Genomic DNA, 72,089 nt, shown 5'->3' with positions numbered 1-72,089 from the left:
AGTATTCTCACTTAATTAAAATTCTAGAGAAAAATCAATGAAACAAACAAATATGTTGAATTTTGTTTGTGTCTACAGCAATGTGTATTTTAAATTTGGTATCTAAGGTCATAGAGGTGGGCACATGTGCATTTTTTTACGTTTTCTGTTTTATTTTGCTCTTAAATTTTTATCAGTATGAGTAAAAGTTGAATTTTGAAATAAATTCTCCATAAGCCACACTAAATCGAGTGAAAATGTTCAGGCACTCCTGCAGCCACTTGTAGTTCAATTTTATATCAAAGGAGGTATTTGCTCGCTGGAATGTGCAAAGTTCTGGAGTTATACCTTGTCATTGTTGAAGATTGGTGAGTAGAAACCTGAAAAGCCATAGGATGGTGCAAAAAAGGAGTGGCAAATGCTGGCAGTCTGATTGGTTTAGACAAAAAAAGAGATTTTTAGTCTGATTGAAAAGAGAATGTTATACACACTGGCCATGTGATAAAGAGTTTCCTGCAGAGGCGGTTCAGAGAGATCTTCCCGATAAGAAGCAGTTCTGGAATTTTTATTAGTGTGACAAATCTGAATCAATGCAGCTGCAGGAATCAACACAGCTACTGTTGGGTGCAGGTGGGGTACACGCTGCACTGTTTCTGCTTTCAGTTCTGATAATCTCATAGAAAGAGTTTGCATTTCAAGTGCCCATTGCTCACACTACTTTAAAAAAAGAGTTTTTCTTTTATCGTTGTTAAACTTTGGAACTCACAATATAATTATTTAAAACACTGCAGGCCTACACTTGTTCTTTAGTTTAAAAAATGTAGACAGATCAATAACGGAGTTATGATAAGGGTTATAGGTGCATGATACTTCATCTTTCTTCTACTTCAGTCTATTTTTCGTCAGATATACACATATATACATAAACACAGTATATATAAAATAAATCAATAAATGCCCCTCTGACCCTCCGAGAGTGGTTTCTACCCAGTATCTTAGCTGTTCCTAACACTGCACTTTTCTGGACTGAGATGTCTGAGTTTCTTTCCAGGTATCTGTTGTAGCCACTCATCCAGCTTGGGGGTTACTGCCCTGAGTGCTCCACGGTCACCTACACTTTCCAGGCTTTCTCCATTTCTTCTCTGAGTCCCTAGTAGTTCTCCAGTTTCTCATGTTCCTTTTTCTTGATGTTGCCATTTCTTTGTAATGCCACAGCCACCACAAAGTCTTTTCCTCTTTTCTTTATCTACCACTACAATGTCTGGTTGGTTTGCCATCGCCATCCTGTCAGTCTGGATCTGGGAGTCCCACAGGATCTCAGCTCTGTCATTCCATATCCTGCACACAAGGTCCTGTGTATTATTCCAGCCACATGGTTGTGGAACTTCATGTGTTTTTTCCCTGCCAGTTATTTGCTGGATTGCACAGCCTACACCTTGGGTCTTGTCTGGTGTGGTAGATCTGAGCCTCTATCGCTCTGGTGCTAAGGGCTTGTTCCTGAGCTGCCAGGTTTAGTGCTTCAGTGCTGTCCTGCAGGCCAGCCCTTTCTAGCCATTGGTAGGACTTCTTGATATCAGCCACTTCAGTTATGGTCCGGTGGTTTTGAATCATCTATTCACTCCACAATGTCTGCATGTAACCTCTCTGAGTGGGATTACTTGAGTAGTAGCATTCCGACAGAACCTTGTTCTCACATTTAGTTCATTTCCGTCTTGTTCTAGTAGTCCACTTTCCATCAGGGTACTCTGGTCCCCCAGCACCTGACGTAGACCTTGTTTGACCGGGCCACGTCTTAGCCGGCATGACATGTGATTCATTGTCTCCCATGGGTCATGAGGTAGGCAGTAGAGTTAAGGGTCTTGCTCAAGGACCCTCACTGGAAAATGTTAATACCTCACCATTGCTATGTCAGTTGCTCAATTAATTGCTTATTGCACCCTCTGGGAAACAATTGGAAAGTTAACCCTGGTTTCCTGCGACCCAGTCCGGACTGGGGACCGACACAGGGAGACCCAGACTTGGACCCCTTTTTGGCTACATAGTTAGGCAGTGGAGCAAAGGGTCTTACCAAAGGACCCACACTGGACGAAGCTCTACAGAAAAAGAACTTTATTCTTAGAACTGTTCGCTTCCATTCATGGAGTTGTAAATCTGTAAAATTTATGCTGTTTTCAGTAGATGTCTTTGTGTTTTTTGATGCTTAACTAAAGGGAAAAAAATCAAGAAAGACAGAAAGAAACAACATTAAAATTCTTCTGTTTCATGAAGCTTTTAAATCTTTTAAATATTAGTATTGTACCTATTTTACAGGTTTGTTTCATATCGTCTCTGGACCAGCGTCCACCCTGACCCAATTGCCTGAATAGACAGAAGCAGAGGCCCACTGACAAGATACCAGCGTCTCATTGTGACATCCTGAAGACTTGATATCCAGATAATGTGAGGAGGAATTTGATGTGGGTATGAATATGTTATCTATTTATTTACCGGTATTTATTACTAAAAAGCCCTGTCTACAGTTGTTGGACTTCACTACTGTCCTCCCTGTCTGCATTGTATTTCAATCCACTTACTCATCATTAGGGCGGGCTTTAGAAAATGTACCAATTGAATCTCTCTTCACTTAGAAATAGGTGATATCATTTGATCAAATGCATTTCAATCAACGCACGCACAAACGTTTTTATGAACTGTCCTTACACCTACAGGAATGAAAGTCAAAGCTAAAAAGAAAAAAAATGAATTAAGAAAAGGTCAATGCTGACCTCTAGTGGAATTTAGTTGAAATACATCCCAGCCTCTTCTACAGTGAAGCATCTTCAATCCAATTTAGTGTTTTGCGTTGGATATCAACCTATTATGTTCTTTTGGGTTTGTCTTTCTGTTAAAGTCCTCATATTAATGTATTTTTTATTGGTAAAACACACAATAACATAAAAACTTCACTGCATTTCATCCTGGTTTGCGTTTCTTAGAACAGGCCTAAATCGTTCAACGGAAGCATCAGTACATGCTGTCTTTGTGCACATAAGGAACTAGCAGCATATTGTGCTTTTACATGTGTGTATGCATGCACGTGCGTGGTATGTAGTGGTGAGGGGCTTCAGCCTCTGCCACAGTCTATGGAACCTGATACTTGGTGACTCCCCATCACAAGAATGTGAGTTTCCTTCTCTTAGACCATCTGGCCTGAAGCCCAGCCACATCTCCATCTGCGTGTGTGTTTTGTGTGCGTTTGAAAGTCTTACTTGCTACAATTTCCCCCTTTTTCACCAGTGGCCTCTCTCAGCACAGCAAGACATTCTTTGTGCGATGTTGTCCAGTCTATTGCTCAGGCAATGTCACTTCATTGGGAAAAAGAAGCATTTCCTAGATTTTGGGTACAAGGATCTTGCCTCTGGATTAACGTTTTAAGAACATTTTTAAATGATTATTCCCAAAACACAGGTTGCCACTTTTTACATTTCTGCATTAAACACAGCTGCTAAAGTGGAAAAAAATAGATCCTGTACTGATCTGCCGACAAGGCAGAAAGAAAGAGACTCCTACACAAAAATGAGTGGTGTATTTTTTAGAATTATTGTTCTTAGCGACCATTATTTTCATTGGTAATGAATAATTTACCAAGTGTTAATAATCCCCAAATTGGGCTGTAACAATCTTACTCCACCTGCATCTCACATTCCCCTCAGAGTTCCTCCTCCAGCAGAAAAAGTTAAATTTTGCCAAAACACAGAATCATCTTCTTCTGTCTTTCGGCTTCTCCCATCAGGGGTCCCCACAGCGAACGAGTCGCATGGTAAACTTGGCAATGTTTTACGCCGGATGCCCTTCCTGACGCAACCCTCTCATAGAGAAGGGAAAAACACAGAATCATCTAATACTGGAAAATTTTTCTTAACTCCAACAAGAACAATAAAACTATATAAATCAATGCTCTAAACCAAAGTGGTATAAAACAATTACTAAACTTTGAAGGGCCAATAGTAGTGCCAAATAACCCCAGTTTAACAGCTCTGGCTGTGTTATTATGTGGAATTATAAAGATTAACGGCTTTAGGAGGACACTATGCTCTGAAAGCAAGTGCTATGTTAAAGCTTTAGATACTAATAAGTATACAAATTTTCGTAAAGTGCCAGGTATTGAGTTGGAGTCTGTGTTAGATATTAACTCTGAGAGGATCGAGGTAAGTCAGGTTTTCGGTCTTTAAGTTGTAATGAATGTTAATGCTCTTGTAAAGAGCCATGGTGCACTGTAACAACTAACTAACTGGAAGCTGAATTGCCACGATTTACCACAGGAAGCGTAAAATAGAAAAATGACATAATTAGATTGAAAAATAATATAACTGAAGTTAGAGTTAAGTAAAACCAATGAATTTGGTTTAGAAATTCCCAAATGCTTTGGTTTGGATTTAGCTCTTTCTCACCAAAACACATTTTACCACATCTGAGGACTTCTCAGTTTTCATTCAGGTGATTCTGATCATTTTTAGTTCTCTTGGAAAAAGAAAAAAAAAGAAGACGCCTGGCTTTATAGAACATTACACTGATCATTTTTTAAAGTAAACATTTGAAACTCCTCACAGAATCCTGTGTGCATGTGTGCATACATGCACGTCAGGCAGCATGAGAGGTGGGTAGAGCTGCAGGTATGCAGGAAAACAAAGACTCACTTATGTGCTGCAGCACTTCATCCTCATTAAGTTCGTCATTTGTTTACATTGTTAACCCTCTGACTTCCTCCATCCCTCACTGTGGTGACACAGTCATTTACTACACAATCTGTAGTCAGCATTTACAGTCCTTCAGCTCTTTTGTCATGTCTGCAATTCATTCATTCATCATGTAATTGTAAACAAGTGTTACATCAGGAACACATCTGGATCTAAAGACATGTGGTAGTGATAAATTTAGAGGGGGAATAATATAGAATGTTAATAGATCTGCAAGGAAAAATAAACCTGAAAAACAGAAGGATAAGTCACAAGAGTAAAAGTTGGAGAGTAATCTGAGAAAATGAGATAGATGATGGTGGTGAGCAGTTACAGTGAACTATTGGTTCCCAAAGGTGTAGACAAGAAATAAAAAATATAAAACCTAAAAAGAGGGAAGATTAAGTCAACAAAGAGAGAGAGACAGTGGGTAGAAGCAATGAGAAACAAAGACAAAAAGTAATTGGTTCAATGATGGCTTCCAGCTGCATGGCACATGGCCACACCATGTTTTGTGTGCTTCACGCACACATGCTGGAACACAGAAACACACACTGCGTCAGTGTAATTTCATTAAGCAAGATCAGTTGTGATTCCAATCAAAAGCGCATGGGCTGCTATTACTGTAGTTTCCAAACTGGAAAAATGTGAATGATTTTACTAAATGTAACATGTTTATTTTGAAGGTGTAACACTGAAACTTTCGATCACTACTGATAGTGTTCCTGTCAAATTCAAACTAGATGCCGGCAACCTCCGCTGCTAAGTGAAGCTAATTTATTTAAATGATTCCCTCAAACAAACTCAAAACATGCCCTGTGTAAGATTATCCCTGTTTTTGTCAAAGTGTTCAGTGCAAAACTATGGGTAAAAGGCAGGGAGCGGACTTTTTAAAATGTAAATTTACCAGGTTTATAGCATTTTAGTCCAACTCCAATCATCTTCTGATCTTTTTTCAAAGTGTTCTCAGTGGTCTTTTAAATATGACCATGCAGCGTTTAGGCAAAATCAATAAACGTGTTATTTTCTAGCACATAGTTTTTGCAGGAGTTCATTAGAAATTCACCTCTGAGTTGTGGGTTGGACTGTTGGTGTGGAGTAAGCCTGCCCAAATTTCCCATCATCCCTATGTTTACGCTATCCAGCCTTATAGTTTTAAGCTAGATGCCAGCTCAGACGAGGAAAACGAAGACATACATGGATCTATATGTGGAGCAAGCAGCTTGTTGCCCGCCGACTGTGGCTGCGTCACTGCTAAAGGTTTTTTTCCAACATACTTTATTCATCTGCTCTGAATGAAAATATACTCAGAAGCGCAGTTTTCATCTTAAATATAAATAAATAAATAAACATCATCAGGAGAAAGTTTCTACAAGAACATGTTAAAAACACCAAAAACACAGTTTTCATTGGAGTGGGTCTTTAAATTTAATGGTCATCTGTGCTTGAACTTCCTTAAATGTTGCATGTCTCAGTCTTTTCCAGTCCTGGAATATCCGGTTACTGGTAAGAAACCCTGCAATATACATTTTTTGTGAGAATTGTTTCAATAAACAAAAGCACCTTCAAAAACAAAAAAATGCAATAGTAATTTCACAAATCAAACTACATCTGCAACTATCTATGAAGAATTCTCCACCATTACTCCATCTTCAAGTTCAAGTAACTGCAAAATATTAATAAAAATAATAAATAATATTAAAATATGATCAAATTTGTTGTTGATATTCCTTGACCTGACATACAGCTCATGTACAGCTTAGAAACAAAAGGGATAACTCCACATGTGAAGCTTTTAAAGGTTGCAGTTAAATATTTCTGGCTGCAGTGAAAAGAAGGATGATGTTTCACAACAAAATTGCTCGAAGTAAACCAATTAATCAATTATTAAGTCAATGCACTCTATTCTTACTCTAATAATAGAGTGATAGCTGGAAACTAAGAACTTAGTACAGGTTAAGGTTGTCTTAATATCATCAGACACAATGACCGTAAATATAGATGAAAATGTTTTCTTTTCGAGTCCAGCTAACCTAACAAAGACGTAAAAGAAGTTCATCAGTGCATGCCAGGTTGCTCTGCGCGTTTGGTGTTTGATGTGTGGTCTGGACCAGCACTCGAGCCCCCCAGCAGAACAATTAACTGACTACCAAAACAAAGGACAAATCTCTTTTGAGGGAAAAATCGTGTCATAACAGCAGAACCACATCTCAGATGCAGAACTTGTAAGCTATTCAGTGTCAGCTGATGGATTTCCATCTGCAAGGAAAACCCTTGCAGCTCCACCTCCCTAATATTCTAAGCAAGGTATGTCCAAAGTCCGGCCCATGAGCCAAACCCAACCTACCTTCTAATTTCTCTTGGCCCCATTGGTTCCTGTCAGAAAATCAACAATATGCTGCCCCTAGCACTGTGTGTACGATTTCTTTATTGTGATTGGCTAAATTACGTTATAAGCGATTATAAATCTGTGGCTACTTGACCTTTAGAGGCTTAAAGCCAAATGAGAGAACCCGATTTATTTGTTACTGTGAAGAAATGAAAAGTATCCTAGTAAAAATAATTTCTTCATTAAAGTTGATTTGCACTTACCCTCTACGTAATGTTTTTTATCAGTTGGCCTTCACACATTTTCACCTCACCAAATCTGTCCCTCTTTGCAAAACATTTGGATACCCCGATTTTAAACAGTTGAGCTTTCTTGTCCTTATTACCATTTCCACAATGCTAACAAATCTATTATGTTTACTTTTTTAAACGTTTCCCAAAAAATGAAAAAAATTCTTCTGATGATTTTATCAGGTGATGGATGGCAGGTCTAGTCATGTGATGTTTTTTTTTTTAGCCCGGCGAAGCATTCGTTTAATGCTCCTATATAGCTGCATTTAAGCGGATGTGAGCAGGTTTGGATATGACATAAGGTATGTGTGACAGACTGAAACAAAGCGTGACATCTGTTTAAGAGACAGTAAATTAGTGAGTCTGCCTGTAAGTGTGGTCTGTCACTCAAACAAGTGCCCAGCTATAACACTCAGAACATAACCACATCTAATTAAACCAGTTTTTAAAAATGTTAAAAGGAATGTAACACCAGACAATAATGTAACACAACTGGGTTAACCCAATTATAAACTATAAACACTGTTGAAAAGTGTTTTGCTGAACAAAAATGTGAATCAAAAAGGTGTGGTAACATCTGTCAAAGTGATATACCGTTTCTCACAAAACACATATTTTAGTTTAATCTTTTACTTTCAGCAAAACATTATTTTATAGATGTTCCATAACATTGACTGACACCGTCTCATATGGCCACACTTTTCTCCAAAGCAAAATGTCAGCAGAGTGTGAGTGTGGCATTGAAGAAGGTTGTAAGATTTAGTGTCATGGATGTGGTGTGAGCCCAATGAAGATGACAGAAGGAGGCAGGCAGCCATAACATAGCAGCGGAAGTATTAAATAAACTGAAACCTGATTTATTAAAAAAAATCATCAATTTGAATGGATTAAATAAAAATGTGTCAAAGGCGATTGGACAATAAAGCAATACACGTTTTGACATTACAGGAGCCATTACTTAAACAGATAGAGCTGCAACAATGATGAACTTTAACCTGGTGTGATTCTGACAAGACATGAACAAACATAAAATAAAGAAATTTAAATTAGAAACTGACACACAAAAGCCCGGCTACAATAAAACAAACAAACAACCAAACAAAAAAAACATCTACAAGCACAGATCCTGAGGTTCTGGGCCACGTAAAGCCTGAGGTAAGCAAAAACGTCAGCTGTCCTAAAATAGAGGACTTTACAGAGGTTCTGCCACAAACACAACAGTGTTTTTGTGTCTCACTTTGTAGAGGATGCTTATTCGCTGCACACAAAGATCGCACTAGAGGCCTGGATTGGATTAAATTGGCTGCAGAAAGGCAATCAGTGAGTGACAGGCTATTGTGCTGTTATGTTTATTACATAAACAGCTATTCGAGATGATGACCTTCACCACACACAAAATGACCTACTCAGATTGGAGCATTAAATTCAGAAACCAGAAATTCATCCATTGTTTTATGTTCTTAATAAAGTGGGAGGGGCCAGAACTGTCATGAGACTACAGGCCTTTACACCTAAGAAATGTCATTTTTCATTACAGGAAACCCTTATGTTCTCTGTTTTTTTTCATTTTTCCAGTTTTGGGATCCATCTCTGCTTTGAACTCTGACCTCTATGACCTTTGCTGACACTGCAACATCCTCTTTCATGTCCCGCAGCAGACTTATATCCAAAGGAAGCTTTTGAATTACTATGGGATGGCTTAAACCCATGGTTTGGTGGCCATTTTGTGACCAAGTGTGAAATTTGGCACATTTTCCTACTATATGGGAAAGAATGTGGGGGAAAAAAGTGATCTTCCCCAAATTTTACTCACACACCGCCAACTTATGTCTACCATAACCACAACCAAAATATGGTTTAGGTTTGTCAGGGTCAGGCAGGCAGGGATCGATACCAGGCAATAAGTTCATCAGAGAAGAGACAGGATTTTCAATATCCAGTCAAGGGTCAGGGCAGGCGGCAGACAGAAGACAGCAGACAAAAGACGGCAGACAGAAGACAAGGTCCAGCTATAACGCTCTGTAAGGAAGGCAGACTGGCACAAACAATACTTGCTATGGAGATAAAACCAATGGAAAAGCTGCCATTTTGAAGAAAAAAAAAGTATTTTTTAAAATAGATTTGTCCCATGCCACTCTGACCAGGGCGGCAGAGACAGAACATTTAGGGTGGGTTAAAATGGGGCGGGTAGCACCTGCGGGCATACAACAGTAAATTTACTCACAGCTTAAATTCAGCTTTCATTTAGTTTTGTTGCATTTCAGAGAGGCTTGTGAATGTCTTCTGCTTCATGCTCAGTCTCTCCCTATAACTGCCACTGAGTCAAAAGCTTGGCACGCTCTGATAACATAATCTTCTCTTAAAAATTGTGTTTGCCCTTTAGGACTCACGCGTATTTTCCGTTTCAATGTTGTGATCCAGCATAATGTCATTGGGAACCAAATTAAGCAGAAAATATTTAATTATATCTCTAAAAGGTTTACTTTTCACCTCTTTTGCTGTGATGGATGATGACTAGTCCACATTCAAAAGTTCATAGATGAGGAACTTTTCAAGTATGAGAAGTTTAATTAATTTCGTTGACATTTGAATGCAGTTTTTACCAAAAGTCCACTTCTCTTGAAGCTAATCTGTACTTCTTTTATTGCTCATCATCCTCTTCCTCTTTAAGCTTCTTGTCAAATTAATTTTAAGCCACTTCCACCGTGTTCGGTGCACCCATAGTGTAAAACACCATCATGTAATGACATTTAGTCTGACTAAATGTGACTGCATCCATTTCTCATGGCGTTTATGCTCCCAGCAGGAGACGGGCTGTAACAGCGTAAATTAACATTGCATGAGTTGACTCTTTACTTTCACAGGCATATGAGCAGTTATCAGAATCACACAAGAGAGTCTTATTATGCATGGTAGTAAATGACTAATCTTTAATGAGACCCACATTTAACCTTCTAATGGCTTTTTATTAGACTAACGAGCTATGCCCCTGTATGCTGTGCATGTGTGGAGGAGAGGGATCCAATGTGTACGAACGTGGTGTGTGAGTGCAGCAGCGAAACACTAATTAAGCTGTCGGATGGTGCAGCAGATCAGGCAAACCCCCTGCCGAGTGTTCGGCCCCTGCAGACAAGCTGGCTTCATCTCTCAGCCAGCCAACCCAAACACAGCGAGGCCTAACTTCAACCAGATCTCTACAAAAAAAAAAATGCTGCACCCAAATGTTTGCTCCCACATGCGAGCGGATCAAGTGGTGCATCAGAGCCAGCAGACAAGTCTGGTGGGTGGTTAGGATGGAGGCTGGAAAGAGTTTTTAACCTCAATTGAAGTGAAGCCTGTCAGACAGATCTGCATTCACACATTTACTGTGATTCACTGCGCCTTTAAACACACACTGATGAACAAATGCTCGAATCAAACCTCAACAGGAGAATCTGAAAACTCGCTGACCAAGCAGAAGAGAGAGAGGGCATGTGATTGTTGGTTTGAAAAAAACCACAAGGTTTTCAACATTTTTACTGATGTGTTCATGCTCACTTTAGATTTTGTTTCTCTGCCACAAGAGGAAGGAAATTAAGCTTTTACCTCAGTATTCCTGTAAAAAAAAGAGACAGACAGATTGTGTGAATTGAATGGAATTCCCTCACTCTGTCTGTAATAAAGTTTTTCTACCTCTTTTCCACTTTTAACATTGTTTTTACAGCGTTGGCATGAATTATCGAAAAATTAGTAATTCAAAACTTGTAACTGCAATAATGCCAACTTTCATATTTTTGCCTTTTATTCTTTTGTTCTACTAAACTCGAAAATCCATCGTGTTTCTAAAGGTTCTGAATCTGTGGAGCTGAAAGAACATCTACGTCAATCAATCAAACAATTCCAAACACTCTTACACCTGCTGTCAAAAAGTAAAAGTCTTTACACTTGAGAGCTAAAATAGCAAAATCAGTGAAAGTGATGACAAAAAGTAGTTGAATCTGATTTAAAATCAGCAAAATAAGAAGTTCCATAGAAATAAAAAGCAAGATTTATCAAAAATAGATCTGAAAATAGGATAAAATGTGTTTTACAGATAAGTCTTCAAAAAAATGAGCTGCTTTGACAAATGCTTAAACTTAAAAATAAATTATGACGTCAGAACAATAACTAAACTGCTGCACGATGGTGCAGTGTTTAGCTCTCTCACTTTGCAGCAAGAAGGATCATTTGTGCATGCCTGGATTTTCCTCAGGCACTCTGGCTTTCTACCACACTCCACAAACATGCTTCATAGGTTAATTGGTATCTCTAAATTCCCCCATGGTGTGAGTGTGTGGCCCTGTAACATACTGGCGACCCTTTGGGGGGTGCCCCACCTTTGACCCCGACAGGGACATAGCGGGTTCTGAGGATGGATGGACAGTTAAAAAAAAAAGGCTAATAATAACGCAACAGAGCGAATAACTTCTTTTCTACTACCCTCTTAAAAAATTGTTGTAAATAAAAAGCCTTTCACCCATTAAAATGCTAACAATATTATGACGTATTTTAAGGAAGTAAGTTTTCAGGATGCATGGAGACAATAAAGGAGGGTAAAATTCAGCTGATGTGAGGATCATGTCAGAAATGTGAGAGCAGTAATGGCAGCCTAAAAATCTTGCAAATTATGTCAAAGTAGTTTTTAGGTTTTGAGGACATGCAAAATCAATTTCCCCCCAAAAATTGGGTAGCGTTAAAATTCTCTTTTTTTGCCCCTTAAGCTGTGATAAGACATGGAAATGTCTTCTTCACTTACTTAGTATTTACACTTCAGTTTTATATTGAAAGTAATACTAAATAAATCACAACTTCAAGATTAATGCATGTTTTCAAATGTGTTGATATAATACAATAATTTACATTTGCTGTAATTCTTTCATAATAACAAAATGTTTTTTTTTCCTTTTTTTTATTTGGGAATATTTTTTTAGTGTTGCAGCTCATCATAGCCTGCATGCCTTCCTGTGTGACAGCATATGGCCTGCATTCATCCTGCAAAGCTGCTCTCCCAGGCTCTTAAACCGCTGCTTGAAGGCACAGGGCGCCTTTTATTAATGCTACCCCTTTGATTAATCTTGGCAAATCTGTTCCCCATCCAATGGTTGACAGCTCCGGAGCTGAGGCAGGGACACAAACACACATAGACATAAACACACATACACACACACAGCAATTCATACACATAATCCCGTCAGTGAGTTTGACACAGTCCAGATGTTGGCAGCTCAGTTCCAAATGAAAACGGGGCAGACGGCCAACAACCTGAACCACTCGCCCCATCAAATGGTATGTTTACAATAATACTGTTCTGACACTCAGGAGACACATGTGCGCTAGAATGCACGTACATCCATGCAGAAAGGAAGCACATTCTAGAGGAAAATGAACTAATGGAAAGTCAGGAGAACGACCAGCCATACTTTTTTTCTGCTGCTGGAGGAGTGTTGAGAGGAGAAATACAAAGGGAAAAGGGTAATAATTGGCTGAAATAGTAGGACAAGTAACCCAAAGAGAAGAACAAGTCATTGTTGCTTCTTCTGATATGGTGGTCACAAATAGAATGAAGGTTTGAGAACATAATAGAAAATTTTGTAATGGGTTTCTGCACTTCTGATTTATTAGATAAAAAACAGCAGAAGTCCCTCTACCAACAATTTTCAGGAAAAATGCACTTTTAACCCAAACAATACCTCTAGCTTCTAAAGAACTTATTCCCTACAAAAATTGGAAACCCATTTCTAGACGTTTAAAAATGAAAAAACTATCTTCATCTTGCTATAAGCCTTAAAGTCCCACTCGGATCATCTTTTGATCCATTTTCAAAGTGTTCCCAGTGGTAATTTAATTATAATGATGCTTTTTTTTTAGGCAAAATAAAAAAAATTTGTGTCTTAGGACATAGTTTCTGCAGAGCTGCAGTAGTTCAGTAGAAATTCCTCTCAGAATTGTGTGCGGGATCGTTGGTGTGGAGTAAGCCTGCCCCCATTTCCCAACATTCCTTTGTTTACACCCTCTGCTAGTTTAGAGCCCTTTACACCCCCAACATATAATTAGCGGTGCAACAAAAATGACGAGCAATATTGGAGCTGTTATGAACCAGATGCTCAAAACTGTGTGGCTGAATGTAGTGGAGGAGGGAGCTTGGATCTTGCCATTATAGGTCCTACGTTACACCTACAAGCTTTTTTAAACAGCATTGTCTGCTCTTGATTCACCACGGTTTGAATAAAGAAATACTCAGAAATGCAATTTTAAGCTTTATTTTATTTATATATGTCCTCAACCATGAGAAAAATGCCACAAGAACATGTAAAACTCACCAAAAACACAATTTTTCTCAGAGTGGGCCTTTCAAGCTACCCTTTTATCTGTCACACACACCCTTTTCTCATCTCGAATGGTCTTCACAGGTGTTTCATGTTTAATGAATGACAAAACAATGTTTCTGTACGTTGGTACAACCAAACATGTCGCATGATGCCTCTAATGAGCAGCTTCTCAGTTCCAGTCCAGCGGCTTTAATGATATGTTTCTTCTCAGCATGCAAGTCCTGACTGTCACGCAACTTCACACACGACACCTCAAAGCTTTACTCTTCAGCGCTGCGCACCCGTGTGTCAGATGGATGGAGGCAAACGAATGCACGAGGCACAGAAACATTTGATGGATTTGAAAAACAACGTTGATGCTGTGAAAAACTATTGGTCTGGACGTTTAGCTCATGTTTTGACCTGTTTGAGGTCATTCAGTAGTTTCAAAATAGAGATCATCTTGGTGTTTTTACCTTTACACTTTAAATCATCTGTTTATTCATATTAAGTATTAGAAAAAATGTACAGTATCAAAAAGGTTGATTTATATATATTTTTGTAGCTTTTGGAAAATTGTTTTCTACTATCAGGCTCCCCTCAGCTACTCAGTGTGTCTCTGTGATCAAAAAATAAAGAACAGCTAACATTCAGACAAATGTATCAGTGACAGACAGACATAAAAATCCTGCTTAGCCCAAAACCTTCTTCCACATTCTTTTTATGAACTGCCACAGAGCCTAGTGATGCCTTTATTTGTCATTTTGCTCTGTAATTTTAGGATCCTCAAAGGAAAATTTCTAAGTAGTCTGAACATCCTGAGGTTTCTCCACTCATGGTTTCATGATGCTTCCATTTGCAGTCTGGATGAGTTGAGTTTAACCCTTGTGCTATCCTAGGCACTTTAACATCGGGAGTTGGGTCATCTAGACCCACTAGACAGTGTGTGGAACCTTTTTTCTTCAATGATTTGTGAACCTCACTGGTGAGGACAGTTTTTCACATAGGACGCCCTTCCTGACACAACCATGTACAGTGGTATGAGAAAGTTTGGGCACCCCTGGTAATTTTCACGATTTTTCTTCATAAATCATTGGTTGTTCAGATCATCAATTTCAGTTAAATATATCAAATGGCAGATGAACACATTGATATTTGAAAAGTGAAATGAAGTTTATTGGATTTAAAGAAACTGTGCAATAATTACTTAAACAAAAATAGGCAGGTGCGCAAATGTGGGCAGCCCAACAGAAATATGCCATCAATGTTTAGTTGATCCTCCTTTTGCAGACATGACAGCCTCCAATCGCTTCCTATAGCTTCCAATAAGGGCCTGGATTCTGGTTGAAGGTATTTTGGACCATTCCCCTTTGCAAAACATCTTCAGTTCAGTCAGATTTGATGGCTTCAGAGCATGGACAGTCCGCTTTAAATCACACCACAGATTTTCAATGATATTCAGGTCTGGGGACTGAGATGGCCATTCCAGAACATTGTATTTGTTCCTCTGCATGAATGCCTTTGTATAATTAGAGCAGTGTTTAGGGCCATTGTCTTGTTGAAGTATCCAGCCCCGGCGCAACTTCAACTTTGTCACTGATTCTTGAACATTGTTTGTAAGAATCTGCTGATCCTGTCTGGAATCCATGGGACCTTCAACTTTGACAAGATTTCCAGTACCTGCACTGGCAACACAGCCCCAAAGCATGATGGAACCACCACCAAATTTTACTGTGGGTAGTAGTAAGTGTTTGTCTTGGAATGCTGTGTTCTTTGTTCGCCAAGCATACCGCCCCTTGTTATGTCCAAATAACTCCATTTTAGTTTCATTAGTCCACAGCACCTTATTCCAAAATCAAGCTGGCTCATCCAAATGTGCTTTAGCATACCTCTGTTTGTGGCATGTGCGCAGAAATTACTCTTCCATATAGCTTCTCCTTGTGCAAAGTGCGCTGAATGGTTGAACGATGCACAGTGACACCATCTGCAGCCAGATCCCATTGTAGGTCTTTGGAGCTGGTCTGTGGGTTGAGTTTGATTGTTCTCACCATCCTTCGCCTCTGCCTATCTGAGATTTTTGTGGGCCGGCCACTTGCTTTGCTTGAACTGTGCCTGTGGTCTTCCATTTTCTCACTATATTCCTCACAGTGGAAATTGACAGCTGAAATCTCTAAGCAAACTTTTTGTGTCCTTCACCTAAACTATGATGTTGAACAATCTTTGTTTTCAGGTCATCTGACAGCTGTTTTGAGGTTCCCATGTTAACATTCTTCACAGAAGATGCAAAGAGGAGAAAAACTTGCTCTTGCCCACCTTAAATACGTCTTCTCGTGATTGGCTTCACATGTGTATGTAGGTCAAGGGTCAATGAGCTTATAATACAAATTTTGTGTTCCAATAATTATTGCTAAAGGTAGTCAAATCAATACAACAACAGGGGTGCCCAAATTCACGCACCTGCCCATTTTTGTTAAAGTAATTATTGCACAGTTTCTTTAAATCCAATAAACTTCATTTCACTTTTCAAATATCAATGTGTTCATCTGCCATATGATATATTTAACTGAAATTGATGATCCGAACAACCAATGATTTATGAAGAAAAATCTTGAAAATTATCAGGGGTGCCCAAATATTCTCATACCACTGTATTTTATTCGGGCTGGGGACTGGCACAGGGACACCCAGACTCTGGTCCCCTGTGGCTACATACTTAGGCAGTATATTGTAAAGGGTCTTACCTAAGCACCCACTGTGAATTAAGCTCATTGCATTGCCCTTGTTTCCCCTGCGTCAGTGTGCATGCAGCCAATTGAGCCAACCAGACGCTTTCCTAGAAAGTTTCTTGTGCGCATGAGAAAACCAGTTCAAATTTTTATCATGCGTATGAGAAACCAGAAATATATATTATTTTACTTTGATGTCCCTTCAGGGGCTGTGTAGGCAACCCCAGGAAAAACGTGGTAAGAAGAAGTCAACTTTGATGACTAGCGTTTTATCTGGTCAGAAATTCTAAAATGGAAACCCTCCATTCTGTGTTAATGCTTCATTTTCAGTGTTTTTGAACTAACTTTGTCCAAACTGTGTGCTAGGTTTTCTTTGTTATCTATAAGATTTACAACAAAAATAAAAACGTGGAGTTAGAAAACAAATATCTTATTACATTTACTGTTTATCCAGTAAGAGAGCAGTATTGCATTAGGGAACATTACTTTTGCGGGGGCATGCATGAAGTGCATGGCATTGCTGAAACATGTGGCATGAATTAAGTTCACAAGTTCTGTCTCGGCGAGAGACTCAGAAAAGAATTGAGACATGAAGAACATTTCCACCAAACCTCTGAAGTTAAACCTGCTTTTCATTCAACCCGTTTCTGACCTCTCGTCGCTGCAGTGACACGTGTGGCTGCAGATCTGATAGAAGGTTGCTAAACTTCTGTGGTTCAGCCTTCCAGCCACAATACCAAACGAATGACACAAATAAGAACTAACTGCAGAGTTAAAATCATTTTTAACATGGAGACGTGCTCCCCGTGTGTCACGTAATCTCATCTGCTAAGAGGTGTGTGTGTCTTCACCGAGGGGGTCCATTAATAAAATATGACGTATCACATAATAGATTCGTTTGCCAAATAACAGGAGACGGAGAAGCAGCTTATTAGGAGGAATAAGGGGGAGGTGTGTGAGACAGAAATGAAGCCTAAATAGAGAGATTAAGTGGCCCACTCTCACTGAAACGCTACTGTGCCCAAGTATGGGCATCATTAATAACGCCGGCAGAGCCACTCTGCAAACAAAGGCTGTAAATGATTAAAAGTGGACAATTAGTTTGCTTTCATCCTGACATCTGCATGTGCATACAGTACGTACAGGGAAGGAGAACATGGACATGCATGAAAGGAGGTACAAACCCCTATAAACACACTGCTCTCACACACCAAAAACGTGGCACCGCTCTAAACCCAAATTAAACTGCCATGAGTCACACTGTCACCGTGGCAACAGTGGCCAGCTCCATGCAGAACATATTCTGTCATATCTCTGTGTGTGTGTTTGTTCTTTTTGCTTCTTTGCCTTGAACACAATTATGAAATCCTCCAGCTATGGTGCTACAGTTATTCCTGCACGACTTTGAAGCAACGGACAAGATGTGCATGTTTGATCCTCCCAAAATAAAAATTGTAAAAAGTAAAACGTAAATAGCAGAAATAGATTTTATATTACAGACTCTTAAAAAAACCATCCTGTATTCATCTTTTAAATCTGACTTCTCTGCTTTAACTGCAGTTTGGCAGGTGATGCTCCATGTCCTCTGGAAAAGATGTGAAGGGTTTTCGCAATATTTCATTTGGCCACCAGATGGTGTCTTCCATCTCTGTGCAGGGAGGAATTTGAAAGAATAAAAAAAGGAGGAGGAAGGAGGTACTTTGGATAGTGCTCACTCTATCCATCTTCATAAACACAAGCAATAGTCATCCTCTGAAAACAGCAACAGAGATAAATTGTGGAGACTCATGGTTCCGGCAGGCTTCCTGGTTAGTTGGCCAAGACTGCAGGAGTCTCTGTAGTAAATTTATGGCTCTGTTTGTTGTTAGTGGTCTGTGTGGGTTTGGATGAGTATGAAACAGTCCCTGGTATTCATTGGTCTCCACTTATGCATCTAAAATGATAATATCATCACCGATGGATCAGGAGTTTGCTTAAGAAATTGCAGATGTGAAAAAAATGTTTTCAAAAATTCTTCAAAATTGTTTTTCAACCTAATCTGGTTTGTGCTGTTTTTTCCTCACAGAGATTTAATTTCTGGATTGGTATGGAATGTCCTTATTCAGGTGGATTATATGAGATGAGAACATCAAATCCATATAACAATTCCTCCTTATTTTGGATGCTGGAATCCAAAAAGGAAAAGAAAAAGTCCAACAAGAGAAAAAACTCTGAACTCGTTACTTTAACAGTAGATGATCCCCAATTGCATTGAAAAAATCTTGCATTACCTTTGTACATTTTAAATTAAAATAAAATAAAAACGTGACATGACACAAAATGAAAGCTTTTTTTTTCTTACCACCCTTGCCATGACTAAGTCTTCAACTATTGTCTCACCTACAAGCAGGTTTTAAGCAGTCTTACAATAATAATAAAAGCAGGACAAGGCTCCTTCTTAACCATCATTGACTGCTTCCTCAATTCACAATACAATTGAATCATCAGTGATAAAGCAGAACAATGGCTGTTAACAAATGCACAAATGTGATCTTCAACTCTTTCAGAAGCTCTCACAACTAAATTAATTGCGGAAAAAATACATCTAAGCAATATTATATTCTTTGTAGCATTATGGTGTTAAGTTATTTTTTTATTTTTTTACTTTATTACCAATCAGAAGGTCTTCATTTGTGAAGCATGTTGGTGAATCTGTAATCCTTTTTTCTTCTGCTGTTTTAACACATAAATGTAACTGTTAGAGTGAAAAATAACTTCAACTGTGCAGCAATAAATCATTAAAGCTGACATCAACACCGCCTTAAATAAATAGAAAGCCTTCTAACTAAATAATTGCCCCTAAATCACACTGTTTTGCCCTGCCCATGGGAGTGCTTCTACATAGGGATTACCTAAAGTTTAAAATTAACAGTAAAAGTAGTCTATAAAAGACCCAACAATCCTAATAGAATCAGAAACGGTCATAGGTGATAGATTTTTGTTTGGAAGAAGAGACAAATATTCTTCATGTAATTGCTTTTAAGCTTTTTAATAGGCATTGGATGCACACGTATCCCTTTGTGGTCCTTTGCAAATTTTATATTTAACATTACATAATAGCAAATACAAGTCAGAAGGCAGCCTTTTCCAACTGCATGACTATTACTTTTTCTTAATCTAAGCAGTATGAAAATGTGTGCTAGTAATAAACCATAAGCACAGATTTAGTAGAGGTCCAAACTCAATGATCCCAATCAAAGGTGGTAATGTCAGGGATGCAGGTGGTCACTGGTAGGCTGTTGGTAAATGGAAACAAATGTTTGAAAGTGGTGAAAATAAGATTTTAAAAAAATTGAACAATAATACTCTTTTATATCCAAATTATTCCCTACCACATGACTAAATCTTATTAAGCTCACAAATATCCCCTTGTTGAGCTATCAAACTTTGATTTGTCCTATAGATCAGAGACTCCACACCATGTGGTTGTGTTCTTTTTAAAACCCTTGTGCTATCTTAGATGACCCCACCCTTGCACTGACGTGTTATCCATGACAAAGGTGGATAAAAGTGGAAAGATTTCATGTAATCCATGGAGACCAGTGAAGTTCACAAATCATTATAGAAAAAAGGTTCAGCGCACTGTCTAGTGGGTCTAGATGACCCAACTCCCAATGTTAAAGTGCCTAGGATAGCACAAGGGTTACGGGTACTTGGGCACATTTTGAGTAGGTATTAGTATTTCTGACAAACAAAACCCTCTGATAAATTTGATAAATGTGTACTTTATCCTAAATGTCTGGTGTATGTTATTGCCAAAGGATTTGCATCAGCAGGCGTGGCAGTAGTCCGACCACAGCCATAAATCATAAATACTGAAGATAGACAAGTGGCTCTGGCATCTAAATTCTCTCAATCTGGACTCAGGTGGGAGTTTAGTGGACAAGGAAAAGGTGGAGGTCAAAATGAAAAATAGGGCGCTCAGAGAAGACTACATTCATGTTGGTTTATAGTATCAGCATGTTGGCAGACCCTCAATATTTCCTGGCAAATAAGTTTATAAAGTCAGGAAAAAGGGCTGCACGGCGGTGTAATAGTTAGCACTCTCACCTCACAGCATGAAGCTCTGGGTTTGAGTCTTATTATTTAAGAATTTTTCTTTCTTTTTCCTTCTTTAGTAAAATTTGATACATTAAAGAAAAGACAGATAAAACTGAGTTTTATGGAGAAAAATAATCAGAAAATGTAGTATTTACGAAACATCTGCTTTAGGTAAATTGTTCTAGAAGTGACATTTTTGATGTATTTTTAAAGAAACATTAACAGATAAATGAGGTATAGCACACATTATAGATAGATCGATGGATATTTACGAGGTGCACAAGACATAAAGAGGCAGTGGCCTCCCTTTAACAGATATTTTTGTAATGAGATACTTTTTTAATGTAGAGTGTTTTATCATTTTAAACAAACCAGTAAAGCAATCAGAAGAAAGCAGAGCTGAAAATAACCGTTTTCCCTCCAGAAATGTCACCAAGTTTAAAGGAAGTGTTCGACTCAAATCACACATGGAAGTACATTTAACCTTAAACTCTGGACGGAGGGTCCACAAAAGATTCGCAAAGGATCTTCCCAAATGTTCGTTTTGTCAAAGTGTGGGAATAGTAAGCCCCTAGGTTCCAATTTTAGGAGCAAAAATTCACAAAAACTGTCCTCATCCTTTATCTTCTTGCAGTCTTAAACTTACTGCAGGAACAGAGTGCCAGTAACTTCCTGATTGTTACCCCCAGTGGCTAATTGCATTAACATACCGGTACTTAAAAAGGCCGAGGTCTCACTGAAGTTCTTTTATGAAATGATATAGAACTGCTGTGTTTCAGATCATTTTAAAAGCGTTTTGTTCTCTCCCGTGTTTGCTCAATTGTCAGTGATGTACAGCTATGATGTGAGCTTTGCACATTAAGCTTTTGCAGTGTAAAATGGGACGATAATCATTTCTGACACTCAACCTGGTGAAAAAAAGTCCATTTGTTGAATGCTGGATTGATGATTCTGTTTTTCCTCTGGCTAAAGTGTGCATCCATCATGTAGGATGTGTTTTGCAGGGCTGTTTCATTGTCATCCATCTCGTCCTCTCTCATGTGCAGAGGGTGGAGAGGAGGCCATGTGGGCTCATTTACAGGCATTGGTTTAGAGTGATTTGGGTGCAGCCTCACTGCAGTTCTGACTCCCACTAAAGGTTTTTTTTTTTTTTTTTTTTTGCAGCACAAACAACAGTGATGCCAACGGTTCCATCAGCACCACGAGATGCACTGAAACACATTTGGGCAGCTCAGTCTGCAACCATGGTAACAGAAGAATTTTACTAGTTGGTGGCAGCCAATAGTGGGGCACTTTCCACTCAGCTCCATCCAGTAGCGGAACTGCCTGCAGACCAGCCCACCTAAAACTGACACTGATGGGCTATTCCACGAAGAGATGTAGCTTTGGCTGAGGAACAAACAGGAGAGTAGAAGTGTGTAGGGATGTGTGTGGGGGACCGAGGAAGGCTGCTGCATAGTCTAAGGAGGATTCCCTTCATATAAATGCATGAAAGAGAAGTCCATAAAAACCATTTAATATTCAGAACAACAGCGCAGCAAATCCTCACTCCTCATTTTGCCTCCTCGCAGATTCCAATAGTTTGTTTGAGATGATCACTCCAGTTTCCATCGGAAAATAACAAGCATGAATCACTGTTAGCTGTCAATAAAGTCATTTATTATTTCACACAATGGATAACATGAACAACTTCAATTGTAATTCTTCTTAACAAGTGCTCAAAGCTGCCAGCCAATGGAAGGATAGCAAAAGAATGAGCCTTCATTTTTAAGGAAAGAGTAATAAAAAAAACCTACAAGATCATGAAAGATAAACATGACCAAAAGCATGCCAGAAAACATGGATATACATATATATTACATGTATATATGTGCTTAAGACATATACCTGTATGCTGGCAAATGCAAATACAAAATATATGTGTAAGTATACACATACATACTGTGAAGGATATATGCATATGCATGCGCATCTAGTATTTACTCTATATGGCAAATATTTGCTGTTTTTAATATTCATACAATGTACAAAAATGCTTTATGAATTAAAAAATTCAATACAAAAAGAAACATATCAAATAATGTACAAGTCTTGCTTCAAATTCAGTTGATATTCAACTTTCGGCTCATCTAAAATATTTATGCATACAATCAAATCGGGCATGCAAATAAAGGAAACCCACTCTAGAAAAAAGTTCAAATACACTATGTATACAAACTAAAATATGTCCACGCTGTCAGAGGAGCTCACTTTGTGCTCTACAGAAGTACATTTAGGTTTTTTTTCCAATGTTTTATCTGCACATTATAGCTTAGGATGGTGGCATTCACTGTGAGGATGAGCACGTGTACGTTGAAGAGTCTCTGCGTCATGTGACCCCTCACCCCATGTGTAGGACACTCATGCTACATAGGGATTCGAGGTGGGGGGTGAACAGAAGGATGGGGTCTCTTGTTGTCTGGGTGGTTAATTGTACGGTAAAAACACCACTGACACAAATGTAAGATCAAACACTGCTGCACTGCCCTTAGTGCCAGAACAAAAACAAAGGTACGGGATGCTTACATTGGTGTTTAGTGGTACCCACAGGTCCAGGATGGCTGATAAATATACTACAAGGATAGAGACCATAACTCCCTCCCAACTACACCCCCCTCTGCAGTTTCTATGTAAAGTGAAAGCTCTGGATGAGGACAATACTTGTCAGTGTTAGAAGGCACCGGAGCATTGGCTGGTGGGAGAGATAGAAAGGACAGACATTACCTGGGGCCTTTAACGTCAAAGACAGCTGCCTTACCACAGTACAGAGATGGCCCACATCTCATCTTTGCCACAACAGACTGCAAACCTACTGAAAGTCATCTAACACAGCAAGGTTACATACACTAATGTTAGGTTGAGGGTATTTTTGGCTAAATCCTTGGAGAACTACCCCAACATGCTCACCCTTCTCAGCTAGCACTGCACCATACTAGCTGCAGGCAAAGATTCTAACAGTCAGCTGGGAGATTTTATTTTTGGTCAAGCACACTGCAAGGGGGCTCCAGGAACCGTATTTTAACATTCTTTGGAACTGACGACGAGCGTCAAAGTCTCGTCAGTCAACTGGCTCATCATTTCTGTCCATTTTGGGTCAGTCTTGAAGGAAACTGGCGACGGATTTTTGAGCACAACAGAGCCCAGTCGGTACCCACACAGGATGTACTTTATACTATTTACAACATCAATACTGTAGGTCATCTGTTTAAGGCTGTACTGCATAGAGACACAGTTACTATAATTTTGTTAAAATGATAGTCACTTTCTGCACAACTCATTATTCCTTGAACGATTCCTCGTTTTTCTTACATTAGTTAATTTAGTTTATTAAATAAGACCACTTATTTGTCACCGAATGGACCCAGAACAAAAATTCATTTTGAGGTCGTTGCCAAGTACAGCCCAATGCATAGCAAACAATACAGGAGGATGTGGTTTCCATGACAACTGCATCTGTTCCTACTTTGTGCCAGGTATTTAACCAATAATGTGTTGTTCATTTATAAACCTAGGACAGTGAGTACAATAAATACCTCTGGGTGGAAGCATGTCTAACATGGTGGGCTTTCTATTCTCACTGCTGCTCAGCAGTATCTAGGTCGGGGCAGGATGTGAGTTTAATACCGTAAGTCCAACCCATCTAGCTGTCATAGGAATATGGGTCAGAGAACTGGGAGGAAGCCGGGAGACAGGCTGAGCGCTCGGTGACAGGATGCTGAGAATGGAGGCTGTGATGGGACACAGGCAGCGCCAGGGTTCTGATGACTAAGACACATGCGTCATATACACAATCATGAGTATCAGGGCATTTTTTAGGGGGCACTCTTTGCCACTTTCTCAATCTCAGGTCAAATCTAATTGATGAGAGAAAGAAACATAAGGCACAAGCTGAACTGCTGCAACTGGGAACTCCACCCCACCCAACAAAAACAATATTTCCTGAAGGAGAAAGCTGCCAAAAAACACTACTTTTTCACTTTAGGGATGTACAACACTGGACTTTTGAATAAGTATGGCAGTGTTAACGAAAAGCGGCTTTGCGTTCAGGTTTTTTTTTCTTTTGACACCAAAATCTTTTTTTTCTTTTGCTGCAGGTAAACAAGCTAAACATTTCAAAATTAGCCAAAACTGATATGCAGATGATATGAATTCCTACTTTTGCCTATACTCTGTGAAAGCTTTTCACTCAAATCTCAACTCAAAATCGCATAAACTGGATAAACATCAACAAAGACTTTTACACGAAAACCCGGTACGGCTACATTCTACAGTGGACATGAATGGTTTACACTGCTGACATGGTGGGGATCGTATTCACCAATGGTTGTTTCCTTACATCCCTCTGGTGAATGCTAAAACTTTGGTTTCCAACTCTGAACACTGCTTTGACTTTCCAAAAACACTTCTACAAGTACGGTTTGAAAATATTAAAGGAGAAGGATGGGAAGCTTGAAAAAACACTGAAAGTGAGCCGACTTTTGCTGAACGGTCCAATTATGATTCAGACTCAGGATTTAGTTTTACACTTTTGGCTGCACAGCCTGCATAAATGAATTGATAATAAAAATAAAAGCACGCTCTCTGAATGGAAAATGCAACAAGAAAAAAAAAACGCAAATTCTACAAAGAAGAAGGTCAGAAAACTACCTAAGTGCTGCATTTGATTGATGCAAATGACTGTATTTTTTTTAGTGCATTAAACTAACTCCAAAGGTTATTGAAAACACTCCTGACATCCCTCCTGTATGCAATGCCTGTGGATATAAACACAGAGATGAGTGTTTAAATGATTATATGTAGTTTTTCTCACTTAAAACAAACTTGTCTTGAGTCACAGCCATGTATGTTTTTGGTTATAAAACAATACACACTTTCATTGTCTATGGTACAACATTTCTATTTGAAATACTGTCTGCCAGTAGACATCTATGAGCTGGTTTCTCATCAGGCAACAGTGGATTTTTTTACTTTTTATGTACAGTCCGGGACGGTCTTATCCACCATATTGCCTTTTGGGCCTGAGACCAGGGAAAAAAGTGATTAGGGAAGGGGGACCACATGACAAAAGGGGTAAATGGAGGAAGAATGGAGATGTAGAATATCAACTAGAGGCCAGGACGGGAGAAAACTTGAGCTGAGGGGTTGACAAATTTTCAAGCAGGGTAGAGCTGCCAGGAGGTTTCAGTTACTTCTCAAAGAGGGCAAGAAGACTAAGGAAGCAGTTATGGGTGCGGACACAGGTAGGGTTAAGGTGGCTTAATTATGATGGATTATCCCATGTGTGTTTGACAAGCATCTTCAGAAAGGCAAAAATAAGCAGAGCTGCACAGTTTTATATTAACCATTCCCCTCCCCCCTTGCTGGTAAATATATGGCTAAAGCCACATTCAGATACAGTATTATAAAGTACCATACACAACACTGTATCAGATACATAAAGAATCACATAAAATCCTACACTATCAGAAGTACCACACACTTTTTATAGCATCAGATTCAGTATCAAATAGTACCATATAGTGCCATTGTAAATGAAGGTCCAAAGAATCTTTGAAAGGCCCACGTCTGGTTGAAGAAGATTCCCTCCTCCTGCTTCACCACCCAACATCCAACAGATCTGAGCAGCGAAACGCATCAAAGTGCACCGAAGAGTCCCAAAATGAAGGGCACTGCATCTGATAGGTTTTAATCGACTCTGAACTGCTCTTCATTCCAGTTTTGGAGTCCTGCATCTCTACTGACTGTTCGGAGACCACAACTCGTCCTTTCTGTTCTCCCCAGTCCGGCGTTTCCCCGCTTTAGCCAGTGGAGGAACAGAGCGTGCCTGATGCACCACAGTCTCAATCGCTGCTGAGATCGAGTCGTGATTAGAGAACTCCAGAGGTTTGGGAGTCAAGCTAGGCCTGAGGCTCTGCCTGCTTGGCAGGCTATCACACCTCTCCAGGACAGGCATCCCCAGAGTCCTCCCATCACCTCTGCTACTTGCCACAATGTCCAGACCCCCACCATCAGCCCAGTCTTCCTTCCTAATGCTAGCTGGCTCTGGTTCCTCTAAGGGTTGTTTTCGGGGCCGTCCAGGTCGCCTTTTGATGACATTATTTCCTGTTTTGGCTTGTCGCTGCAGGCGCTTTGCACGGAGGATCTTCTGCACGTGATTGAAGTTCAAAGAATGCATCTTCTTTACATCCTTCTGAATCTGTTCCACCTCGCGCCGTTTATACCTCCTCTTACTGGAAACACCTGCAAGAGGAGAAACGAATCAGTGAAGATGGATTTCACACAGTAAACAAATTCCAAAGCAAAGCCTTTAAAGAGAGAGCAGTTTTGATGTAAGCAGAAAAAAGAAGGAAAGACGTCACGCAATTCAGCTCATGGAGAGATTCTTTTTTTCCCCATTTTTTGCTTCAAGAGCTTCCTGCTAATTTTGAGATATTCATATAAGCTTTTCAAAGCCCAGCTGAGCCATGAGAGCAGATCCTATCCTGTAATTGTCTCCTCGAGAGAAGAGGAGAAAGAAGTAGATCCTATTCTGAAAGCAGGAAACCCACAAAAATGTCTCCAACTATTTAATATGTTACCACACAACAACAACCCAGCGCATCTGGAGCACAGGCTGCCAAAAAGCCAAACACACACACACATCAACAGTTTATTCCACAGAGTAACACAATCACTAATAGAAAATAGCAGACTCACACATAAAGTCCGTAGAAATATTGAATTCAGCATTTCAGAATGGCTGAGCAGAAGAAACTGGAGCCTTATTGTTTCCTTCACAGTGATGAACTGGGCAGTTTGCCCTTTACACACTCCTCTATCCTTTCCTGCTCTCACATTCTCTTTTCATCCGGACTCTTCCTGGGCGGAAAAAAGCTTCTCCAAATCTCAATGACTATGGTCACACTGCACCTTTATATTTTTTCAGAAACCACTTCCTGATCTGTCTCTGTAACTGCCCCCCCCCCCCCCCCCCCCCCCGATTTTCTTACCCCCCCCCACACACACACACACACCTCCTCTCATCCTCCACCACCTCCCTGTCTGGGCACTGTTCCCAGTGTTCAGAGGGAGTTACTGCCAAAATGGAGGAAAAGCACAATCAACCACTGGTCCCCAAGCGGTAGACATGCAGCGGGATTGATCTTTTTTTCTTGGGCTTTTACTTCATAACCATCTTCTTTCTTATGTTTTCAGGAGTGCTGTGACACTGGAAAACAAGCACGTTTTGATGTTTGTATTTGATTGAAACTCACTGCCATTGATTCAGACACAGTCATTTGTACCAGAGATGACCACACCTTTGTGCCTTAACTGAAGGTCAGGGATTTGTATGGTATTAACTGCAGTTATTAGTGATTGATAATTGAAAAACAGCAGATATCCTGATGAAGTTCAGTCAAAATTCCCTTTTTTTCTATTGTAATCATAGCAATATCTTGTTATTGGGGTGGGATGTCCCTAATTTTCAGATAACTCCTCTTTAACGAATATGTTTTTGTGTTTTGACCATCTAGGATGCCATTTATAAATGCCAGTCATCCCCTTTCGGACCTTTACATATTCAAAACGTTGTTTTCCCACTGCATTGAATGCACAGCCCATAAAATGAAGCCCAGGCTCAATCTATGATGTAATCCGTCTGCATTTGCTTAGAAGAGAAGAAAAAGGTAAATCTTGAAGCTTTGTGCCAAAAACCAGGTAAATTGTGTATTTTCTGGATACCATCCTGAAACACTGACATTATTATGCGCTCTGTCTGAGCTGCAACAGACAATAATTTCCACAAACTCTGCTGTAATCTTTAGAGCAGTTAACCATGGCCCGTTCAGAGCTAGTTTGCACAAATAGAAACATTGTTGTGGTTTTAAAAACTCTGATTAGCTCATTCACTCTTAGGGTTGCAACTCTGTTTTAATTGTAAAAGTTTTATTTTCATGAACATTTGGAAAGATTCTTCTTTAGTTCCGTAGTTCTTATAAGAAATCTGTCATGTAAGCAAGAAAAACCTAGTATTTATGGATCATCTCACAACTAAGGTAATGCAGCTAATAAGCTGTAAATCATAAAAGTTTATTTATTGTTAATTCTGTTCTAACTTGGTCTTTTTCTTCAGGTGATACCAAATAAAAGAAAATTCTCGTTTTTTTCTTAAGAATACAGTGCAATTGCAGATTTATTAAGCTTTATCATAGACACGTCTCCTTGCCTGTGATGCAAACGGTAAAACTCAGAATACATGACACTATTGTGGCTCAAGATTTAAGAACAGGCAGTGAAATTAGTTAATGCAGAAAGCACTAAGTAGCAGTACTTTACGAGCTGCATGAAAGTGAGCACACTCATACTCACACATGCGCACACCATAAAGTAGCAGAAATTTATGAGCCTCATACACGGAACATAAAACTGATGACCTTCAGCAGTTTTAGGGGCCATTCAGCACTAAGGACTTGTTCCTTTGTTAAATAGGAAGTCATATCTGTGCTGAAATACACACTTGTGTAAAGGTGGGGTCACCAATAAAACCAGGAGGAATTCATTCTTTAATTGCAGAATTTGAGGAAGCATTTTTCTGGAATTACACGTTTAGAGTGAGTCATGTGACCTGTCTGTACTGGACCTCTTTTTTCTCTCCCTTTGCTCCCTCTGTTTCATTCCAGATGTTTTTGATCTAGATTGTTATCCTTCAGGAGATTTCTGCCCCTCTTGTCTCCCGCCTGTTACATGTGTGCATGTTTTTCTCGTCTTCCTCTTGTGTCTTTGTTTCCTTCTCAGAATAATATAAAAGTTGTGCTTGGGAGGAGGCCCTTCTGCTGTCCAATTCTTATGGTTCTTGAGGTGGTGCCAAAAATATGTTATTTATAATAAAGAGATTTTTTTTTAAAGATTCCATGTGAATATCTTTTTTTGGTGATTGTGCTTCTATGAAAATGCATGTTTTGCAAAGAAACAGGAGCCCTAATGGAAATAATTGTTGACAATTGTCTCCTAATATGTTGAAATAATCAGAATTTTTACGTGTATGTGGACTTGAAATGCATAACTATCTACCCTGCGTGTGCAAGTGTGCACAGCAAAAACGGCTGTGTTTTAATTGGACTAAAGCTGTGAAGTGAAGCAGTAAGTCAAGGAGTGTGGGGGGGGGGGGGGGGGGGGGGAGTAGAGAAGGTAATCGGTGAGCAAAAGGGGGTTAGGAGACGAGGGGGAGAAAGCAGAAAGAGAGGGGCATCCTTCGATCCTTCGTATGGATGTGAGAAGTGTCAGAGTTAAAGGAAAAAACAAGTGGGAGAACTGCAGCTGCAGCAGAAATGTAAAGCATAGGATGTGCATGGTAGGAAAAGGTACTATAACAATAATATGGATGCAAAAGAGTCGGGTGGGGGTAGGTGAGTTGTGTATATGAGTCATCCGTTCTGGATCCCCTGGGGTGGGGGGGTTTATTCTAACGGAGCTGCTGGCTTCTTCTCCCCACCACTGGACTAGGCCCCAGTCATTAAACCCCTGGCTGGCAGCCAGCTCTTTTAACACAGGCAAGGGCCTTTTACGGCGTGTCTGTAGAAAATAAATCACACTGTGTGAATAATATATATCTGGCAAAGGCATTGGCAGGAGAGAAGGAAGGAAGGGAGGGAGGGAAGAAATGAGAGATTGGTGAATTATACTTGTTTCCATCCATGCATTACGTTCTCTTTATCCCCAACCAGATGTGTTCAAAGAAGACAGAATACACAATGGACCAAATTACAAATTTCTCTGATGGGGAGGTTTTAAACTTAGCCCTCCTCTTTGTCTGCTGTGGGTTTTCTGCATTGCTTTTATAATAAATAAGAAAAACAAAATGAATTAATATGTATTTTTCCAAATCTAGAAGTTTTAAAAAACTTTGCTTGGCTTCAATGAATTTCCTGCAACCTTTGCATGCCATGTTGACCTAAAACCAGTGTGCAACCAAACCTGTTTCCTTCATTCTGCAGGCCATAACTAAATGCACTGTTACATCACTAAGCAAGTGCTGAATGTTAACACAGCTTTCCCTCCTTGGTGAGAAGAGTGATTTGCATTAATTATTACATAAAGGAGACATTTCCTTGTAGTCCCTGTTAAAATAAAAATGAAAATGGTTGCTATTATGGAGGAGGACTGTATCTCCCAGCATAGGTGCTTAAAAAGATACGCTTAATTGCTTCTTACCAGTGAGGGGTGGACTGGAACACTTGTTTGTCTGCCCTGGCTCCTGTGTGGTTGTTTGGAATGACATCAAGCTCTCATCACCAAACCCTGTGAGCTTCATTCTCCTACTCCTTCCACCACACTCGTTCTCTCGTGACCCCAAGAACAGGTCAGAAATAGTCTCTGTCTGCTGCGAATGGCTGCTGTAGCTGTTCATGAAGCTCTTGACTGATGGCGTTGTCTGATGGGACAGAAACTGTCTGTCAGCGAAAGAATGCTGGTCTGGATCAAAAATCCCCACGCTGGATGCCAGGTTTGAACCCCTGTTGTTGCTTCTTTGCTTCTCCTGATGCTTCGAAGAGCCTTGGCTGCTCAAGTCCCTCCTCTCATTCAGCAACCCAAGGCAAGCATTGGTCTTTGCTCCACTGAAAAGTCCACCCAACTCCTGTCGGTCTTGTGGTGACAGGAGGGGTTCATCCTTGTGCTTATGCTTATGTTTGTGCTTCCTTTTATGGAGACGGACCCCAGTGAGACCAACTGTACTCAGGGGTCCCAGACCCTCCCCTCTTACAGTGGGGCCCTGGAGCGAACCACTCGAGCCGCGAATTTTGGTCCCACTCTGCAGTTTTGAGAGTCCACCAGCATGGAAAGCCTTAGGTGGTGGGACAGCGGGCCTCATGAAGGGAGATGGAGGGGCAGGTCCGAATGAGTGGTGGGGCAAGTAAAACGGGGGAGTGTGGGGAAAATAGCCTAGACTCAGAGGAGGTGCATAAGGCATCGCATACGGTGCTGCATAGTAATTTCCCCCTCCCAGCGGATAACCATATCCTTGAACAAAAGGCAATTTTGATGTGATTGGCTCGCTGGCTTTGGCTGGCCGGCCACGTCTCCTCTTAGCCTTCAGATCTGCACTCCTGCGGTGGTATGAGCTGGAGTCACAGGGGTAGGAGTCGTAGCTAACAGGGTAGTAATGGTGGAAGTTCAGGCGGAAAATGGAAGGATATGGATGCTGGGGGTAGCAGGTGTATCGTTTGTGAGACACTCGTAGCTGTTGGAGCTTTACCACAACCTAAAGGGAGATAAAATTGACTTTTAATGCTAGCATCAATAGATCAATGCTGGATAAAAGACTAAACACATTCATCATATTGTTACTTACCTCCTCCAATTCAGAGAAAAAGTGAAGATGATCCCGACTCTGAAGGCACTTCCTCTTCCTTCTGTGATGCTTTTGCTTCTTCTCCTGCTGTGACAGAAAGTTGTCGATAGCGGTAACTTGCCGATCACATCGTGTTCTGCTGCCCCTGTTGGATGCATCAAGAGCTGCAGCTTCCGCAGATTCGAACCCACACAGATCGAAGGAGTACCTGCATGGACACAAAGCAAGACCCTGTTTAACACTTCCACTTTTGTGAACAACCTCTCAAACAGAGAGCTACTGAGGAGTACTGCACCTGCGGCGAGAGGCATGACCCTTCTCGGTTTGATCTGAAGTGCTGTTGTTATCCGTCCCAATTCCACTGTCACTAGGGATAGTCTCTTCACTGTGGGATTCACTGATGGGAGACAGAGTCACCTCTTTCACCGACGCCCCCTCTGAAAGGTGGGAGGGTGAATTAGCCAGAAGGCGGGGAGGAGAAAGTTTCCAACCTCCTGAGAGAAAGCCCCTGCCCAGGGTTTTGGATGGCAGCGCTGAGATGGGCTGCAAACTAGGCATGGTGGCCTCAGAGTTGTTGGTTCTTAAGGTTGGAGCATTAGAACTGGGAGATGAGGTGGCAAAAGGCACTGCAGGGTTGTCATAGATGCTGGATGCTGAGACAGACATTGGTGGCTTGTCTCTAGAGGTTTTGGAAGGGATGAAGGATTGAGTTTCTGCTCTAGGTTTTCGCCCTCTTTTTTTACCGATGTAGATGGTTCCCCTCTTGCTGACATTTATCTGTTTCCCTAACCGAGCCTCAATGGTGGAGGCCATGGCACTCATGGCCGAACTAACAGGAGCAGATGATGACTTAAGAGCTAGGGGGCCATTTTGAGTGGAACCAGAAAGGATCTCATTCAGAATGCTCTGCATTTTCCCAAATTTTGTATTTTTTATTGACCTAGTGTTGCCCTTTGCACGCTTTAGTTTCAGGCTGTTGGAACTAGCACAACTGGTCATTTTAGCTAATGTGTGGAGTGTATTGGTCTTTCTCCTGCAAGTCAGCCCTGCAGTCATTTCCTGTGAAAGGGGTCTTGGGGGTGAAGTAGAGGTGCCCTCATGAATGGTCTCAACTGTTAAGAGTGGCTGCTTCTTCGGGCGACCTCGTTTTCTCTTAATGGGAGCATGGACAGTCAGGCTGTCTGTGTTGCAATAGAGTGGACTAGAGGGGGTAATGGGGAAAGCAGAGGGGGGATCTGCTGATACTGAGGAGCTACCAAGGTTTTCTCTTTGGGGTGATGTGAGAGTAACATGGCTTTTAGCTTTCAGGTAAGACCATCTATCATTGGTCTTGTTTGGCCTGGAATTGGAAGGAGAACTGGTGATATGGATGTGACTTGGACTCATGTCAGAATTGGGTCCAGGGCTTGGGCTTGGGCTGATGTAACTCCGGGGTTTGGGGCTTGAAATAGGACTGATACTAGCTCTGGAGCTGGGGCTAAGGTTTAAGCTTGAGAGTCTGGGGCTTGTTCCTAAACTTGGCTTGATTTGATTGTAGGTAGGTTCTCTGAGTTTGAGAAAATCTTTGCCACTTTTGGGACGACCCACAGGGAACTTCTTGACCCTGTTTGTACTTAGATCTGAGTCCTTGTCAGGCCCACATGAAACCATATCTGCTCTCTCTGCTTTGTCTATCTTCTCCCCCTTTTCTCTCTTATCGATTTTATCTGTTCTCTCTGCCTTTTCGGTCCTCTCTCTGCTGCGATCAGTTTGACTTGCTGTACAAAAATCTGTTTTGGCAGACTCTGCCTTGTGTGTTGCTTTGGGTTCTGGGGGCCCACTCTGGGGCTTCTCAGCTGTATCAAAAGGCCATTGCTGTGATTGTTCCTCCACAGAAAATGACCCATCAAAAGAGGGCCTTCTCCTTCGCTTTCTTCCTTTTCCTTCTTCCACCAGCACAGTTGTGCCACTTTCTCCTTCATCTCCTCTTCTTCCAGAAACAGCTTTCTCTCTTTCTACTTTTCTCCTTTCGTCCCTTTCTTCCTGGAACTGCTCAGGTGTTTCCTCTTCTCTGTACTTCTGCCTTTCATCCAAAGTATTTGGGCTCTCCGATCCTCTTTCTTGCTGTCTTCCCCAGTGTGGATCTGCACTGTGGGGATTGCCAAGCATCTTTTGTGAGTCCCTCCTGCCGTACTTCCTCTTGATGTTTCCAAACAGCTGCTCACTGACCTCTTGCAAACCCTTCCCCCTGGAGAGATGCACAAAGAAATAACATTAAGCGGAACAGAAAAAGGACAACTGTTTTGAATCTCAAATAAATCACTTCTTTGGCAACCAAAAGTCTAGCGACTGTACCTGCTCAGGGAGGTGAGATTGAGGATGCTGGCATCGGTAACCACAGGCAGCTGTAGGTCTGGAGTGAGGGATCTCTGAGGTGAAGGGCTTTGTCTTGCTGTTTGTAAGAGAGTCTGCGTCGGATCAAGCAAAGAAGCTCTACTGGCACCTGCTAAATCTCTGGTCTGCTCAGAGTCTGGAGCATGGGCTGGGGATGCAGGAGGTGCAGTCGATGTGATCCATTCGGGACTTATCTGGTTTTGGTGAAATTTCTGGGGGAGTGTGTGCTGTGTTTGCTCTGTGTGTGCAGGAAGAAGGGAGCTGCGAGGCGGTTGTTTGAGCAGACTGGCATCTCCCAGCAGTTGCAGAAGGCCTCCGTCTCTCTGCTCAGGGATTCTGAACTGTCGCTCGTACGTCTGGGGACGACAGAGAAGTGAATCAGAGCGGTTACCACACACAAGGTGCAATCACATAACAGCTTTATACAGCTGCAGGGACAGACAAATGACAAGATAATGATAGTGTTTCCAGTCTTTATAGCATCAGATTGTCTTCATGGAGATAATACAAGTGGAGCTCAACAGTCAGCTTAGCATACATTTTCATTTTGTCAGCACGTATTAAATCTGTGAATTGTTGGGCTCTGATACAACATCCATCTCTTTTCACAGCAGAACTGAGGATTTTAATACATCTTTTGTGCATGAGTAAACAGTGTGCACCAAAACAAAAGGCTTGTTTACAGAGCAATTAAATTCCTGTGGCAAGGACAGAGCATGCTGTGAGAGCTGGGGGGAGGAGTTAGGGATCCCTGAACACACACACACACACACACACACTTTTATGCACAGTAGCCTAAACCTGCCATTTTCTCGTCTTTAATTTAGAATTTTTATTTGCTGTATAAAGTTTTTATTACCTTAACTTTAAATTGCCCTACTCACAAAATGTATTTTCCAATAATAAAAAATCCTCTTTTTCCAGAAGAGTTTTAATGATTTAAAGACAAATTTTAATCTATATCTTAAAACGTGATAATCCTGGAGCGTAATCCATGTTTGGCCTGAAGATGAGAAACAGAGCGACGGAAGGCTTTTGCGGTTTTGTCAGTTAATATCAGACTCAATGGAATGCAAGAAAACTGCTCTGCAGCAAGGAGATGTATCCTAACCACAGGTCAGCCTCTAAAACTTCCCGCATGCCCACTGTGGACGCAGACAAAACTCCAGAGTATCAAGTAAAATAGACATCAACCCTATTTAAATATTAGCATATGTAGCTATTGACTTGTTCACTGCTCATTTTTACACAAAGTTTTTTTAGGGTCACACTATCAACAAGCCCCGGGAATGAGCACCATCAATAATTAATGAATCAATTTTCCTAAATGCAAAAAGGTCCCTTTAGTTTGTCTCTCAAACACGACACATTGGTGTGCTCTGAGGGATGAGGTGCATGTGAGTGACACCACAGAAGTGAGTCCGCAGAAGGATAGAATGACAGACACCTGATCCACACTTGCTTTCTCATTTAACCTGTCCAAGAATACCTGCTGTTCCAAGTTCAAGGAGGGCACAGACGACAGGCTGACAGGGAGGCTTCAAGTGAGCCACACAGACATGCAAACACACATATAAAAGACTCCCTTATCGCACACCACAAAGCACTCACAAACAGATAATGAGGACACAAGAAATAGAAACCTGTCCTCGTAGAAAAAAAGGGTATAAAAGAGAGGAAGAAAAAATAGTTATCACCCCTCACCATTCCTTTTCCGGTTGAGGCTGGGTAATACTGGCACCGTTTCAGCTTTTTGTTCTTAGTTTCCTCCCTACAAGCTCCTTCTCCTCTGTCACCCTTCCTCTATGCCTCATGGCAAGGCATTTCCAGGAAAATTTAGAACAGTCTAATATTCCTAAAAACTATGTAAATACAGGCTAGAACAGGGGTCGGGAACCTATGGCTCGCGAGCCATATATGGCTCTTTTGATGGTCACATGTGGCTCGCAGACAAATCTTTAATTATAGTTTTTTTTTTTCATTAGACCAGTCCTTCTCGGGCGCGATGCGATGTCAGAGGCGCGCAGTAGTAGCGGTGCTTAGAGAGAGAAATCTGCGCCAGCGCTATCAGTTACTATTATCTATTATTTCACAGAGTTTGTACCAGCTGGAAACCTGTGAATTGACGTGCCTAAAACTACGCGCTCCCGTCTCTGAGAAAGAGCGCGCAGATGCGGGGATGGGATGTGTGAGGGAGAAAGCAGAGGGGGTGGGGGGGGTTGTGGGGACAGGCAGCAGGTGAATTGCGCAGGGATTGTAAAAACGTAAAACCCGCTTCCCGTCACTCACTGCAGCGTGTGAGTGTGTGTTTGACTCCAGGTCTGCATGTGAGCGTCTGCCTCACATCTACAGAACATTCAGACCTACGATCACGTTTAAAGTCTGAACGCCTGAACGAAGCAGAAACTCACCACGTATCAACCAGACTAGACCATCAGCAAAACTACCACGAGAAATACTCATCATTTATTAGCAACAGAATAACAATGTTATTAAAAAGAATCCACAGACTTATTGTACTTTAAAAATGTTGAGATTAAATCAAATGCACACATTCATTTGTATATTTAGTTTTAAACAAATTGTCGCGGACTGAGTTTAACTTGGCTGTTGGGCCGCGTTAAAAGTTCCGGAGTTCATTGAACGCATCAAGCAGAGATCTGATTGGCTCTCAGTTCTGTCGCTCAGCCTGTTGTTAGGTAGTTTGGACCAATGGGGTTCAGCTATGGGCCGAATAAGGGAAATGGGAGGGGCTGCAGCGGGAGCAGGGGAATATAAAGTTGGGAGAAGCGCTCTCGTGTCGGCGGGAGAGATTCAGGAGTTGCTGAATTAATTGAACGGCGTTTGTTGCGGTCTGCAGTAATCGGAATAAAGAACTTTAAAAGAGGTTAAGTCTTCGTGCCTCAGTGTGGGGAAGGGACGCTACATTATTGTATGGCTCTTTCGAAATTACATTTCAAAATATGTGGCATTTATGGCTCTCTTGGCCAAAAAGGTTCCCGACCCCTGGGCTAGAAAGACGGTGGTCCTCACATCTGTTTTTTCAGTTAACAGTGTAAAAGAACGTTGCCCTTCCCTTTCCCCAGACAGTGTCTACCTTTTCAACACTTTGACAGGTTTTCATGTAAACACTTCCACAGCCATTTATCTTTCTCGCCGTTATAAATAACTGTCGGATCCATCTCTGTTGTTCAGGTGCTCGCTGTGTTTTCTGTGAACAGGCCGTCGGATCAGTGTGTTACTGCTGGGCTGCAGTAGGGGGCGGACGGTCAGGAAATCAGCACAAGTGTGGACTCTGACCTCTTGCGCAGTGCACAGACACAGACCTGTGAGACTTGGACCTTTCCCACACAATCCTTCCTTCTACAAGCCCCAACCAGCCCCCCAAAAAGGGAAAAGGCTCAGTGTTTAGCCCTCAAACCCTTGGCGTTGATCTTGTGTTAGCACACAGCCTTTTCCAAGTTGTCTCCCATGTTTAGTCACATGGATTTAGCTACCTGAACCCGAGCCTTTTATGAAGCTGCACATTCTTTTTCAGTTATGATGAAACTATCAGATGCTTGGAGGGTGTACGTGGGGGGGGGGGGGGGGGGGGGGGGGGGGGGACTGTCAGGGATAATATGTGACAAAGTGCTGCAATAACCTGACTGAAAGCCACTTTGCAAATGAGTCAGCATAGATGCCCTGGCTAATACCTCTGCGTGTGTGAGCGCATGTCAGGTCTAGACGCTGAAATGCTGCTCACCTCTTTCTGAGTTCCACCTCACGTGGATGTAGAAAGAGCGGCCTGGCTAAACCCTTAAACTGAGAAAGAGCACCCTAAACAGGCACACCCAGATCTCACCATGCACCACACGCATACATCAGAGCAAGCATGTACACAACCTCCATGCCCAGACGCACACAAACATGCTGCCCTTCAAATAGTTTTTCGCAGCCTTTTATTTGGCTGCACGCCCGGTGGTTAGAGTGTTTCATTTTTCCCTGTGTATGGAACTGGGCAGCTGTCCAGACAGACACACAAAGAGAGGAGGGAGAAAGGGCTGGGTGGGGGGTGGGTGCTGTGGTGGGGTGTTACTAAAAGAATGAAAGCTGCAGAGAGAGAGGGAAGAAGAGGAACAACAGAAAAACAAGAAGAGAGGTGCCTGGACTCGTTTACCGCTCGTTCCCCTACCGAACCCTTACGATTGATCTGATCCTGTCTTTTCCCCTCAGTCTCGCCTCATCGGACACTCTTGTCGTTTTGGAAGTCTACCCCCCCCCCCCCCCCCCCCCCCCCCCCAACACTGCCCCTTTGGCCTTGTGTAAACCCCCCACCTTCCCACTCTGCTCTTCATCCTTTTCTTTTTTTTTCTGGAACTGACCATTCTCCTTCTGTGGGAACTACCACCCTCATTACAGCCCCTCCACTCCCTCCCAAAAAAGCCAGCTTCTCTCCAGCTCCATTCAAAGCTCCCCATCCCTGTGATCTGTGTTTTTGACAGCTCCACACACACACAAACCTACACGCACACACACACACAGACACACACACAGCTCCTCTGCAAACAAACACCATGAATACTAACACGGCTTTGTGTCCACAGCACTTACAACGGCGAGGAGGGTGGGGGGGCACCGAGAAAAAGGAGGGAAAAGGGGGATCAGGGGGAGGAAAAATAACAGGGCGCTATGGCACTGTGTTGATCTTGTGGCCACTCTCACAGACCCCCATTCCGCCCATTCACCCCCTCATCCCTGTTTCTCCTGCTTCCCACCAGCTCTCCCGGGAATAAAGACTTCCATTCATGCGCCTGAGGAGACCCGCAGCATGGGGGAGAAAAAAGGGAGGAGAAATGGGTAGAAAGAGAAGGGGGGTAAGGTGGGACACTTTGTGAATTATTGGAATCAAACCCTAAACACATGTGCATCTCAAAACTCACAAAACTTTCTTAGATTTGCTGAATCAGGTTCAGAGAAAGTCTAAAAAAAAATCAACAAACAGAAACTTTTCTGCAAAAAGTATGTTCAGACTATTTTTATAATTTGGTGGAACACACTTAATGCTGCCATGCACCCGTTCTGTCTGCCATGGAAGTGCAGCCACTCTTTGGATTGCCAAATTTGAAGCCCAGATGCAAGTCTCAAACAAAGTACTGCCTCAGTTATCGAAAGCAGCAATCTTTCAGATTGTAGTGCTTCTAAAGATAGCAGCAAAACACTTGAAATACTCCTCTCTTTAGACACGCTCAAAAGCCGATGACTCAATTTCTACAATGGCTTGTGATTGGCTGAACCAAAGCATGTCATTATGGAACTGGAGGTTTTCACTTGCTCAGTAATGGCAAACACATTTACATATTACACAGACTATACATCTAATCCCTACAATCCACGTTTAATTGCGCGCACGGGCTAACACTGCTCAGAGCCACATCAGAGCTGTTTCACAGAGATTGTTACAACAATTATGTATCAATTGTTCCTTTAATGGATTCGGCTGACAGCATCGCCACATGTCAGGCCGCACACATGCTCATCACATGTATTAACGTCCCATAGATCCCGCACGCAATGAGTCAAAATAGTTTTTTCTGTGTAAGAAAACTGCCGACGGATTCAGAACACATGGGATAAAAACAAACACGATGTTTATGTAATCTGTGCACCACATGAGCCAATCGTATCACTTCTGTACAACAGGAAACAATTAACAGCCAATGAGCTGCTCTAAGGGATAACTTCCTGTAATGAGAGATGGGTAATTCAAGACAGAAGCTGTGCTAAGATTAAACGCTTCCTCTCTGTGGTGTGTAACAGCAGAGACCCACTCACTTAGTTCCTCACAAATAATGGCCTCTATCCATCTGTCTGTCTGTCTAGTACAGCACAGATGGAGATGATAAGACTCAGACAAGTGTTGCACCAAGTCTCTAAACTCCATAACCACATCTTTGAGTTTCAGAAGTCTTGGTTGGTTTAATGTTAATGTTCATCAGCCTAAGTCCATGTAAACCAACAATGATCTCTATGGATGGATCCATTACAATCGTGCAAAACTCTTGCGTATTCGCATTCTCTTGGCACCTTTGACAAATCAGAATTGGAACAGATGCCATGAACGCAGTAAAGTAACAATAAGAATCAGGAAACACTTTGGATTTTAAATTTTGCAAAAAACTGACTTTAAATTGCATTCTGTAATGCATCAATGATTAAGAATAAACAACTTTTCTTAGCATGACTGGAGGACCCAACTTTTTGACAAAGTAGTGTCTAAAAATCGAGTTGTTAATAGAAATGTCTCAGTGAGTTAAAGAATGGATAGAGTGCTAGTTATAAAGTGTAAAGTAACAGTTTCACTTCCTTGTCACCAAGTTTCTGCGATTATCTCAAGTCCTTGGATGATCTCTGGCTCGTGATGGATGTGAAGAGCAAAGAAGTTAGAGAGCCACTGTAATGACATCCTCAGTGACAAAGAGAATGGGCAAAGTGAGACACAATAGTCTTAACCAATCAGTCTGCCTGCCTCCCTTCAGGCCCCCTTTTACCAACAATAATGCTTTTGTGTGAGGCTGCACTCCGCTCGTGTGTTCACAGACACACAGACCAAAGCACAGCATCCTACACTTTCTCGAGCCGTCACAAAGAGAGCTGCAGAAAGGAGATCAGCGCATTTAGAACACAGCTTACAAAACTCCCCGAGAATCTGTGGATTTAAGCAAACGATCTGCCTCCGTCTGCGTCTGAGCACTTTTTCAGGCCACATGACTGAATGGAGCTGCTCCCTCATTTAAGTTAGCACCCCTCCCTGTGAGAGCTTACAGCATTCCTCTGAGTTTGAGAGCGAACAAGCTTTATGCTGAACAGAGGGAGCAGATAAAGTGCGAGGTCAAAAAAAAAATACATGGGGTCAAAAACGCAGGGCAGGTAAGAGATGCGAGAGCGCAGGTCGTGCTTGTGTGCGTGTGAACACCAGGCTGTGTGTGGTAAACTGAAGACATAAACACCAAACTCTAGTGGATTCTTCCCTGCTCCAACATGACTGTTTGTTTAGTCCGAGATGCCCTCAAGGGACAGACGGAGACATAAAAACAGACAGAAACATTTAAGTCATCATGCTGGCATCCATACTTTAGAAACAAACAGACTGCTTAAAGAGAGGCAATCCTGTTTTTAATAATGTCTTTGAGGCTTTGGACAAATTTACGTTGATTATTTTGGGTTCAAAAATGCTTTTCAACTGGCAGTTGAAAGTTTAGAAAGACATAGCCGTGCCTGACCATAGGACAAAAGATAAAACTATCAATAAGGGGGAAGAAACCATAATAATGCTCTGCTAATGAAGACATTGATAAAATCCTCAACAAATGTGACCACAACTATCTTAAAACATAAATCTACTTTCAGGGTTTATAGTTTAAATAGAAAAAAACTGAAAAACTTTATCTTACATTTAAATTTGGCTAAAAATTTGAGTGTGTCTTTCTCTTAAAAAGCAAATAACCCATCGTATTTTTAAAGTGTAACCCTAATCAGATACTGCTTATATATTTTTGGAAGATTATACAAACCATATAATCCAAAACATTATTTAAAACCTTAATAGATTGCGATTTGAGCAGGACGGAACTACTAAGATGCAGATTTTTAAATGACTAAACTTCAAAGATCAACCAAATTTCAAAAACAAATTCCAAAAAGGGCAATTTTTAGTTGTTAAAAAAAACAGTTTTTCATCACTAGTGTTGAAACCAGTGGTCAAACTGAGTTAAGATTGCTCTAAGTTTCCTCCTTACAGAAAAACAGCTTATTTTGCCCTGAAAAGGATCTTTAAAAGTAAATTGTTGGTTCATGATTTATTAAAATGATATTGGAAGTATTTTCAAAGCAAAGAACTACATAAGTAAATAAACTCATTGAACGAATTAATATCGCCAAATTCTCAGGAACTGAAACCATAAAACTCTATTGTGTTTATCAACATTTTTCCAAACATCAAAAGTTGTTCCAAACTTTCAACAAGTTAATTTTAAAGACAAGTAAGACAATTTTGTTCAGATTAATATTTAGCATTAAAATTCTTCCTAAAAAGAACACAAAATTGTCACCAAAAGAATGAGCAACACAAGTTAGCAGCCCAATAAAAAGATAAAGTCAGTAATTCAATGCTTGACACTCCTATTCAGGCAGCACTCTCTGACAAAAGCATATCCAGATAAGTAGACACTACAGATACTCCTTGGGGAAGTGTCTCCTTGAGAGTCTGGGAGGTTATAACAAAAATCAATTAGTAGATAAAGTTAAAACACACGGCAGGCGTCCGTACAACATCAGACTGTCCAATGACAGAGTGCATCAGACTAACGTGTCAGTTTCCAAAAATGTTTAAAAAGCTGGAAAAACAAACCAAACAAGTGTTCTGCAACAATCCATTATGAATCAGATGTCAGAGGGATAGAAAACTACAAAGATGAGGAACATTGGTTCAAATACACATCGATCTCTACAGAGAAAAGCACTAGGTGTGGCTCAGCACTGTGAGAGTACCGTGAACCTTATCTTCCATTGAGCAAATAGATAAAGAGAAGATGCAGAAAAAGAAAGAGAGCCATTATAAATACATGAGGAAATGTAGACTAGAAGCATGTTCAAAGCACAAAATTTCACACATAAAGAATTTGTGTTAGAAGGGAGTTTGTTTTCCCACTACCTCACTTACAGAGGCAGTTGTTAATAAATCGGACAGGTTCAGAGTTGGCAGTCAGGTTACAAACCTAACACGTCTGCAGTGACAACCAGAAGTATTGGAACAAAGCCTAAAACAGGCTCAAAAATATTAACTGTAGTTAATATTTACCGACTTAAAAACAATGTAAAAAAGTGTGACTGTTCTGTTAAAACCCATATTTGAAAAGTGAATGATGTAAGGTAGAGCAAATTTAACCAGACATAAGTGACTTACTATGTGAAAAATGTTCTATTAAAGATAGAAGTTAGCAACAAAAAAAAGCAGCATTTAAACAAAATTATTAATAATATCTCTTTGTTGTTTTGTGTGGCCAGTTATAACATTTATCATTTAAAACTGTGTAATGGTGTTCCAGATCAGACAAATACAACATTTTGTACCTGGTATATTTTTAATCCTTGATCAAATTAAACCTAAAACAAAGATTTCATAGCTTTTAAAAACAATTGATAAAGTCATTTTTCAAAACAAAACAAAAACAACAAAAAAGAAATGTAAACCCACCGTTGTTTCCCACATGAAAATAATACAAACTGAACATTATTAGAACATTCTACCATACTGCATGGCTTGATCATCATTTTTACATCATAGTAAAATTAACCCACCATGTCCCAATCCAAATGGTATTTTCCAGTATTGACGATGATCAATTTTTCTTATTTTAATTACATCGGCTATTTTTATTTTTGAATGGTATAGGTTGATTTGTTTGACAACTTGCCTCAGACAGATCAACCTGTTTGGATCATAGGAAAATAAATCAATTCATCGATTAAGTCGATTAATCGTTACACCCCTACTGCACACTTAACCAAGTTCAGTTTAATGCAAAGGAAAACGACATTGATTGGTACTAAAATAGAAAATAGATATATGAAAAGATTTATAAGAAAAAAAGTTCAGATGATTAGTGGTTGTTTGACATGCTTTGGGACTTTTTTGGTAAAAGGCAATCAATGATGTCAAACCAGTAATGGAAAGTCTGCTGACTACAAATGTTTTACTAATTGTGAGATAAATGGAGTTAAAGATCATGGAGAAATCAGAAGATTAACCACCTAAAGCTTACCAGCAGGGGGAAAATAGTATAAAAAATGGAAAATTTTAGAAACTGGTAAGCAGTCAGCCCACATTTCAATCCCTCTGAAAACCTTTAAAGACAACTGAAATCTGCTGTTGCCTAAAAACATTCCTGCCTATTAAAAAGATGGAAAATCCAACCTGCACAAATTGTAAAAGTTGTCAATCGGTTCAAAAGAGCAATGGGATATAAAGATGGTTTATGTAACTAAATATTCTGATTAGGACTTGGACTTTTGGCTGTTATCTCACTTAGATGTATTTTTCTTTTTGAAACACAAAATGTGCACACATATACACACACAGGCATGCTCCAGACAGCTGATGAGGCCATCAGATTTCACTGACAAACGCACTTAATGAGACATAGTGAAAGTCAATACTCGGTGCTTCCCTTTTTTGACTCCTCAACCTCTTTCCTGCCATGTCTGCACTAGCTCTGTAATCCTGCTGGATCTCCTCTCCAACACCACACCACCAAGCTCTCCTCAAGTACTCCCTGACTAACCACAGACGTTTAACGGAGATAACAAAGCAACACTGCATGCCTCTGGATGAGTCAACATCATCCACGACCGCAGAGAACATCAAGTAGACAGCCCGCGATGAAAAAAATCAAAGTATTTGAAACAACAAAAAGCAAAGAGCAGCCTGGAGTCCTACTGATCTATTCACCCACAAAGAGGTCATTTAAATATGGGTTACTATGAAATAAATCATCATTGCTTGTTTGCGCAATAATTTATTATCTCTGTTGGGATCAATAATTGTTTTTTTCACTTGAGTGGAAATGAAAAAGACTGAAAACACAACAGGTCTGTGTGCAGCTCAAGCTGGTTTCTGTCTCGGCTGTTGGCATCTCTTTAAATGCAAGTAACTGCCCCAGGGCTTTATTAAAATGTAGCTTAAGCCGGACTGGGTATTATAGCCTGTCTGCATCTGCCTGATGAAGAACAGGAACCCACTGGGATAACACACAATGGAGAAAGAATAGAGCGCGACCTTTCGGGACAGACTGAGAAGACGGTATGCGTGTGTCCGAATGAGAAATTAGCTACACTTCCAACCAAATGGTCACAGCAAGCTCTTGCATCCACACAGACGTCAAATCCAGCCCCGGGAAGAGAAAGCAAAGGCCAGACTCAAGTTGTCTCGACCCTGACCCGCTCGCACAAACAAACAATACAGCAAACTCACACATGGACACACTCAAGCACAGACACACACTTGCAAGGCTCTGCTATCACCTCAGCTTTTCAATGTCCACCGGGTCAAAGTTCATCTCTTCATCTGCTGCCCTTTAGCACACCATTGTGTGGCGGTGTGTGTGAGCCAGTGCATGTGCATGCTGGGAGTGACCTTGCAGAGTGATTCATTATTGTAGAAAAGCAGCAGCAAGAGCAACACTGGTGATTAGGTGGAGTGTGTCTAAAAGTGTGTTTGTATTTCTGATTAGTCCTTTCCAAACACAGGTTTATGTGATCTTCTCAGAATTTCTGAGGATAAACGGGCAAATATGTCCTCAACTATAACGTCTTACTTTGAAGAACATGCTTGAGAACAGGGTTAAGTCAGATTACCAGGAAACCGTAACAAGTCAATGTGAAAGTGTGCAGCATGAGAGCAGAGCGTCTTTTGACTCAACAATTTCAGGATTTGACAAATACCGAAAAAACAGATCAGAGGGGAGATGCTAAGAGGCATGAATGTGTGTGTGTGTGTCGGTGTGCGTTTTAAGTGTGTACAGAGCGTATGGGGGTCACATGCAGATGGACAGCTGGTGTTTCCGCGGTGCTAAATCACTCACCCCTCCCCAGCTAACACGTACACATTCACATGTCCCATCCCCCATTTTCTGGAGGGAAACGCCCCTTAAAGCATTCCCAGTTCATACGCTTAAAGGGCGCACGCTGAGGGCTTACAACCCAACACCAAAACAACCCACAAAAAAAAAAACCTGCTTATTTAAGCCACACTGACACAACCAAAAAAAGTCCACCTTGACAGTTTGGTCAGGCGGTATCAGAAGTGATTATTTCATGTTCATACATATTAATAAATCAGTCAAGGATTGCTTTCTGTGGGTAAACATGATGCATCACACACAAGCTGACATCCACGCTTCTGTTTTTATGAGCTCAACCAGTCCCTCAGGTCACCAACCGTCATCTCAGACAGGGATAAAAAGCTGACATCAAAAGACCTGCCATTTTGCACACACACATGTTCACGTATTGCACCCACAGAAGCTTGGCGTGGGGACCGTGGCTGCATTAATTTCCCTGTGAATGCACTTGACTAACACAAAATAATTCCCAACACTCCTGGGAGACCACCGAGCAACTACAACACACAGCCAGGAGGACCAGCAAGCAGAGAGCCTGTCAAGACAAGATAAGTGTGTATCTACTGTCAAGCTTTTGGATTCATCCATTAAAACACACGACCGCACGCCGGCACACATACAACAACAACAACAACACACAACCTTGCCAGGGCTCCTGGAAAAAGCTCTGTCTTATCTCTCCCCACAGATAGTAAAATGGATTAAGAGCCATATTTGGCACGTCCAGGGAACTGGACAGATAACCAGAAAAACGTTCTCCCCAACTGCAATCAACTGATTTGTGCGCGTTTGAGTGAAAGAGCAGCTGCACTTTAGCCTGTGCATAGTCCACCACGCAAGGGCATTGGACCAATAACTGCACATCTATATGTTTGTGTGAACACACGCACATACGTCTGCAGGAGTGATGCAGCAGTTGACCCAGCATCCAATCCATTAAAACGCACACATTCATCTTCCTAACACACACAGCATGCCCAGACAAAGAGCTGTGTGTGAGAGGATGTTCAGCATGTGTGTGATGTCAGCTGGAGACAGACAAGGGGAGCTCATCATATCCTCCTAATGTGTGTGCGTGGGTCTGTCCCCTGACACAACACCAGTATTCTCAGCGGCTCCTCTGCTCATATATACCCTCTCTGAAGATGACGAGTGAGATTCCCTCAAATGCCCCTCATTTTCTCCGCTCTTTTCTTCCTTCCTTTCAATGAGGACTCGACATAATAGATATTCAATAGTTTACTTCACAGCGAGTAGTAAATAAAGGTCATTATGTGTCATTACTGACAGGTGTAGAATTGCAGGGGTGTTACTTTTAAGGCAATTAAATGTGATGCTTTGCATTCTGGGATGCATCATGCACTGCTGATGCTGTTTGCATTTGGAAACTTATGAGATATTACATTAACAAGTAAAAATTACTGTATTAAATCAAAAAATATGGCGGCCCTGAAGCGCACATCAGCAAATCACTCAACATAAAACCATACTAAGGTTCAAAACAACAATTACAAAAGCAAAACAAATAATACAAAAAAAAACATTTCCTTTTGGTAATCAAAACAAAATTCCACAAACCATATCACAATGAATGAGACAAAATAAAAATGAAACTTGAAAAAAAGAACTTCCTGAAGTCAAAATGAAATGTAAAAAACATGAGACAGAGACACAATAAGAAAACGGAAAAGGTAAGTATTATGGGACATCCCTAATTGGATGATGACAAGAGTTTTGACATTTGAGGACCAATGTCATCATCCAATCAGTGATGTCCCATAGTACCTACCTTTCCCGGTTTCTTCTTTTGTTTCATTTTTTTATATTTCATTTTGATTTATGAAAATTGCTTTGGGAAATTGCTGATTGGATGATGACATTTGTCCATCGTTTCAACTGGAGGTTTTGTTACGTTATGTTATACTGGACATGCTTCGTAGTAATCATAACTTTTATAAGCAAGCGGGTTTTTAACAAATGAGTTTTTTCTATGTCTGCTATGTCGGTAATGTCCCATAATGTTTACTTTTTCTGGTTTCTTATTGCGTTTTATTTTTGCCATTTCATTTGGAATTCTGGAAATTACTTTAAATTTTTTCTTTTTATTTTGTTTAATAATTTTGTAATAATAATGAATAATTTCTAAAATCTTGTTTTTTTTATTATTTGTCGTTTTGATCTTTAATAGGTTTTTAGTTGAGCGATTTTTTGATGTGATTTGTACCTCAGGGTCACCGTAAAAACAGAACAAATTATGAATATGGCACAATATGAAGAAAAATCTTTTTAGTATGAATCTATTAAATTTGAATGTCTACTTTGCCTAAACTACAGAAAAAAAGTCAGATTTTTATGTTTGCCTTCTTATCTGTTTGTGTGTCCGTCTGTCTCACCCCTTCTCTGTCTATTAGAGTCAAATCTCCGTCCTAATGGGTTGCTATTGTATCCTGCCTCACCCCCTCCTCTATTCATCACACCACCACAGTCACATACACACTCCCTCTAAGGGGGCCCCTTAACCAGGCTCTCCATATGCCTGACCCCCACATCCTTTCTCCTCCTCCTCTTTCCAAAACCCCCTTTTCCTTTCCTCTTCTGCTCTGGCTTCTGCTGCTGCTGCTACCCCATGCTGCCATCTGCCACAAGACAGGGGAGGGTGAAAGAGGAAGAAGAGAGTGATGCAAAAAAAGAGCGCATGAAAGGAGGGAAGACTTAAGGGAAGAACAGGCAGTGGGGACAAGTGTGGAAAGAGAGATGGATAAAAAGATAAAGCAGGAGAAGAGTGGGAAGGGGTAGACAATACAAGAGAGAGGAGAGGCTGTCCATCTGCTTCCCACATCACCCTCCCACCCCCATCAGTACTCACACACAGCCTCACACACACCACAAAGAGTATTTAACCTCAACACACACACACACGCACACACATACCGAGCCCCACAGATAGATTGGGAGCCCAGCCTCTCTGTTTAACCCGTTCCTCTCCACTGAGTCTGCCAGTGTTACACTCTCTGTGCGGCAGGTGACGGCTGGATGTAGGGAGGAGGGGGGTTGACGGGAGCTTGTGCATGGGTGTGATGAAGGGGGGGGGGGCAGATTGAGGGACAGAGTGAAGGGGATGAAGGGTTGAAACTGATCTGAACAAAACAAACACCAACACTCTTCCACACCCCCCCCCCCCCACACACACACACACAAACCACCAAACCTCAGTAGACATCAGCTTTCCATCCCGTTGCTATGACAACCCCTGTCAATCATCATCTGGTCTTCTCAATTAGGGACTGATGGCTAGATTATGAACGGCTCCTCCACACATCAGAGAGAGTAAGACTCAGCCGGCTCAGTTTTACTAATTGACACAGAAACTGAAGGTTTTCATTGGTAGCCGTCTTTTTTCCCTTTAATAGTGCAGGCAGTCTGCCTTGTGGTGACAGCACTCACTCCACTGACAGCTAGCTGGAATCTGGGTTTTGACTGTGACCAATGCAAACCACAGTTCCTTTACGAGGGCATGTTCTGAGGGCATGTAGCAAGCATAAATAAAAGGAGGGGATTCATTATTGTTGGCCACACATCTCTAAAACACTGAAACATCCACCATAAAGATTCCCAAATAACTTTGTATCCTGCCTCATGAATGGGTTGATTCATGAGAAAAATACGTGTTGAATAAATGGTAAATGGCTTATGCTTATGTAGCACTTCTTAAAAGGCATAAATTGCTGTACAGTCATAGTCCCATTTGCCCATTCACACACACTCGGCTGCCTAATACTAGTGCCAACCTATGACCACCAGAAGCAATGTAGGGTTTAGTGTCTTGCCTAAGGACACTTCAACACATGGGCAAGCAAGACAGGAATCAAACCAGTTAACTTTTAAACAAAGGTCGACCACTCTACCTCTACACCGCGGTTGCCTTAAAGTAGTAAAATAACATTTCTACATCAGAAATGTTCATAATTTCTTTCTCTAGAGCTTTCAGTTGTATCTTACAAGAGAAGGTTGTGTCCTCTGATATAAACTCTTTTCATGGCTTGCACAAAACTCCAACCATAACTTTGATAAACATCAAACAATAGTTTCCACATTCTTTGTGTACTAAATCAAACAATCTTTGGTGTTTGAGGCAGCCCCGCTAGGAGGTTGGATAAACATCAAAGGGATCCCCATTTGCCCATGTGTCCTAAATTTGAGAAGTAAGCTCAAGACCAAAGAGCGACAGAGCAGTACATAAGTAAACACCATCTTGACATCATGAAGGTTTAACTCCTGCTGGGCCTGTCAAGCTCAGTGCCGCTGAGATGACCATCACACATTCGCAGGGGTAGGTCAACACACTGAGCAAACTTCAAATTCCCCCAAGGACCTGTACGTACATGGCGTCACACACCAAAAACCAGTGTCGTGTGTGAGGGTGTGGTGAGGAGGGGGCTGAAGGTGGTGATCCACAAGGGCTGATTTCATTAGAGAGGAGAGGTGAGGAGAAAAGAGGGGAGGCTAGCAGAGGAGACGAAAGGTCTCCGTGTGTATGACCACAAATGGAGAGGGCAGACACCAGCTGTCACTTGCTTGTGTCGGCCCTATTCTCAGCTGCTGTGTGTGTGTGTGTATGTGTGCGTGATCCCAGAGTGGTTTCAGTTACAGAGCAAGCTCTGACTCTTTGGAACAAAGCTGGGAAAGGAGCTACTGACAGAAAGGAGTTGTAGAAATGAACAGAAACTGCCTTTTTCAAACCAATTTTATGAAAACAGTTAGTGTTAACCATCCAAACTCTAACTAACTACACAAAGGAAAAGGAAAGAGTTGACTTACCCTTTTTCTTGGGGGTCCCCGTTCTTCGTCTTTCGAAATCCGTCCTGCTCCTGCCCCACCACCTGTTCGCCCCTGGCGCCCACCTTTGCCGTCTCCAACTGGAGGTCTAATGGTCATCCTAATCTCCGGTGGGCAAATGTAGTTCTCAAGGTTCTTGGGGGGCTTTTTGGTGCGCTTGGTGGTCTGAATCTTTAACTTTAGACTTCCTTCCTGAAAACTTGCTTCCTTGATGGAGAACTCCTGCTCCTCCATTAGCCCCTCCCCTTGCTCATCTAACCCCTCCCCCTCACTGACGCCACTGTGAATCACATCATCACTGCGCACCAACCCAATGGCGCCTGCTCCTAGTTGGTCCACATGATTAATCCCCGCCCTGCATCCCTGAAGGTCCGCCTCTTTGGGTCGGGCTGAGCCAACCAGATCCCTAGGCTCCATCCACGCTCCCGCCAGAGCCAGTCAGAACGGGGGAAACTGACACAGCCAGCCAATGAGAAGACAGGAAGCAGTGGTAATGCTGTTCTGGCTTGGTTGCTGTCAATCAGCTACAGGGGTTGTGTTGGTTGTCCCACAGGAACACAGCACAGCCAAGGACACTCTGTGGAGAGAGGTGAATGATCTGATTAGAGAAAAGTAAAAGGGCAAACTTTCCTGTCATCGCCACAGCTTCACTCCACTGCCTGCTCTCAGTCTGTTGCCACAAGCATCACTGCTTGCATCAAAATGCAAAAACAAAAGTGAAAGACATGGCTGTCTACACTCAAACATGGCTAATAAACCACTCAACCTTTTTTTGCCTTAAACTCCTTGTTTAGCAGCATCCAGACAGCAGAGTCATCCGAACAAACTTAGACATTCTTCATTGATGCAGTAAATTCCAGTTAATTTTTGGGGGGTGAAGGGGGGGTTGTATTTTCCTCCTTTTCACCCAAGCAGGGAGAGGAGGGAATCCAGCAGAAGGGGGGAAAGAAAGGCAGCAGCAAAAGAATCTAAATTCTTTTTCCAGATGTGGTTTACGAGCTGGCCTGGAAAAAAAAAAAAAAAAAAAAAACAGCATCTCAACTGTTTTACACACACATACACCAGAGCTGCACTCATGCATAAGTACATTCCAGTGCACATAAATACCAATCAAAATTGCAAGGTTGCCGTTGCAGAATGAGCCAAAGCTCTGAATCCTTGCTGAAACAACAGACTGTGTTGCCATTTTTCCAAAGATTTCCAATGTGATATCTGTCAGACAATATCATCATCCACATTGAGCTCTTCCAAATGTCAACTTGCACATGGGCCACAGGCAGAAACCAATCAAAACACACACTGGACCACATTTCTCACTGGAGTTTCAAGGAATCCCATCAGTCAATATGGCACGGGGCATGACTGAGCTGGAAGTGTGGAATGCTCTCTCACACGCTGAGCTTCACCATTTACACTGACGTGAACCCGGACAACCGGACAACCGGACAACCGTCCACAGACAGTCAAGTAATAGTAATACCGCCAGTGTATAAAGACCTCTTTGTTAGCAGGACAAAAAAGTTAAACAACCCAATGTTTACACACACCATTACATGGTTACTATTCACACTTTGCTCTATGTGATTTTTCCCTCCGCACTCCTGTACAAGTCAAAGCTACTGTACAAACAGCTGATCTCCATCAAAATACCCTAAAGGCCTCTCAACACATGCTTGCAGTGTGATTGAATAACCATAATCTGCTGCGGTATTTCCACAAACTGGTGCATTTAAGCTGCACACAGTGTCCAGGGCAGGTCATTTTACTCCAAGTCCTGGTTTGGCGAACAATGAACAGCCTTCTGATTCAGCTTTTCTTACACCGTCATTTTACAAGAGTTTCTGGCGCTGTCGCCAAGTGAAGGCACAGGAACAGGCAAATGCAACATATTACCTTTGTGATTACCTTTGCGAACCTCATTCAATGTAAAATTGATCTTTCTTGGGTAATTATTACAGCTCAGCTCTATTAAGTTTACATTATTTCAATCCCAAAGAGTTTAAAATGACGTGTATTATTGTTTCTCTTATATACAACATTAATAAAGCAGTTTTAAGACTAAAATGCATTTGCTTTGGTTTTTCAATAGAGCAAAGCTTGGAAAGGTTTGGCATGATCTCCTCATTTGGGGCAGTAGGCCAGGAGGAACAAAAAAAATAGGGCATTTGGGGGGGAAAAAACAGCTTCTGACTATCATATACCAATAAACACCTTTGCTTTCTCATTAAATCACCTTAAAGGGCAAAATTGTTTCCATCTTTTTTATTATTCCATCTTATTTTTGTTACTCTGACCAAGTTTGGTTAGATTTTTAAAACTAATAATGAAATTGATCCGCTCTTCCTTTCTAGAAATCTTGTAAACTTCCAAGAATCTAGAATTCCAGTTCAACACCAGCCTTTTAATGGAAGACTACCGGAAGGTCAATGTTCACCTATCTTTCCTTTAGCAAATCCTTTTTGGCTGCTCATTTCCAGATATTGGAGCTTTTCACCGCCAGAATCCATAACTGTCAGAACTTCCATGATGTAAGTCTGTCACATCACAGTCCTAAAAACAAATCAAGTTCACAAAAAAAGCACAATGCCAAGAGTTGCATTCATCAGTGGAAGAGCAACATGAATAAAAAAGCTAAATGCTCAGTCTGATGGATTACCAATCTTGATAGTGATTTTTATACACCATAAAAAAAGGGAAACCGCTAACTTTTAGGAAGTCAGGGGATAAATTAAGACATAAAACATGGAAACCACAGCAGGGATCATTCGATAGCTTGTAAGAATTCAAAGAAATAATAAAGGGTTTTTTGAGTTGAGGCGTTGGCTCCTCCGGATCCCATGCTGTGCCCACATGACCCCGCTGGGTCCTTCAGAGGCCTCCCAGTGTCTAATGCCAGCGTGGTGACTCGTCCTGTTGGTATGTGTGAAAGCCACCGTGGGTGTCATGTGACAGCAGACAGGAAAAAGAGACAGCTGCCAACCACATTGTGACGCACCAATCCAAAACAACTTTTTGAAGAAATACCGTTTTGACTCAGCTCCTCAGACGTAAAGCCTCTTCTTTATCAACATTCTCTCTGCGTGGCAGAAGGGTGTTAAAACTCATCATTCTGGGCTTTTACTGCATAAAGTACTAAACTGGGTCACAACTGACCATGCCGTCTGCACAGTGCCCTAAGCAGTGTTAATACCGCCGCTGGCAGGCTGGTTTATGTATGGCTGACCCTTCCTTGGGCCTCCCTCACCTCCTCAACCTGAGCCTCAGCGTCTCCTCACAAACACACACACCTTGACCAGCCTCAGACAGCAGGCTGACTGTGAGAGGCCAGATGCATGACATAAATACCTTTATTATGCTGCTCGTGCTGCACTCAAACAGCATAAGGTCATTCCCCACGTTGCACGTGAGGACGTTCCCGGCAACATTTTGCCAACACGCGATTATGAGAGAGCGTGGATACTGGGATACGGGCTTGGAGATGATGCAGACAGACAATTGAGAAATGCACACAAGGGGAGAGCAAGGGATGGCAGCAGAAACACAACCATTTAAGGCTGCATACCCAGCAGCCCCAGTGCCTGAGGTGGACTCACAAATAGCTCGTACACACATGCAGACAGATGCATGCACACACATTTGCAGAACTGGTGGACTGTTTGCAGAAGGTGATGTTTTTCCACTTTTAGTTTTCTCTTATAGAAGGGCACTCACAGAAACCAAGTTACCCAGAGGACCAAATCATGGATTTAGCTTTTTTTTCCCTGTGTGTTACTACCTGTGTTGTCTTCTGCTACAGGGCAGCTGGAAGGTCTATAAAACACAGAGCTATCACTGAAAAGGATGGCCTCAGAGCTGCTTCATGAAGGATGGACGCACACACACACACACATCATCTGGAGAAGTCGCATGCCAGGTAGCACTAAAACCATCCTCACCTAACTACCTCGTACAAGCAGATGAATGTTAAACCATTTTAACTGCAGCAGAAGCCACAAAATGGCTGTCAGCAAAAACACCTCCCCTACTCCCCAACTGTCTTCCTCCTTCCCCACCACCTCCACCACCCCCCACCCTCCCCAGCCTCTGTTCTCTCCCCTCTTCTCTGTGCTACCACTTTCCTTTACCCTCCCTCCCGCTCTCGTTCTGTGTGCTCTGCCAAAAGGTGCTCCAGTGCTGATATTCCGTTAAGAGCGGCTGCCAAGTTTGATTTGTCCTTGAATCCTGCTCACATCCCCCCACCCCGACACACACACACACACACTTTGCCTCCTCTGATCCTGTTTCGACCCAAGTTATCCATCTAAGACTTGGGATACACCTAATCGATTTCTCATGCTTTCATTTAAAGGTGGCATGAACATCTCATTACCTAACAGACCACAATAAACCTGTTTGCTCTTAGTGTACCACAAAAAAGAGAGGATCACCTCCATCCATGTCTGCTTCAGCTCTTTCCACCTGCCTCTCTGCTTGTGCCCTTTCATCCGTCAGCACTTATTTCAACAACTTCCCTCCCACACCAGTGACAGATCCCACCATATTTTGCTTGACTCAATCCGGGTTGTCAATTTATCTTCTGGAGCTGCAACTGGGGAGTTTTGTTTTTTAAAAGCAACTGATAAACCACTGACTTTCAAACCTCTGAGAAAGCTAAAAGGAGATCAAGTCTTTTTTTCTTCAAAACTGACAGAAAAACCACATGAAGCAGCACCAGCTTTGATCATCAGGAGTGGAACCTGTGCTGTGGTTGAAATCAGGATCCAAACACATAAAAATTAAAATGAAATAAAAATGTAAAAATAAGAAGCTTTTTGTGGACTTTTTGTGGCATTTTATCACAGAGAAAAAGTATGCAGCATCCATCTGCTGGCTCGTGCCACAAAGTGTGTTACCATGTGGAAGAAACATCAAATTCACTAAAGATGGGGGCGGGGGGTGGGGTGGGGGTCCTCACATGCTTCATTATAAATAAAATGTATCACAAAAATGAACACTAATGCCTGCTGTCACTGAGTGACAGCCTGGTTTGAGCTGTGTACGTGCGTGAATCTGCGCGTTAACTTCACCAGTGCGTGCGCTCCGTGGATCTTGTCTGCATGTGGCAACAAAAATTTCTTTATATTCACTGAAATATTAAAGCTGCATGTAATGGGGTTGGGGGGAAGGGGGGAACAAATTTATGAAAAACGGAACAGGAACACAAACACATTTACAGCAGAGGTGCGTTCAGGTGCGCAAAAGGCGGTCAGCCACTTACCCATGTCTAACGTTGACGCGCAGCCGGCTTGAACGTGTGAATATTTTATCAAGATCATTTACAATCCATTTATCCGAGGCACATTTTCACACAAGCGGCGGATGGGATGACAGCCTCCCGGGGAGCTGTCAAACGCAGCCAGAATATGTGCGTCTTTCTGACAGAAAACCCCGGGGAAAATGGCGTCAACGGCGCTCTGGACACAGAGAAAAAATGTGTCTCTCTTTTTTTTTTTTTTTTTTTTTTGCAGCCGATCCGGTGACAGAATCAAGGTAGCCACGTAGAAGGACGAGAAAGTCCGATCAGAAACTTGAGTCCAGTTGCTCACAGAAACGGGACGTTTGGAAGCTTCCGAGGACGAGCTGGCGGCGGTGCAGAGTGCGTGTCCGATGCGGGATCGCTGGTTACTCGGGAAGCTGAGATCCCTTGCAAATCCGCTAGTAAGGGAGGAGGAGGAGGAAGAGGAGGAGGACTGTTACTGCAGTCAAAACAAGCAACCCGCATCCGACTACAACAACCCCGAATCCAGAAGAATTTTTTTAGCGACAAGACCGCGCTTGTTTGCTGCGAACTGAGAGCAGAGGACGCGGCTGCAGGTTCGGATTTCGGCTGCGCAGAATCGAACCTCCCTCGTTTTTTCTCTCTCTCTCTCTCTCTTCGTTTCCCCGCTTTTCCGATCGGTGAATGTCAGGTCTCAGAACTGGAGTCTGGTAATGATCTCACCCAGCAGACTGTGGGCTCCGTCGAAGCGGAGCGGACCGCAGACAAGAGGAGGGACAACAACGCCCCCTTCTGGTGGAACACTAACTCAGCGCGTCCCTATATTTTCCCAGCCTCCCACTTGTTTTCTCCAGAGATTTCTCCCGAGGGATGGACGGCCAGTGGGTTCAATGCACCTGTTCAATGCAACATCTGGAAAAAAAATACCTGAAGTTTTGAATAAATAATAACAATAAAAACAGTCTTGTTGGCAAAACCTGTGGACAAAACACATTAATAGAAGAAGTAGATGAGTGAACTTTTTAAAAATTATTATTATTGGAATGGGAAAATGCTTTGATTTAGACTAAAAAGTTCACAAATAAACTGATGATTCATCTCACCTAAATAAAAAATCAGTTAATTTACCACATTTATTAACATTGTTAGTTTACAAATAACTAGTGCTTTAAAACTAAGCAAATGTAGAACTTTTAGCATCCAATTATCCTGTTATCTCAGATTTTGCTTTAAAACCAAAGCTCAGATTAGAGATCAAAAAAGCTGCTATAATTAATCATGAAGTTCAAATATATCCAATTTTGTTTCATTTAAATCCAGAAAAAACTGTAAAATATAAAAACAAAGTCCAATTCTTTATTGTACAACAAAATATATAATATACATTTTTCAAAAAACACACAAAAAAAGAAATTAAAGCTTATAGACACTGATTTTTAAACAAACAAAAGTAAGTGCAATGTGGAGATAAGAGTAAAACAGGTAGCACTTGATTGCTTTTAACAATTAAACCAAACACGGAAAAGCCTTTTTAAAACGTCAACAAGGTCAAAAAGCAGTTCTGATTTATTTTTATCTTTTGACTCTTCAAAGCAGATCTTGTATTCAGAAAATGTATGCTAAACCACACTTTTATCATAACAAAGCTGTTGCTTTATATCAAGAACCCGGTGTTTCAGCCTGCATCACAAACCAAGTTAAACATCATGTAGTAGTAGCTCAAGTAAGGACCAAGATGACAAAAGCAGTATCTTGATAAACACGACTGAACATAAATTCTACATGATGTAAAGGAATGAAATGCTTTAATGTAGAAAAATTGATTCAAGTTTTTGAAACTGAATCAATGAAAATAACTCCACGAGAGGACTAGACGGATAGGGATCATATCTGCTGCAACATCACATACTGATAGATATTTGGACAGTAAGCATTTTGCAAACCATTTTCCATTAATAAGATGTATTAGCTTTATCCTGAAAGAAAGTTGACTGCATGTAAACCACTATCCCAAGGATTATCTGACCAAAGTCACGTACTTTAGTTTAACCTGTGTGCCCTGTTAGACACTAGCTTTCAAACTACACATTGTCAATATTTGTTCAAAGAAAAACCAGCTTGAGGCTTTATATGTGGGATGAAGTGTGAATGTGTGTGTGTTCTGTGCTTTCCCCATGATCTGTTAAACAACTGGAAGATGGAAAACCTCATCCACCAAGCACAAAGAAGGCCCACTTGTTCCGTCAGTTCAAAAATGTCAGAAGTGACTTTACCCTCATGTTTTTCAATGCAATTCCTGGTTTAATGTGCATGGAAAAACATATTTATTAGTAGCAAGCTGTTTGCAGTTGATGTCAGAGGACCTCTCTTCCTCTCATCCCACATTTGCTCAGTGCTGCCTTAGGTATCTGCATGATAATGTACGGAGAGCCTCATAAAGCGACATTTCGTTTGCCAGGTGCCAATGTGTGCGCTCGACAGCGTGTAAACATTCAATTCTAACCTTGCAGTCAAATATCCTCTGTGTAAGCTGCATTGTGTAAGTTGTCACTATTCACTTACCCTGCAGAAATGTATCAAGTTTGCAAAGACTTGGTGTATGTACATGAGTACTAGGAGTTGATAAAGATGAGCATATCACATCAGAGTCACTTTGGTGAGGTACCATTGGTGTCCGTACTGTTAATTTTCTTTATTTATATGCCAGTCCTGCCCATTTGCAGATGTGTGACATGTGCATTCTGCTTCTCTATCTGCAAATCCAGTATCTAAACAACCAGAAAGTTTGACTGCGGACTCCACATGATTAAAAAAACTGTTATTTCAAACCAAAAATTCTAACATGCATGACTTCTATTATATATCTTATATAAATCTTATAAAATCTACAGCATGACCTTATTGAGATTTATATTTAAGAGTGCCTCAAAATTCTTGGTTTGCTGTATCTGTTTCCAAAACCTGCCGAATCCCTTTCAAGGGTCACAGGGTTGCTTGAGCCTATCCCAGTCACTGTTGGGCATAGGTACAGGGTACACCCTGGATGGGTCCATTGCTGGGTTATGTTCCAACGTAAAAAGTTGTTTTGCAAATGTTCCTAAAATATTTACTTCACTTTTCAAAGGTTGATTCTCTTCCCTCAGAGATACCAACATCTCAACGTTTCTGTGATGATAATAAGATTGATAATATTTTCTGATCTTAGATTAAAAATAAATGCAATGTTCTGTAGAGCCATGACAGAAAGGAGAGTCAGGGATGTCTCCAACTGCTAGAAATTCAAACAAGTTCTTTTAGGAAAACTCAAAACACGACTTTAGAGTTTGTTGGCACAGTTTCTGGACTTGTAAGACTGTCTGCCTTTCAGAGCATTTAGAAATCACATGAAGGCACTTTAATGACAAATACAGCAGTAAAGACTCTGGACTGTTGCACACCTGGACTTACGTTTGCACAAAGAAACCAGCAAAATTACTCATAAAAAGCTTCATTGCTGTATGTTCTTTCCAAATACTCAGAATAGTAGAATTGGTCATTTCTAAGAATGTAATAAAGCACTTTAGGGAGGACTTTGAACCCACTTCCTCATTCAGTGAACCATGGTATTTGAAGATGCAAATGAAAGATTCAGAGGGGAAAAAAGTATTTGTTAGTCACTGACTCTGCAAGTTGTCCTGTTTGTAAAAATGAGAGGTCTGTGGCGTTCATCACAGATCCCATTCAACTGTGAGTAAAAAAAGATTCTTGGAAATCACATTGTATGATTTTTAAATAAATTATTTGTATGCCAGTGTCATGATTTTGTTGATTGTTTTCTCTTCTCATTCTTGGGTTTCTGTGCTGGCTGGCTGTAACTCCGCCTTCTCACCTGTGGATCCTGTTGTCACCTGCACTCTGCATATTAGCCCTGTTCTGAAGACTTGTCTTGTTCAGTTCTTAAATTTTCAATATGAAAATTCTCTATGTACTTTCTCTATGTACTTAAAGGTTTTCATTTTGGCTTCATGTCTTTTCCCAACTATGTGTGGTAAGTTTTCTGATAATAAATTCTTGGAACTCTGTTACTCGTGGTTCTTCCCTGCATCTGGGTGGTCACATGCTTGCCTGATTGTGATAACTGGTGCAGAAAATAAGTTGCTCATTAAAAAAAAAACACAAAAAAAACAGGAATTCTGTTCCACACAGACCTGTTACTTCTTCTTTAAGAAGTCCATCTATCCTCCATTCACTACCTGTATTATGGGAACCTGTTTGAGCTGGTTGTTTATGAAAGACACCCTTAAATAGTTAGACTGCAACCTCTCCACCAGGACAAAAAAGTTGTCTAAGGACACCAGGAACAATAGTTTTCACCTTAACAAGACTGCGATGAGCCAATCTCCAGTAAGCAAGCAGCTTGGTGAAAAGAGATCAACTGTTGTAGCAATTATAAGAAAATGGAATAAGCACAAGACCATTCTCTCTATACCTGGGACTTGCATAACTGTCACAAGAACAGGCAAGAGCTGGTTCCAAACGCAGCAGGTTTATTAGCTCATCTAAAAGTCCACAAAGCTAAATCAGGGTCAGGCAGGCAATGGTCAGTAAAGGGCATGAAAGCATCAGAGTCGAGACGGGGTAGTCAGGATCCAGGAAAGAGTCAGGGCAGGCGGCAGGCAAACAGTCAGAAACAGGGTCAGGATCAGAAGATAAGACCCAGATATCACTCTGTAATGAAGGCAGAGTGGCACAAACAAGACTTTGCACCGAGTGAGGCTCGGTACAGTGCTCAAGTATGCTGAGTGATTGTACATGAGAGTCAGGTGCGTGGCATCCAGGAAGTGTGCACTGGGGTTGCTGGGAGATGTAGTATCTAGAGCTCTAGGGACGTCTCCTGCCGGTGACCAGAGGGGAAGAGAGAGTTCTGGCTTCTGACAATGACAAAAAAAACCGAACGCATCGCCCAGGCACTGAAGAGTTTACGGAAAAAAATGTCAAGGTTTTTCTCGGTCTTGCCAGTCTTTTGTCCGCAATCCAACAGAGAATGCGTAAAGAGTTTTGAATTCATATCAATTCAATTTTCAGCATAAAAACCTTCAGAAATAAACATTTCACCTGGTCTTCTCTAAAATAGATAATAAAGTAAATCATAATGATGGCGGTTTTCTGAATTAGAAAAGAGTCAGAAGCTCTGCATTTGAGGCAGTTGTTCATCGAAATTAAGCTCAGGGATTTAAACTTTAAAGTAATTTTTTAATAAATTAGTAAATCAAAATAAGAATTTGACTAAATTGAGCCAAAAATAAGGTCCAGAATAGAGTATAGTGTGTCTCAGTGTGTCCACAGCCATTGATTTTAGATGTGGGTAAGTGCACAAAAAGACCCCTGAGATCGAAGGGGTCAACAGCTGCTCCCTAACAACCCATCAACTGCAGAGTATCATTAGAGATTACACTCAGCCGCACACATGCTCGCCAACACATAAAGACAACACTCTCTTTTCAAATCTGTTGCCATGGTTACCAGATAGAGGAGGCCAAAAGGGAGCAGTTTCCTAGCTTAAACTGTAAATATTGAATTATGACTGGAAAGAAGGAGACAGCAGTGCAGGGCAATGTTCCTGCCTGCGTGCTCCAAATATCTGAATAATCGTTTCAACCTCCATTCACCATCACAGGAAATCTTCTGCATCATTTATCGTTCGTCAAGTTCTGCACAAAAAACATTTACCCCTCTGACTGATCTAGCCTTTTAACCGGGTTTCTTTTACAGATTGAGATCTGGCCCAGTTCATTCATTTCTCTTTCTTTTATGGTGCAAAGGAACTTTTTTCCCCTTATGAATGGGATGCCAAAGACACGCTTCCCTCCTTAAAAGTGACATGAAACCTACCGATACTTGAAGGTTATTGTGGAAAGAGTTTGGAGTGGAGATGAAGGTGTTAAACATTCAAACTGAGAAAGAAACCACAAATGACTCAGAAGGTGAGTGTGAATAATAGCCTTGCTGCCTCTATGAATAATCTGAGCAGTGGAGTCAGCACAGATGAAAAAAAAGAGACTCCTCACTGATATTATTAACAAAGCTGCAGCACTTGACTGCACTGAGGGAAGAGAGTCAATGTGCCAACCTTGAGCTGACATTGTAAGAGAGAGATGCTCATGTGCAATCAATGAGGGGTTTTTCTCGGAGAGTCCACTAATGTCACAGGGCAGCTGTGGGGTCATCGCAGCCAAGGGACCTTTGAGACCGATGGAGGTGAGGGGGTTGGCTGAGGCAGAGTTTGTCTTCGTGCAAGGGGGAGGCCAGGAAACCCAGACAGACTTCTGTGACTTAGATACAAACGCCCACTGTGAAATGACATGTGAGTGTGCATGGGTGCAGAAAGTAAAGGCCATTCAGATACAATAAGAAGTTAATGGGACGTATGAAGAGGTTGATTACTGGGGCTTTGGCAACCTAGCGGGGTTAATGAAGTCAATGTCTTTGTGGATAACCCGCTGCAGGAGAAATCTCCCGCTCCTGATACAAGCAGACAAATCAGAACGGACTCGCCTTCATTTACCTTCCAGAGATGACTGTCTTGAACTCCCTGCTGCCCTTAGTTGCTCAAGACATATTTTTGTTCTCATGGCAACAAGGTTTTCAATCCGTGCACTTTCTGCCTATCCCTTTTGCGTCTCCTTCATTGCAGTTCCAACCATTTTCTGTGGCAAATAAACTTGCAGTCTGTGTTGGCGGTGCAAGTTTTGAGGCACAAAATAAAGATATATAATTCAAGACTCCATGTGGGGATGCAATAGGGACTGTTCTAATGAAAGGGATAATGATGTCTAAGAGAAGATGCAGGAATAAAAAGAAACCTATTCAGACTGAAGCAACGACAGCAACAAAGCTGACCTAAATGCTTTTGTTTGTAGATTCCCTGCTGGCTCTGTCTGCGTGAGGAGATGACATTGCACCCATCCCCCCGCTGCTTATAAGGACATTTTCATAATGTCTATGAGCTCAACTATCAAGTGAACTCATCTTGATGTAGCCCACAAACCCAAGTGTATTACTTCAAGTGCCGGAGGAAATTTCGGAAAAAACAAGACGAAGAAGAAGAAGAAAAAAATGCTGCCCTCCTTTTTTATTCAGACTGAGATCTAATGCAGGACTGACAGCATCAATTTTGATGAGTCTGTGTGTAAACATGCAGCAGCAAGGAAGATAATGTTTCCTTCTTCTGTCTGCTTCACAGTCACACTTTTCAACTGGCAAGAACTGAATTGGGCACACTGGATGGTGCATGCCAGAAAAGCTTGCATTTACAAAAAAGTTCTGGTAAACTTGAAGTTTAGTGAGGGTTTAAATCCCTGACCTGTGTGCTATTCAGTATTTAGCAGATTAAAAGTGTCGCAGCATCTTTTGGGACCTGCATTTAGTGATAATCAGCTCTGAGAATCAGACAATAATTGTAAGTATGCATGAACCTTCACACCTCAAACATACACCCTACAACATCCTGTTGTGTTAGTATAACAGCGCTTGCAGGTCAAACGTGTTTTTTTGTGTGTGTACGCGTGTAAGAGTGTGTGTTGGTGTGAAAAAGTCAGTGAGAAACAAAGGGGGAAAACTCCCCAGATGACGGAACGTTGCCACTTCCCCTGAGACTCTCAGAGTACAACAAAGACAAAGACTCTGCAGGTGTATGAAACGGAGGTAGCGCTGAATCATTCACAGCTTACGGATGCAGAAATAGCCTCAAACTTCATGTTTTGGTTGTTTTTTTTCCTAATTGTGTGCATAATCAACAATGCCTCACAAAAGAATAGCCTATCTGTAGAAACTCTGCATTGACTTGCATATGCATTTTGGTCCCTTTTCCCCCCAAAGAAACTCACTCAAGGCTGCAATAAGTTTTGTAGAGCTTGCAGTACGCATCTTGACGAGACATTCATGGTTTGTGGGCACTGGTGGTGACTTTCCTGAGCATGTGTGGGGGCGACCAAGAGGACAGTTCATAGTGACTTAAAAAAAACTTTGCGCAGCGGCCACCCAAACAGCCTCACCCACAAATGATCACGACTCTGCAATCACAGCATGGGGCAGCTGCACACCACGAATACACTAATGTGCACACAACAAAAAAGACACCTGGCCTGCATTAGTTGTTTACTGTACATTGTGTGAACACTGTCCCATCTGAAGCTGCTTCCCAGCAGCAGGATGTGGTGGTGCGACACGTCCTCGCTCAACAACACCCACTTCCTATGAGCTTGATAAACAGCTTTGTGGTTTCACTCTCCTCCTGCCTGCAAACAGGGGCGTACACACACATTAGCTCAGCAGCCTCTCCATCTGCCTGTGTGACACACAGCCAATTTGTGAGCTGCGCTGCCCATCATGAGATTTACTGGAACAAACCACAGGGCCCAGAAGTAAATGACATCGAAAAGGGCCCAAAACCCATCACAATGAAAGGAGATCAGCATTTCCTTTAGTGCTGGTCATCTAAATCCGTGTTACCACTGATTTGTGAGTTTCCCCGCACTTAGCTGACTCTTCTCCCTAAATATTGACGACCAAGGCACTGAAGGCTCGAGCGCAGCAGCAAAGCTTCTCTTCTCACTATTTCTCTCTGCTTGGTTGCAAAGACACATACTGTCAGCCACATCTGTGTGCTGTCAGACTGGGAATGTGCATATGAGGGGTGTATCAGGCCTGCTGGTCCTTCACACTTCTCTTGTCAACCTCACATTAAAATGAAAATCAGTTGTGAGTGTGTATTGTGTGTGCAGCTGTGTGCAGGCACGGAGACAAGGAGGGTCAAAGGAGAGAAGCCGTGCCTAATCCTCTGGGATGTGAGGGTATCTTACTGTGAATGGAGATGGGATGTAGAGATGTGCTCAGTGGAGCATGGATCACAAAATCTTCCTAACTGACAGAAGAGGCACTCAAGGGACCAATGTTAAAACTGCTCAAATAAAATAAAACAAAATAAAAAGAGAGAAACTGCATGGCAAAAAGAAAAAAACGGAGAGAAATGTAACCGTGGTGCACACTACATCGAGCCATTAAAATCTACTCATGAGCCTATTGTGTTTTTGGACAAACACACTTGAATATTATGGACAGATTGGCTACAAGTAAGCAAACATAGAAACTATTTTAAACAAATCTGAAATCTTTTTAGATCTTTTCAAAAGCAGCTGGAGTTTTTAAATCTTAAAACTGAGTTGGGATTGTTACACTGATGTGCTGTCACTCCACCAAATTAAGGACATTTTCGTAACTCTTAGCAAATAATAGTGGACTTGAAGGTTTTTTTAATTAAGTTTACTTGAGTATAAGTATGAGTATAGTAAGTCTTCTATATACCCTGCACTTACAGTGTACTAATTGTAAATAATTAAACACTTCTCCAGACTAAATCGGAACATTTAGTGTCTTTCAGGAACATTTTAAGTTTACAATATATACCCTAGATTGTATTTAAAAATGTAACTATAATATACTGACTAACTTGTAGAATAGACCATGGGTACTTGTAGTAAACTTAATTTCACTACTTAATGTAAAAACATTTTTTCATTCTTTATTTATTTGTGTAGTAGTGCATTGTCAAAGTGGATGGTGAAGTTGAACTTGGGTTATGAAAGTTGCTTTTAATTTTTCCTCATAAATTAATATCCTTATTTCAGCATTCAATTATCTATTATGACACACTAGTGGTACATACTTTATGACATAATTATCTCATTTTATGTTTAAACAAAACAAGACACAAGAGCGCTCCAAAACAAACGACTTGTGTTGTACAAATTCAATCGACAGGTGGCGCTTTTGTTTTATTTAAAGCTAATTCACCCGGAAACAGTTTGTGAGGACCCTCAACGTGACCGGAAGTGTCATTTACCGAAACTGACAGTTAGCTAACATGTCTGTGGATGTGAAAACAAGATCCAAACGGTATGAGAAACTGGACTTTCTCGGAGAGGGTCAGGTAGGACAGAAACTGTTATGGTAATTTAAAACCTGTTTTTTTTTATTTAAAGCCGTATTGGTATTGTATATCTGCCGAGACAAAGCTCTTAAGCTAACTAGCATTAGCCAATGCCTAATGTCAACAAAGCAACCTGGCCATGCTGCTATTTAAACACAATTAGACCATTTAAAAAATAATAATACTTTCACTTTATCAGCAACAATGACAAAACAAACAAAGAAAAAAGACTGGGAAACTAAACATTATGTTCTTTGTTCCTTCTTTAGTTCGCCACTGTGTACAAAGCCAGAGATAAATTGACTGACACAATAGTTGCCATTAAAAAGGTACGGGCTCTTCCTGGTGATTGTACTTTTTAAATGGTCTATTATGGGTTGTTGTTTATCAACAAACTAGTATCTTTTGTTTGTTTACTTTTCAGATTAAAGTAGGCCACAGAACTGAGGCTAAAGATGGTAAGTGCAGCCTTTCTGCACGTCGTTACTGACAAAGCTGGTGTTGTTTTTTCAACTGTTTGTGCTTCTTTTTACCTATATAGGTATAAATCGAACTGCTCTCCGAGAGATCAAATTGCTGCAGGAGCTGCATCATTCAAATATCATCGGGGTATTGAACTGAATTTGCTCCTGTTAACATACAGACACAATTACAATTTAGAGGAACTGTACTGTCTATTAGTCATGTTACTAAAAACATTTGAATGGCAGCTTATGTTATTGCTTAGTTGTGAATAAACATTTTGTCTAATGCTAACTGTGCTTTTTATTTCCCTTTCTTGTAGCTGCTGGATGCATTTGGGCATAAATCAAACATTAGTCTGGTGTTTGATTTCATGGAAACAGATCTAGAGGTGAGAATGTGTCTATATCCACTTCCTTTCAAGCAATCTTTTATTTACTGTCTAATTATCCTAAGTTTAATACATCTTTTTATGAATGTAAAACTGCTGGTTGTATTGTTTTGTGCATTATTTTTTCTTTGATTGCTTGAAATAAACTATTTCAAATCAAAATCAAAGATATATTCTTATATTTGTCTTCCTTTTCATCTTCATATTTTACCCATTTCTGATGTGTTAGGGTCTAAGATGGGGGGGGGGGCATATCCCTCTGCCTTTCACTCACATTGAGCTTTTTCCATTAGCTGCTTACATTAGCGAAGCAGGAAGGGTGGAAACTGTGAGACATATCTTATATCAACCTAGGAAAACCTTGAATATTTGAGTCATATTTAACATGATTACTTCAGGTAATATGAGTTGATTGAGATAACAGCCTTTGCTTCTCAACATTCGACAAAGGGAAAACATACGGGCCCTGCTGTGTTGATCTTTAAGTCAAATCTTAGCTGATTTGCATGTGTCTCCTTTGTCATTTTATTTATTATACTTTTTAAGAAATCTAAATACATTTTCAGTATGGCTTACAGTTATTAAAATTGTTTTTTCTTCTTCTTTTAATAACAATTTTAATAACTTCTAAAATAAGTTATTAAATGTTAATAGATGGTGATTACTTGGGAGCAAACAGGAAGGTTCTTTCTAACTGCCTTTTTATTTTAATAACAGGTTGTCATTAAAGACACCAGCCTGGTGCTGACTCCAGCCAACATCAAAGCCTACATCCTTATGACTCTACAGGGATTAGAATACATGCACCAGCACTGGATTCTACATAGGGTTAGTGCACTTGTATTTCATACACTACTTTTCATACTTTCATACTGTTCATGGTATGCATGCTTTTGTAATGTTTGGTTTTTCTGTTTATTCTAAGTAATTTATTAATTCTGTTTGCAGGATCTGAAACCCAATAATTTGCTGTTAGACGGTAGCGGAGTCTTGAAGTTGGCAGATTTTGGTTTGGCCAAAGCTTTTGGGAGCCCTAACAGAGTCTACACACATCAAGTTGTTACCAGGTCTGTGCAAACTAAGAACCTGTTAAGAATTTTTAGCTTTTGCTTTACTTTTTACCTTTTGAGCGGAGAGAGTTGCTGTCATCAGCTACACAGCAGAGTTCAATTCGATTCAATTTTATTCATATAGCCCTAAATCACAACAACAGTCGTCTCAATGCGCTTCAGAGTGACGACCGACTTGTAAAGGAAGTCTGCAGAGAAATGTATTCTGCGGAAATATAGACAACAAAAAGGTGACAAAATACTTGCATAAGAAATTTTGTCTGTGTTCTTTTCTTTTGCTCTTTAATAGCAATTTAGAAAAGCAAGACCAAAGCTGCCTGAATATTGTTCATATCTCAATGTTTACGTTTAAAAAAAAAGATTTTAAGAATAAATTGTTTTCATTCAGAAAAATGATAAAATATAAGTAGGTTTAATGTTAAAATGTGTTATTTAATAGTAAATAATGTGTTCAAAAGCTTTACTTTCAAAGAAAATATGGAGTTAACCTCTGTGGCGGTTCCAAATGACTCTTGCCTTGGGCTTTAAAGCTGCTTTTGGGAAAAGTTTCCTGTGTTACAAATGTATTTATTGAGGTTTTTTCACATGTGAGATGGTTCTCAGCTTCTGACTTCCAGCATTAGGTCAATCACACATTAACTTCATCAAATGTTCCTCTGGATTTATTTAAGACACTTTTGTCATTTTGAGATCATTTTCTCAAATTATTATTTATAAAATGAAATTAAATGAAAAATGAATAATCTTTTTTTTAAATTATAAAAATAGTTGTATCTTATCTTAATATCTTAATCCGACAGGTTTTTAGTCACTTCAAAAGAGTTGTTAAGAAATGAAAGATCAAATTGACCTAAAGAAAACCCATCCAGTTTAACTTATACCTGAAGTTCCACCAAATGAAACTACAACCAATTACAAGATTTTCTTCCATTTAGATAGAAATTATATTTCAGATGAGTAGACTAATATAATGTTAATATTTTAAATTCTGGGGATTGAATTGTGACTGGCTTTCACAGTCGAAGTTCAGCTGAAACGTAACATTTTCTGTCTTTGAGTTTGCTCAGATACTGCAGATTCTTTTCAGAAATGATTTTCCATGTTAAATGAAAGTATAAATGCTAGATTACTAAATAAAAGATCAAATTATTTGTCTCCTTTGATCACTTAACTAAAGTTAAGTGAACCCATTGCTGTTGTGTGTTTGAATCTATGGGGTGCTGCAGCTGTACATTTTTGCTCAGAGTTAAACACATTAGTGGAGGATTTGTGTTATACTTTTACATGAAAAGTGCTACATAAATAAAGTTTGATTGATTAATATTTCATTTGCAAGCTGTTACACAAGTGGGCCAGTGAGGTAACAGAAAGCTGTCCATGAGCTATGAACTAGTGGAAAGAAGCCATAAATGAGTGCTGCTCGGTTAGACTTGGCTCCAATGGGAGGAAACATCTGAGAGTTTTGTTCCTCTTAACGTGACTGTTTGCTCCGTTTTCCCCAACTGCTTCCTTAGGTGGTACCGCTCCCCTGAGCTCCTGTTTGGTGCCAGGATGTATGGGGTTGGCGTTGACATGTGGGCGGTGGGATGCATCCTGGCAGAGTTGCTTCTTCGGGTACATAAACTTCACATAAATATCCATCCATTGCGCTGATCTATTAAATGATTGTCTCCCCCTCTGCAGATACCATTCCTTGCTGGAGACTCTGATCTCGATCAGCTGACCAAAATCTTCGAGGCTCTTGGAACCGCCACAGATGAAACATGGCCTGTTGGTTTCAGTTTTTTTTTTCCTTTATATATCAGATGAGACTGTCCTAAGAGAGGTAAAACTCCTTGCGAACATCTGTTTGTCAACCGTCTCTGCAGGGAATGAGTAGTCTGCCAGACTTTGTGTCCTTCAAGATATTTCCTGGCACACCGCTGGAACATATATTTAGTGCAGCTGGGGATGATTTACTTGAGCTACTACAGGGCCTCTTTACCTTCAACCCCACAACCAGGACCACAGCCACACAGGTAAATGCCATGTTACAGTGCAGCTGCTCCTCTTCATTTAAAAAAAAAAATTGTGCCAGTTTTATTAAGATCATGTTGTTTAAAAAAGTTTGTTTAAATCTAAAAACCAGAAATAAAAGATCTTTAGAACATGCTTCATTAAAGGTAGCAGGTTTATTTTACGCTGAATTATATGGCTTCACAATAAAACGTATTCTGTAAATGTCAAATTAGGTTTTCTTTTTATATTTCTTTTAAGAATCAAAAAAGATGAAGACACAGAAAAACACTTTTGGATTTTTCATGAGAGGATTTATTTTGTAAAACCACACATAATATATATGGAAACAAGTATGAGAGGCACAGCAGTGATACCTGCAGATATAGTGTACATCCATTGTTGTTTGTTTTGTTTTGCCCAGGCTCTAAAGATGAAGTACTTCAGTAATCGGCCTGGACCCACACCGGGTCCACAGCTCCCCAGACCAAACTGCTCGGCTGAGGCTTTGAGGGAAAAGGAAACTGTTGGGCTAAAGAGGAAAATTGAAGGCCTTGAAACAAGTAAAGATCGATTTATGACTTCTTTTTATATTTATAGTCTTAAGTTCATCCTTAATCCTCTAAAGACCACCCTGAGCCAGATTTACCGATATTTGTGTAATAAACAAAGATCACCTGTACATATCTTTGATATTTATTTATTCTGTTGGTGTGAGCAGCACGTTTGGGTCTAAAAGAGTTCCTAAATGTCCCGTGAAAGCCCAAACTTCAGAAAGAATAGTAAATAGTTTGGCTTCTCACAGTCCACATGGTAACCTTTAAAAGGCAGCATACCTCTAAACCAAACCCAGCCATTTAGTGGGTGTTGGCTGAGTTAAAGTTAGAAGTTCAGAATATGGTAGAGCAAACACTGCAGTTCAGTGAGTGGTGGGGAGGGCTGGTTTCTTGGTGAAACTGGGAGGTTCAAAGCCTGTTTTGTGCTCCTCCTGTGGTTTGGATAATGACTACATATTCTCTGGTCTGCTCTATCCTGTCTCAAAGAGACTTTCAGAAAGAACACTGTAGATAAAAACTCTGGACTTTTAGCATGTGAATGCATAGAAAAGAAAACGGACTTGATGTCAAGTGGTTGTATCTATAAATGCTTTACTTTAATTAATTTAACATGTTGTTTGTTTTTTTATTTTCAGCCGTAATGAAGAAGAAGCTCGTTTTCTGACCAGAAGTGATTCACAGACGGGAGGGAATGTCTACAACGAGATGTGGCTTCTTGCTTTACTCAGGACTGTTTCCTGGATGGAACAGAAAGCAGCTTAAAAGCAGATGATGCTGTCTCTGTGGCATAACACCTCAAGGTGCTGCAGCATCCAGCAGTACTAAGGTGCAACAGAGACTGTAGTCAGAACCGTTGGTTCTGGTTCTTCATGATGCCTAAACTTTGGGACTGTGATAAAATATTTTTATTAATGTTACTTGAGTTTAAAACAAGTAGGCTACCAGACTCACTCCCTGCACATGGATGTTATTTTTATTTTTTCTATGTTAAACCAATAAATAGTAAATAAGCAGATAAAATATACTTTGTCTTTTTTTCCCCCCCAGTTCCTTCACATAAAATGATTAAATACAAAATACTGTATTTTCAGAGTTTAGCATAGTTTGGCGTGCTGGTGCGACTTATACTCTGGTGCGACTTATGTGTGATTCAATTAAAAAAAATAGCAACAACCACTAGAGGGCACTATATATGTGTGTGGATCAGTATTTAATACTGAAGAAGTCTTACGCCGGGCTCGATGAAGTTGTTCAGAAGCGACACAGAAATTCAAGAGACTTAGTTATTTGAAGTGATATAAAGAGTTTAGTTGACTTTTTAGCATCTTATTTTTGCTATGGTTATCTAATTGGTCATTTGTTGTCCTTCTTTCTCTTTCGGCTTTTCCCATCAGGGGTCGCCACAGCGAATCATCCTTTTCCACCTCACTCTATCATGAACATCTTCTACCCTAACGTTAGCCAACTTCATGTCCTCTGTTAAGACATCCATGTATCTCCTCTTTGGCCGTCCTCTTGCCCTCCTGCCAGGCAGCTCCATCTCCAACATCCTTCTACCAATATATCCACTATCCCTCCTCTGAACATGTCCAAACCATCTCAGTCTGGCTTCTCTGACTTTGTCGCTAACACAGGCAACATGAGCCGTCCCTCTGATGTACTCGTTCCTTATCCTGTCTAACCTGGTCACTCCTAAGGAGAACCTCAA

General features: G+C 40.9%; 2 protein-coding genes across 2 annotated transcripts; one reads left to right on the top strand and one right to left on the bottom strand.

Moving 5' to 3' along the window:
• Positions 1–22,082: 22,082 nt before the first annotated feature.
• On the bottom strand, positions 22,083–56,678 carry setbp1 (SET binding protein 1). Its single transcript, XM_023958513.2, has 7 exons — positions 55,940–56,678; positions 50,665–51,259; positions 34,148–34,542; positions 32,109–34,040; positions 31,814–32,021; positions 30,676–31,723; positions 22,083–26,724 (listed from the first exon to the last, which is right to left on the bottom strand). Exons 2-7 carry the CDS (start codon positions 51,097–51,099, stop codon positions 26,219–26,221), a joined length of 4,524 nt encoding a protein of 1,507 aa, XP_023814281.1. The 5' UTR covers positions 51,100–51,259; positions 55,940–56,678; the 3' UTR covers positions 22,083–26,218.
• A 9,075-nt stretch (positions 56,679–65,753) lies between these two features.
• Positions 65,754–71,401, top strand: cdk7 (cyclin-dependent kinase 7). Its single transcript, XM_004072423.5, has 12 exons — positions 65,754–65,906; positions 66,176–66,235; positions 66,331–66,364; positions 66,448–66,515; positions 66,691–66,759; positions 67,477–67,587; positions 67,708–67,826; positions 69,344–69,443; positions 69,513–69,599; positions 69,698–69,847; positions 70,249–70,387; positions 71,017–71,401. The coding sequence occupies exons 1-12, from the start codon at positions 65,841–65,843 to the stop codon at positions 71,043–71,045; spliced, it is 1,032 nt and encodes a 343-aa protein (XP_004072471.1). The 5' UTR covers positions 65,754–65,840; the 3' UTR covers positions 71,046–71,401.
• The last annotated feature ends 688 nt before the right edge of the window (positions 71,402–72,089 follow it).

This window comes from Oryzias latipes, chromosome 9 (genome assembly GCF_053564925.1).
Source record: "Oryzias latipes strain Hd-rR chromosome 9, Olatipes_Hd-rR_3.1".
In the NCBI taxonomy this organism is placed as follows: domain Eukaryota; kingdom Metazoa; phylum Chordata; class Actinopteri; order Beloniformes; family Adrianichthyidae; genus Oryzias; species Oryzias latipes.
The sequence above is the reverse complement of the archived record's forward strand: the minus strand, read 5'-3'. Positions and strand labels throughout refer to the sequence as shown.

Bases quoted from the DNA above. Each gene is read 5' to 3' on its own strand.
- cdk7 (XM_004072423.5), top strand. From the start codon at position 65,841: ATGTCTGTGGATGTGAAAACAAGATCCAAACGGTATGAGAAACTGGAC. The intron at 66,760-67,476 runs GTGAGAATGTGT...TTTTAATAACAG, and splicing joins TCATGGAAACAGATCTAGAG to GTTGTCATTAAAGACACCAG. The intron at 69,848-70,248 runs GTAAATGCCATG...TGTTTTGCCCAG, and splicing joins CCAGGACCACAGCCACACAG to GCTCTAAAGATGAAGTACTT.
- setbp1 (XM_023958513.2), bottom strand. From the start codon at position 51,099: ATGGAGCCTAGGGATCTGGTTGGCTCAGCCCGACCCAAAGAGGCGGAC. The intron at 31,724-31,813 runs GTAAGTAACAAT...ATCTCCCTTTAG, and splicing joins TTTTCTCTGAATTGGAGGAG to GTTGTGGTAAAGCTCCAACA. The intron at 26,725-30,675 runs GTAAGAAGCAAT...CTCCTCTTGCAG, and splicing joins TTCCAGTCCACCCCTCACTG to GTGTTTCCAGTAAGAGGAGG.